The sequence below is a fragment of the Dendrobates tinctorius genome, unplaced genomic scaffold (genome assembly GCF_039654945.1).
Source record: "Dendrobates tinctorius isolate UK_male_01 unplaced genomic scaffold, ASM3965494v1 ptg000303l, whole genome shotgun sequence".
Lineage (NCBI taxonomy): Eukaryota > Metazoa > Chordata > Amphibia > Anura > Dendrobatidae > Dendrobates > Dendrobates tinctorius.
Genome location: NW_027361970.1, coordinates 1,128,358 through 1,197,573, shown reverse-complemented (window position 1 = coordinate 1,197,573; position 69,216 = coordinate 1,128,358).

Below are 69,216 nucleotides of genomic sequence, written 5' to 3'. Positions count from 1 at the left end.
CTAGCCCGCCCTGGGGCTCCTGCCTTATGCCTAGCCCGCCCTGGGGCTTCTGCCTTATGCCTAGCCCGCCCTGGGCTTCTGCCTTATGCCTAGCCCGCCCTGGGGCTCCTGCCTTATGCATAGCCCTCCCTGTGGGTCCTGCCTTATGCCTAGCCAGGCCCTGGGGCTCCTGCCTTATGCCTAGCCCGCCCTGGGGCTTCTGCCTTATGCCTAGCCCGCCCTGGGGCTTCTGCCTTATGCCTAGCCCGCCCTGGGGCTTCTGCCTTATGCCTAGCCCGCCCTGGGGCTTCTGCCTTATGCCTAGCCCGCCCTGGGGCTTCTGCCTTATCCCTAGCCCGCCCTGGGGCTCCTGCCTTATGCATAGCCCGCCCTGGGGGTCCTGCCTTATGCCTAGCCAGGCCCTGGGGCTCCTGCCTTATTCCTAGCCCGCCCTGGGGCTCCTGCCTTATGCCTAGCCCACCCTGGGGCTCCTGCCTTATGCCTAGCCCGCCCTGGGGCTCCTGAATTATGCCTAGCCCGCCCTGGGGCTCCTGCCTTATGCCTAGCCCGCCCTGGGATTCCTGCTTTATGCCTAGCCCGCACTGGGGCTCCTGCTTTATGCCTAGCCCGCCCTGGGACTCCTGCTTTATGCCTAGCCCGCCCTGGGGATCCTGCTTTATGCCTAGCCCGACCTGGGGCTCCTGCCTTATGCCTAGCCCGCCCTGGGGATCCTGCCTTATGCCTAGCCCTCCCTGGGGCTCCTGCCTTATGCCTAGCCCGCCCTGGGGCTCCTACCTTATGCCTAGGCCGCCCTGGGAAACCTGCCTTATGCCTAGCCTGCCCTGGGGCACCAACCTTATGCCTAGCCCACCCTCGGGCACCAGCCTTATGCCTAGCCCGCACTGGGGCTGCTGCCTTATGCCTAGCCCGCCCTGGGGCACCAGCCTTATGCCGAACCCGCCCTGGGGCACGAGCCTTATGCCGAACCCGCCCTTGGGCACCAGCCTTATGCTTAGCCCGCCCTGGGGCACCAGCCTTATGCCGAATCAGCCCTGGGGCTCCTGCCTTATGCCTAGCCCGCCCTGGGGCTCCTGCCTTATGCCTAGCCCGCCTTGGGGCTCCTGCCTTATGCCTAGCCCGCCCTGGGGCACCAGCCTTATGTCGAACCTGCCCTGGAGCACCAGCCTTATGCCGAACCCGCCCTGGGGCACCTACCTTATGCTTAGCCCGCCCTGGGGCACCAGCCTTATGCCGAATCCGCCCTGGGGCTCCTGCCTTATGCCTTGCCCGCCCTGGGGATCCTGCCTTATGCCTAGCCCGCCCTGGGGATCCTGCCTTATGCCTAGCCCGCCCTGGGGCTCCTGCCTTATCCCTAGCTCACCCTGGGGCTCCAGCCTTATGCCTAGCCCGCCCTTGGGCTCCTGCCTTATGCCTAGCTCGCCCTGGGGCTCCAGCCTTATGCCTAGCCCGACCTGGGGCACCAGCCTTATGCCTAGCCCGCCCTGGGGCACCAGCCTTATGCCTAGCCCGCCCTGGGGCACCAGCCTTATGCCTAGCCCTCCCTGGGACACCAGTCTTATGCCTAGCCCTCCCTTGGGCACCAGCCTTATGCCGTGCCCGCCCTGGGGCACCAGCCTTATGCCTAGCCCGCCCTGGGGCACCTGCCTTATGGCTAGCCCGCCCTGGGGCACCAGCCTTATGCCTAGCCCGCCCTGGGGCTTCTGCCTTATGCCTTGCCCTCACTGGGGCTCCTGCCTTATGCCTAGCCCGCCCTGGGGCTCCTGCCTTATGCCTAGCCCGCCCTGGGGCTCCTGCCTTATGCCTAGCCCGCCCTGGGGCTCCTGCCTTATGCCTACCCCACCCTGGGGCTCCTGCCTTATGCCTAGCCCGCCCTGGGGCTCCTGCCTTATGGATAGCCCGCCCTGGGGCTTCTGCCTTATGCCTAGCCCGCCCTGGGGCTCATGCCTTATGTCTAGACCGCCCTGGGGCTCCTGCCTTATGTCTAGACCGCCCTGGGGCTCCTGCCTTATGTCTAGACCGCCCTGGGGCTCCTGCCTTATGTCTAGACCGCCCTGGCGCTCCTGCCTTAAGCCTAGCCCGCCCTGGGGCTCCTGCCTTATGACTAGCCTGCCCTGGGGCTCCTGCCTTATGCCTAGCCCGCCCTGGGGCTCCTGCCTTATGCCTAGCCCGCTCTTGGGCTCCTGCCTTATGCCTAGCCCGCCCTGGGGCTCCTGCCTTATGCCTAGCCCGCTCTGGGGCTCCTGCCTTATGCCTAGCCCGCCCTGGGGCTCCTGCCTTATGCCTAGCCCACCCTGGGGCTCCTGCCTTATGTCTACACCGGCTTGGGGCACCAGCCTTATGCCTAGCCCGCCCTGGGGCACCAGCCTTTTGCCTAGCCCGCCCTGGGGCACCAGCCTTAAGCCTAGCCCGCCCTGGGGCACCAGCCTTATGCCTAGCCCGCCCTAGTGCAGCAGCCTTATGCCTAGCCCGCCCTGGGGCTACAGCCTTATGCCTAGCCCGCCCTGGGGCTACAGCCTTATGCCTAGCCCGCCCTGGGGCTACAGCCTTATGCCTAGCCCGCCCTAGGGCACCAGCATCATGCTTTGCCCGCCCTGGGGCACCAGCCTTATGCATAGCCCGCCCTGGGGCTCCTGCCTTATGTCTAGACCGGCTTGGGGCACCAGCCTTATGCCTAGCCCGCCCTGGGGCACCAGCCTTATGCCTAGCCCACCCTGGGGCACCAGCCTTAAGCCTAGCCCGCCCTGGGGCACCAGCCTTATGCCTAGCCCGCCCTAGTGCAGCAGCCTTATGCCTAGCCCGCCCTGGGGCTACAGCCTTATGCCTAGCCCACCCTGGGGCTACAGCCTTATGCCTAGCCCACCCTGGTTCTACAGCCTTATGCCTAGCCCGCCCTAGGGCACCAGCATTATGCTTTGCCCGCCCTGGGGCACCAGCCTTATGCATAGCCCGCCCTGGGGCTCCTGCCTTATGCCTAGCCCGCCCTGGGGCTCCTGCCTTATGCCTAGCCCGCCCCGGGGCTCCTGCCTTATGTCTAGACCGGCTTGGGTCACCAGCCTTATGCCTAGCCTGCCCTGGGGCACCAGCCTTATGCCTAGCCCGCCCTGGGGCACCAGCCTTATGCCTAGCCCGCCCTGGGTCACCAGCCTTATGCCTAGCCCGCTCTGGGGCACCAGCCTTAAGCCTAGCCCGCCCTGGGGAACCAGCCTTAAGCCTAGCCCGCCCTGGGGCACCAGCCTTATGCCTAGCGCGCCCTAGGGCACCAGCCTTAAGCCTAGCCCGCCCTGGGGCACCAGCCTTAAGCCTAGCCCGCACTGGGGCACCAGCCTTAAGCCTAGCCCACCCTGGGGCACCAGCCTTAAGCCTAGCCCGCCCTGGGGCACCAGCCTTAAGCCTAGCCCGCCCTGGGGCACCAGCCTTAAGCCTAGCCCGCCCTGGGGCTCCTGCCTTATTCCTAGCCCTCCCTGGGGATCCTGCCTTATGCCTAGCCCGCCCTGGGGCTCCTACCTTATGCCTAGGCCGCCCTGGGGCACCTGCCTTATGCCTAGCCCGCCCTGGGGCACCAACCTTATGCCTAGCCCACCCTCGGGCACCAGCCGTATCCCTAGCCCGCCCTAGTGCTCCTGCCTTATGCCTAGCCCGCCCTGGGGCACCAACCTTATGCCTAGCCCACCCTTGGGCACCAGCCTTATGTCGAGCCCGCCCTGGGGCACCAGCCTTATGCCTAGCCCGCCCTGGGGCACCAGCCTTATGCCGAACCCGCCCTAGGGCACCAGCCTTATGCTTAGCCCGCCCTGGGGCACCAGCCTTATGCCGAATCTGCCCTGGGGCTCCTGCCTTATGCCTAGCCCGCCCTGGGGCTCCTGCCTTATGCCTAGCTTGCCCTGGGGCTACAGCCTTATGCCTAGCCCGCCCTGGGGCTACAGCATTATGCCTAGCCCGCCCTGGGGCACCAGCATTATGCCTAGCCCGCCCTGGGGCTACAGCCTTATGCCTAGCCCGCCCTAGTGCAGCAGCCTTATGCCTAGCCCGCCTTGGGGCACCAGCCTTATGCCTAGCCCGCCCTGGGGCACCAGCCTTATGCCTAGCCCGACCTGGGGCTCCTGCCTTATGCCTAGCGCGCGCTGGGGCTCCTGCCTTATGCCTAGCCCGCCCTGGGGCTCCTGCCTTATGCCTACCCCGCCCTGGGGCTCCTGCCTTATGCCTACCCCGCCCTGGGGCTCCTGCCTTATGCCTACCCCGCCCTGGGGCTCCTGCCTTATGCCTAGCCCGCCCTGGGGCTCCTGCCTTATGCCTAGCCCGCCCTGGGGCTCCTGCCTTATGGCTAGCCCGCCCTGGGGCTTCTGCCTTATGCCTAGACCGCCCTTGGGCTCCTGCCTTATGTCTAGACCGCCCTGGGGCTCCTGCCTTATGTCTAGCCCGCCCTGGGGCTCCTGCCTTATGTCTAGACCGCACTGGGGCTCCTGCCTTAAGCCTAGCCCGCCCTGGGGCTCCTGCCTTATGCCTAGCCCGCCCTGGGGCTCCTGCCTTATGCCTAGCCCACCCTGGGGCTTTTGCCTTATGCCTAGCCCACCCTGGGGCACCAGCCTTATGCCTAGCCCGCCCTGGGGCACCAGCCTTATGCCTAGCCCGCCCTGGGGCACCAGCCTTATGCCTAGTCCTCCCTGGGGCTCCATTCTAATGCTTAACCCGCCCTGGGGCATCAGCCTTATGACTAGCCTGCCCTGGGCCACCGACCTTATACCTAGCCTTTATTAGATTTATTTGTTGTATTGTGTTTAACTTCAAGTCGGTTAGGCACACAAAACAAGGCAGTACACTCTTCGCTCTTGTCCGGTCTGAATGCGCATGCACGACTGTAAGTGGGGAAGAAGGCATTACCCATTTACGGAGGACAGACAAGAAGTGCCTGGTCGCTTGGAGCATGGGGTTGTGGAGTGGCCCCGCTCTGTGCAACAAAGGATCTAGTGCTCAATGTCCATGTACAAAGTAGGGGGGTGAACACTAGCTCTTCACCCCTAAGGGTGCCTAACCTTTAATGCAAAGAGTGCAAAGAGTTAGAGCCTTATGCCTAGCCTGCTCTTTGGCTCCAGCCCTTAGTCATATTCCTTATGCCTAGCCATTGCTATTGCACCTGCCTTAAGCCTAAGCCACTTTGGGGCTACTTCCTTAAGCCTATCCCGCCCTGGGGCTCCTGCCTTATGCCTAGCCTGCCCTGGAGCTCCTGCCTTATGCCTAGCCTGCCCTGGGGCTCCTGCCTTATGACTAGCTCGCCCTGGGGCTCCTTCCTTATGCCTAGCCCGCCCTGGGGCACCAGCCTTATGCCGAACCCGCCCTGGGGCACCTACCTTATGCCTAGCCCTCCCTGGGACACCAGTCTTATGCCTAGTTCTCCCTTGGGCACCAGCCTTATGTCGAGCCCGCCCTGGTGCACCAGCCTTATGCCTAGCCCGCCCTGGGGCACCAGCCTTATGCCTAGCCCGCCCTGGGGCACCAGCCTTATGTCTAGCCCGCCCTGGGGCACCAGCCTTAAGCCTAGCCCGCCCTGGGGCAGCAGCCTTATGCCTAGCCCGTCCTAGGGCAGCAGCCTTATGCCTAGCCCGTCCTAGGGCAGCAGCCTTATGCCTAGCCCGCCCTGGTGCTCCTGCCTTATGACTAGCCAGCCCTGGGGCTCCTGCCTTATGCCTAGCCTGCCCTGGGGCTCCTGCCTTATGCCTAGCCTGCCCTGGGGCTCCTGCCTTATGCCTAGCCTGCCCTGGGGCTCCTGCCTTAAACCTAGCCCGCTCTTGGGCTCCTGCCTTATGCCTAGCCCGCCCTGGGGCTTCTGCCTTATGCCTAGCCCGCCCTGGGGCTCCTGCCTTAAGCCCAGCCCGCCCTGGGGCTCCTGCCTTAAGCCTAGCCCGCCCTGCGGCACATGCCTTATGCCTAGCCCGCCCTGGGGCACCAACCTTACGCCTAGCACACCCTCGGGCACCAGCTTTATGCCTAGCCCGCCCTGGGGCTCCTGCCTTATGCCTAGCCCGCCCTGGGGCTCCTGCCTTATCCTAGTCCACCCTGGGGCTCCTGCCTTATGCCTAGCCTGCCCTGGGGCACCATTCCAATGCTTATCCCGCCCTAGGGCACCAGCCTTATGCCTAGCCCGCCCTGGGGCATCATTCTTATGCCTAGCCCGGCTTGGGGCACCAGACTTATGCCTAGAACGCCCTGGGGTACCAGCCTTATGCCTAGCCCTCTCTGGGGCACCAGCCTTATGCCTAGCCCGCCCTGGAGCACCAGCCTTTTGCCTAGCCCGCCCTGGGGCTCCTGCCTTATGCCTAGCTCGCCCTGGGGCTCCTGCCTTATGCCTAGCCCGCCCTGGGGCTCCTGCCTTATGCCTAGCCCACCCTGGCGCTCCTGCCTTATGCCTAGCCCATCCTGGGGCACCTGCCATATGCCTAGCCAGCCCTGGGGCACCAACTTTATACCTAGCTCACCCTCGGGCACCAGCCTTATGCCTAGCCCGCCCTGGGTCACCAGCCTTATTCCTAGCCCGCCCTGGGTCACCAGCCTTATGCCTAGCCCGCCCTGGTTCACCAGCCTTATGCCTAGCCCACCCTGGGTCACCAGCCTTATGCCTAGCCCATCCTAGGGCACCAGTCTTATGCCTAGCCTGCCCTGGGGCTCTTGCCTTATGCCTAGCCTGCCCTTGGGCTCCTGCCTTATGCCTATCCCGCCCTGGGGCAAAAGCCTTATGCCTAGCCCGCCCTGGGGCAACAGCCTTATGCCTAGCCCGCCCTGGGGCAACAGCCTTATGCCTAGCCTGCCCTGGGGCAACAGCCTTATGCCTAGCCCGCCCTGGGGCTCCTGCCTTATGCCTAGCCCACCCTGGGGCAACAGCCTTATGCCTAGCCAGCCCTGGGGCAACAGCCTTATGCCTAGCCCGCCCTGGGGCAACAGCCTTATGCCTAGCCCGCCCTGGGGCAACAGCCTTATGCCTAGCCCGCCCTGGGGCAACAGCCTTATGCCTATCCCGCCCTGGGTCACCAGCCTTATGCCTAGCCCTCCCTGGGGCACCAGCCTTATGCCTAGCCCTCCCTGGGGCTCCTGCCTTAGGCCTAACCTGTCCTTGGGCTCCTGCCTTATGCCTAGCCTGCCCTGGGGCTCCTGCCTTATGCCTAGCCTGCCCTGGGGCTCCTGCTTTATGCCGAACCCGCCCTGGGGCTCCTGCCTTATGCCTATCCTGCCCTGGGGCTCCTGCCTTATGCCTAGCCTGCCCTGGGGCTCCTGCCTTAAGCCTAGCCTGCAATGGGGCTCCTGCCTTAAGCCTAGCCTGCCCTGGGGCTCCTGCCTTATGCCTAGCTTGCCCTGGGGCTCCTGCCTTATGCCTAGCCCGCCCTGGGGCTACAGCCTTATGCCTAGCCCGCCCTCGGGCTACAGCCTTATGCCTAGCCCGCCCTGGGGCTACAGCCTTATGCCTAGCCCGCCCTTGGGCAACAGCCTTATGCCTAGCCCGCACTGGGGCACCAGCTTTATGCCGAACCCATCCTGGGGCACCAGCCTTATGCCGAACCCGCCCTGGGGCACCAGCCTTATGCCGAACCCGCCCTGGGGCACCAGTCTTATGCTTAGCCCGCCCTGGGGCAACAGCCTTATGCCGAATCCACCCTGGGGCTCCTGCCTTATGCCTAGACCGCCCTGGGGCTCCTGCCTTAAGCCTAGCCCGCCCTGGGGCTCCTGCCTTATGCCTAGCCCGCCCTGGGGCTCCTGCCTTATGCCTAGCCCACCCTGGGGCTTTTGCCTTATGCCTAGCCCACCCTGGGGCACCAGCCTTATGCCTAGCCCTCCCTGGGGCACCAGCCTTATGCCTAGCCCGCCCTGGGGCACCAGCCTTATGCCTAGTCCTCCCTGGGGTTCCATTCTAATGCTTAACCCGCCCTGGGGCATCAGCCTTATGACTAGCCTGCCCTGGGCCACCGACCTTATACCTAGCCTTTATTAGATTTATTTGTTGTATTGTGTTTAACTTCAAGTCGGTTAGGCACACAAAACAAGGCAGTACACTCTTCGCTCTTGTCCGGTCTGAATGCGCATGCACGACTGTAAGTGGGGAAGAAGGCATTACCCATTTACGGAGGACAGACAAGAAGTGCCTGGTCGCTTGGAGCATGGGGTTGTGGAGTGGCCCCGCTCTGTGCAACAAAGGATCTAGTGCTCAATGTCCATGTACAAAGTAGGGGGGTGAACACTAGCTCTTCACCCCTAAGGGTGCCTAACCTTTAATGCAAAGAGTGCAAAGAGTTAGAGCCTTATGCCTAGCCTGCTCTTTGGCTCCAGCCCTTAGTCATATTCCTTATGCCTAGCCATTGCTATTGCACCTGCCTTAAGCCTAAGCCACTTTGGGGCTACTTCCTTAAGCCTATCCCGCCCTGGGGCTCCTGCCTTATGCCTAGCCTGCCCTGGAGCTCCTGCCTTATGCCTAGCCTGCCCTGGGGCTCCTGCCTTATGACTAGCTCACCCTGGGGCTCCTTCCTTATGCCTAGCCCGCCCTGGGGCACCAGCCTTATGCCGAACCCGCCCTGGGGCACCTACCTTATGCCTAGCCCTCCCTGGGACACCAGTCTTATGCCTAGTTCTCCCTTGGGCACCAGCCTTATGTCGAGCCCGCCCTGGTGCACCAGCCTTATGCCTAGCCCGCCCTGGGGCACCAGCCTTATGCCTAGCCCGCCCTGGGGCACCAGCCTTATGTCTAGCCCGCCCTGGGGCACCAGCCTTAAGCCTAGCCCGCCCTGGGGCAGCAGCCTTATGCCTAGCCCGTCCTAGGGCAGCAGCCTTATGCCTAGCCCGTCCTAGGGCAGCAGCCTTATGCCTAGCCCGCCCTGGTGCTCCTGCCTTATGACTAGCCAGCCCTGGGGCTCCTGCCTTATGCCTAGCCTGCCCTGGGGCTCCTGCCTTATGCCTAGCCTGCCCTGGGGCTCCTGCCTTATGCCTAGCCTGCCCTGGGGCTCCTGCCTTAAACCTAGCCCGCTCTTGGGCTCCTGCCTTATGCCTAGCCCGCCCTGGGGCTTCTGCCTTATGCCTAGCCCGCCCTGGGGCTCCTGCCTTAAGCCCAGCCCGCCCTGGGGCTCCTGCCTTAAGCCTAGCCCGCCCTGCGGCACCTGCCTTATGCCTAGCCCGCCCTGGGGCACCAACCTTACGCCTAGCACACCCTCGGGCACCAGCTTTATGCCTAGCCCGCCCTGGGGCTCCTGCCTTATGCCTAGCCCGCCCTGGGGCTCCTGCCTTATCCTAGTCCACCCTGGGGCTCCTGCCTTATGCCTAGCCTGCCCTGGGGCACCATTCCAATGCTTATCCCGCCCTAGGGCACCAGCCTTATGCCTAGCCCGCCCTGGGGCATCATTCTTATGCCTAGCCCGGCTTGGGGCACCAGACTTATGCCTAGAACGCCCTGGGGTACCAGCCTTATGCCTAGCCCTCTCTGGGGCACCAGCCTTATGCCTAGCCCGCCCTGGAGCACCAGCCTTATGCCTAGCCCGCCCTGGGGCTCCTGCCTTATGCCTAGCTCGCCCTGGGGCTCCTGCCTTATGCCTAGCCCGCCCTGGGGCTCCTGCCTCATGCCTAGCCCACCCTGGCGCTCCTGCCTTATGCCTAGCCCATCCTGGGGCACCTGCCATATGCCTAGCCAGCCCTGGGGCACCAACTTTATACCTAGCCCACCCTCGGGCACCAGCCTTATTCCTAGCCCGCCCTGGGTCACCAGCCTTATTCCTAGCCCGCCCTGGGTCACCAGCCTTATGCCTAGCCCGCCCTGGTTCACCAGCCTTATGCCTAGCCCACCCTGGGTCACCAGCCTTATGCCTAGCCCATCCTAGGGCACCAGTCTTATGCCTAGCCTGCCCTGGGGCTCTTGCCTTATGCCTAGCCTGCCCTTGGGCTCCTGCCTTATGCCTATCCCGCCCTGGGGCAACAGCCTTATGCCTAGCCCGCCCTGGGGCAACAGCCTTATGCCTAGCCCGCCCTGGGGCAACAGCCTTATGCCTAGCCTGCCCTGGGGCAACAGCCTTATGCCTAGCCCGCCCTGGGGCTCCTGCCTTATGCCTAGCCCACCCTGGGGCAACAGCCTTATGCCTAGCCCGCCCTGGGGCAACAGCCTTATGCCTAGCCCGCCCTGGGGCAACAGCCTTATGCCTAGCCCGCCCTGGGGCAACAGCCTTATGCCTAGCCCGCCCTGGGGCAACAGCCTTATGCCTATCCCGCCCTGGGTCACCAGCCTTATGCCTAGCCCTCCCTGGGGCACCAGCCTTATGCCTAGCCCTCCCTGGGGCTCCTACCTTATGCCTAACCTGTCCTGGGGCTCCTGCCTTATGCCTAGCCTGCCCTGGGGCTCCTGCCTTATGCCAAGCCTGCCCTGGGGCTCCTGCTTTATGCCGAACCCGCCCTGGGGCTCCTGCCTTATGCCTATCCTGCCCTGGGGCTCCTGCCTTATGCCTAGCCTGCCCTGGGGCTCCTGCCTTAAGCCTAGCCTGCCCTGGGGCTCCTGCCTTAAGCCTAGCCTGCCCTGGGGCTCCTGCCTTATGCCTAGCTTGCCCTGGGGCTCCTGCCTTATGCCTAGCCCGCCCTGGGGCTACAGCCTTATGCCTAGCCCGCCCTCGGGCTACAGCCTTATGCCTAGCCCGCCCTGGGGCTACAGCCTTATGCCTAGCCCGCCCTTGGGCAACAGCCTTATGCCTAGCCCGCACTGGGGCACCAGCCTTATGCCGAACCCGCCCTGGGGCACCAGTCTTATGCTTAGCCCGCCCTGGGGCAACAGCCTTATGCCGAATCCACCCTGGGGCTCCTGCCTTATGCCTAGCCCGCTCTGGGGATCCTGCCTTATGCCTAGCCTGCCCATGGGCTCCTGCCCTATGCCTAGCTCACCCTGGTTCTCCAGCCTTATGCCTAGCCCGCCATAGGGCTCCAGCTTTATGCCTAGCCCGCCCTGGGGCACCAGCCTTATGCCTAGCCCTCCCTTCAGCAGCAGCCTTATTCCGAGCCCGCCCTGGGGCACCAGACTTATGCCTAGCCCGCCCTGGGGCACCAGCCTTATGCCTAGCCCGCCCTGGGGCACCAGCCTTATGCCTAGCCCGCAATGGGGCTCCTGCCTTATGTCTAGACCGCCATGGGGCTCCTGCCTTATGCCGAGCCTGCCCTAGGGCACCATTCCAATGCTTAGCTCGACCTGGGGCACCAGCCTTATGCCTAGCCCACCCTGGGGCACCAGCCTTATGCCTAGCCCGCCCTGGGGTCCCAGCCTTATGCGTAGCCCGCCCTGGGGCAACAGCCTTATGCCTAGCCCGCCCTGGGGCACCAGCCTTATGCCTAGCCCGCCCTGGGGCAACAGCCTTACGCCTAGCCCGCCCTGGGGCAACAGCCTTATGCCTAGCCCTCCCTGTGGCTCCTGCCTTATGCCTAGACCGCCCTGGGTCAAAAGCCTTATGCCTAGCCCGCCCTGGGGCAACAGCCTTATGTCTAGCCCGCCCTGGGGCAACAGCCTTATGCCTAGCCCGCCCTTGGGCAACTGCCTTATCCCTAGCCCGCCCTGGGGCAACAGCCTTATGCCTAGCCCACCCTGGGGCAACAGCCTTATGCCTAGCCCGCCCTGGGGCAACAGCCTTATGCCTAGCCCGCCCTGGGGCAACAGCCTTATGCCTAGCCCGCCCTGGGGCTCCTGCCTTATGCCTAGCCCTCCCTGGGGCTCCTGCCTTATGCCTAGCACGCCCTGGGGCTCATGCCTTATGCCTAGCCCGCCCTGGGGCTCCTGCTTTATGCCTAGCCCGCCCTGGGGCTCCTGCCTTATGTCTAGCCCGCCATGGGGCACCAGCCTTATGCCTAGCCCGCCCTGGGGCTACAGCCTTATGCCTAGCCCGCCCTGGGGCTCCTACCTTATGCCTAGCCCGCCCTGGGGCACCTGCCTTATGCCTAGCCGGCCCTGGGGCACCAGCCTTAAGCCTAGCCCGCCCTCGGGCACCAGCATTAAGCCTAGCCCGCCCTGGGGCTCCTGCCTTATGCCTAACCCGCCCTGGGGCACCAGCCTTATGCCGAACCCGCCCTGGGGCACCAGCCTTATGCCAAACCCGCCCTGGGGCTCCAGCCTTATGCCGAACCCGCCCTGGGGCACCAGCCTTATGCTTAGCCCACCCTGGGGCACCAGCCTTATGCCGAATCCGCCCTGGGGCTCCTGCCTTATGCCTAGCCCGCCCTGGGGATCCTGCCTTATGCCTAGCCCGCCCATGGGCTCCTGCCTTATGCCTAGCTCACCCTGGGGCTCCAGCCTTATGCGTAGCCCGCCCTTGGGCTCCTGCCTTATGCCTAGCTCACCCTGGGGCTCCAGCCTTATGCCTAGCCCGCCCTGGGGCACCAGCCTTATGCCTAGCCCGCCCTGGGGCACCAGCCTTATGCCTAGCCCGCCCTGGGACACCAGTCTTATGCCTAGCCCTCCCTTGGGTAACAGCCTTATGCCGAGCCCGCCCTGGGGCACCAGCCTTATGCCTAGCCCGCCCTGGGGCTCCTGCCTTATGCTTAGCCTGCCCTGGGGCTCCTGCCTTATGCCTAGCCCTCCCTGGGTCTCCTGCCTTATGACTAGCCCGACCTGGGGCTCCTGCCTTATGCCTAGCCCGCCCTAGGGCTCCTGCCTTATGCCTAGCCCGCCCTGGGTCTCCTGCCTTATGCCTAGCCCGCCCTGAGGCTCCTGCCTTATGCCTAGCCCGCCATGGGTCTCCTGCCTTATGCCTAGCCCGCCCTGGGTCTCCTGCCTTATGCCTAGCCCGCCCTGGGGCTCCTGCCTTAAGCTTAGCCCACCCTGGGGCTCCTGCCTTATGCCTAGCCCGCCCTGGGGCTCCTGCCTTATGCCTAGCCCGCCCTGGGGCTTCTGCCTTATGCCTAGCCCGCCCTGGGCTTCTGCCTTATGCCTAGCCCGCCCTGGGGCTCCTGCCTTATGCATAGCCCGCCCTGTGGGTCCTGCCTTCTGCCTAGCCAGGCCCTGGGGCTCCTGCCTTATGCCTAGCCCGCCCTGGGGCTTCTGCCTTATGCCTAGCCCGCCCTGGGGCTTCTGCCTTACGCCTAGCCCGCCCAGGGGCTTCTGCCTTATGCCTAGCCCGCCCTGGGGCTTCTGCCTTATCCCTAGCCCGCCCTGGGGCTCCTGCCTTATGCATAGCCCGCCCTGGGGGTCCTGCCTTATGCCTAGCCAGGCCCTGGGGCTCCTGCCTTATGCCTAGCCCGCCCTGGGGCTCCTGCCTTATGCCTAGCCCACCCTGGGCTCCTGCCTTATGCCTAGCCCGCCCTGGGGCTCCTGAATTATGCCTAGCCCGCCCTGGGGCTCCTGCCTTATGCCTAGCCCGCCCTGGGATTCCTGCTTTATGCCTAGCCCGCACTGGGGCTCCTGCTTTATGCCTAGCCCACCCTGGGGCTCCTGCTTTATGCCTAGCCCGCCCTGGGACTCCTGCTTTATGCCTAGCCCGCCCTGGGGCTCCTGCTTTATGCCTAGCCCGACCTGGGGCTCCTGCCTTAAGCCTAGCCCGCTCTTGAGCTCCTGCCTTATGCCTAGCCCGCCCTGGGGCTCCTGCCTTATGCCTAGCCCTCCCTGGGGCTCCTGCCTTATGCCTAGCCCGCCCTGGGGCTCCTACCTTATGCCTAGGCCGCCCTGGGAAACCTGCCTTATGCCTAGCCTGCCCTGGGGCACCAACCTTATGCCTAGCCCACCCTCGGGCACCAGCCTTATGCCTAGCCCGCACTGGGGCTGCTGCCTTATGCCTAGCCCGCCCTGGGGCACCAGCCTTATGCCGAACCCGCCCTGGGGCACGAGCCTTATGCCGAACCCGCCCTTGGGCACCAGCCTTATGCTTAGCCCGCCCTGGGGCACCAGCCTTATGCCGAATCAGCCCTGGGGCTCCTGCCTTATGCCTAGCCCGCCCTGGGGCTCCTGCCTTATGCCTAGCCCGCCTTGGGGCTCCTGCCTTATGCCTAGCCCGCCCTGGGGCACCAGCCTTATGTCGAACCCGCCCTGGAGCACCAGCCTTATGCCGAACCCGCCCTGGGGCACCTACCTTATGCTTAGCCCGCCCTGGGGCACCAGCCTTATGCCGAATCCGCCCTGGGGCTCCTGCCTTATGCCTTGCCCGCCCTGGGGATCCTGCCTTATGCCTAGCCCGCCCTGGGGATCCTGCCTTATGCCTAGCCCGCCCTGGGGCTCCTGCCTTATGCCTAGCTCACCCTGGGGCTCCAGCCTTATGCCTAGCCCGCCCTTGGGCTCCTGCCTTATGCCTAGCTCGCCCTGGGGCTCCAGCCTTATGCCTAGCCCGCCCTGGGGCACCAGCCTTATGCCTAGTCCGCCCTGGGGCACCAGCCTTATGCCTAGCCCGCCCTGGGGCACCAGCCTTTTGCCTAGCCCTCCCTGGGACACCAGTCTTATGCCTAGCCCTCCCTTGGGCACCAGCCTTATGCCGAGCCCGCCCTGGGGCACCAGCCTTATGCCTAGCCCGCCCTGGGGCACCTGCCTTATGGCTAGCCCGCCCTGGGGCACCAGCCTTATGCCTAGCCCGCCCTGGGGCTTCTGCCTTATGCCTTGCCCTCACTGGTGCTCCTGCCTTATGCCTAGCCTGCCCTGGGGCTCCTGCCTTATGCCTAGCCCGCCCTGGGGCTCCTGCCTTATGCCTAGCGCGCCCTGGGGCTCCTGCCTTATGCCTAGCCCACCCTGGGGCTCCTGCCTTATGCCTACCCCACCCTGGGGCTCCTGCCTTATGCCTAGCCCGCCCTGGGGCTCCTGCCTTATGGCTAGCCCGCCCTGGGGCTTCTGCCTTATGCCTAGCCCGCCCTGGGGCTCATGCCTTATGTCTAGACCGCCCTGGGGCTCCTGCCTTATGTCTAGACCGCCCTGGGGCTCCTGCCTTATGTCTAGACCGCCCTGGAGATCCTGCCTTAAGCCTAGCCCGCCCTGGGGCTCCTGCCTTATGACTAGCCTGCCCTGGGGCTCCTGACTTATGCCTAGCCCGCCCTGGGGCTCCTGCCTTATGCCTAGCCCGCTCTTGGGCTCCTGCCTTATGCCTAGCCCGCCCTGGGGCTCCTGCCTTATGCCTAGCCCGCTCTGGGGCTCCTGCCTTATGCCTAGCCCGCCCTGGGGCTCCTGCCTTATGCCTAGCCCACCCTGGGGCTCCTGCCTTATGTCTAGACCGGCTTGGGGCACCAGCCTTATGCCTAGCCCGCCCTGGGGCACCAGCCTTTTGCCTAGCCCGCCCTGGGGCACCAGCCTTAAGCCTAGCCCGCCCTGGGGCACCAGCCTTATGCCTAGCCCACCCTAGTGCAGCAGCCTTATGCCTAGCCCGCCCTGGGGCTACAGCCTTATGTCTAGCCTGCCCTGGGGCTACAGCCTTATGCCTAGCCCGCCCTGGGGCTACAGCCTTATGCCTAGCCCGCCCTAGGTCACCAGCATCATGCTTTGCCCGCCCTGGGGCACCAGCCTTATGCATAGCCCGCCCTGGGGCTCCTGCCTTATGCCTAGCCCGCCCTGGGGCTCCTGCCTTAAGTCTAGACCGGCTTGGGGCACCAGCCTTATGCCTAGCCCGCCCTGGGGCACCAGCCTTATGCCTAGCCCACCCTGGGGCACCAGCCTTAATCCTAGCCCGCCCTGGGGCACCAGCCTTATGCCTAGCCCGCCCTAGTGCAGCAGCCTTATGCCTAGCCCGCCCTGGGGCTACAGCCTTATGCCTAGCCCGCCCTGGGGCTACAGCCTTATGCCTAGCCCACCCTGGTTCTACAGCCTTATGCCTAGCCCGCCCTAGAGCACCAGCATTATGCTTTGCCCGCCCTGGGGCACCAGCCTTATGCATAGCCCGCCCTGGGGCTCCTGCCTTATGCCTAGCCCGCCCTGGGGCTCCTGCCTTATGCCTAGCCCGCCCCGGGGCTCCTGCCTTATGTCTAGACCGGCTTGGGTCACCAGCCTTATGCCTAGCCTGCCCTGGGGCACCAGCCTTATGCCTAGCCCGCCCTGGGGCACCAGCCTTATGCCTAGCCCGCCCTGGGTCACCAGCCTTATGCCTAGCCCGCCCTGGGGCACCAGCCTTAAGCCTAGCCCGCCCTGGGGAACCAGCCTTAAGCCTAGCCCGCCCTGGGGCACCAGCCTTATGCCTAGCGCGCCCTAGGGCACCAGCCTTAAGCCTAGCCCGCCCTGGGGCACCAGCCTTAAGCCTAGCCCGCCCTGGGGCACCAGCATTAAGCCTAGCCCGCCCTGGGGCACCAGCCTTAAGCCTAGCCCGCCCTGGGGCACCAGCCTTAAGCCTAGCCCACCCTGGGGCACCAGCCTTAAGCCTAGCCCGCCCTGGGGCTCCTGCCTTATTCCTAGCCCTCCCTGGGGATCCTGCCTTATGCCTAGCCCGCCCTGGGGCTCCTACCTTATGCCTAGGCCGCCCTGGGGCACCTGCCTTATGCCTAGCCCGCCCTGGGGCACCAACCTTATGCCTAGCCCACCCTCGGGCACCAGCCTTATCCCTAGCCCGCCCTAGTGCTCCTGCCTTATGCCTAGCCCGCCCTGGGGCACCAACCTTATGCCTAGCCCACCCTTGGGCACCAGCCTTATGTCGAGCCCGCCCTGGGGCACCAGCCTTATGCCTAGCCCGCCCTGGGGCACCAGCCTTATGCCGAACCCGCCCTAGGGCACCAGCCTTATGCTTAGCCCGCCCTGGGGCACCAGCCTTATGCCGAATCTGCCCTGGGGCTCCTGCCTTATGCCTAGCCCGCCCTGGGGCTCCTGCCTTATGCCTAGCTCGCCCTGGGGCTACAGCCTTATGCCTAGCCCGCCCTGGGGCTACAGCATTATGCCTAGCCCGCCCTGGGGCACCAGCATTATGCCTAGCCCACCCTGGGGCTACAGCCTTATGCCTAGCCCGCCCTAGTGCAGCAGCCTTATGCCTAGCCCGCCTTGGGGTACCAGCCTTATGCCTAGCCCGCCCTGGGGCACCAGCCTTATGCCTAGCCCGACCTGGGTCATCAGCCTTATGCCTAGCCCGCCCTGGGGCACCAGCCTTAAGCCTAGCCCGCCCTGGGGAACCAGCCTTAAGCCTAGCCCGCCCTGGGGCACCAGCCTTATGCCTAGCGCGCCCTAGGGCACCAGCCTTAAGCCTAGCCCGCCCTGGGGCACCAGCCTTAAGCCTAGCCCGCCCTGGGGCACCAGCATTAAGCCTAGCCCGCCCTGGGGCACCAGCCTTAAGCCTAGCCCGCCCTGGGGCACCAGCCTTAAGCCTAGCCCGCCCTGGGGCACCAGCCTTAAGCCTAGCCCGCCCTGGGGCTCCTGCCTTATTCCTAGCCCTCCCTGGGGATCCTGCCTTATGCCTAGCCCGCCCTGGGGCTCCTACCTTATGCCTAGGCCGCCCTGGGGCACCTGCCTTATGCCTAGCCCGCCCTGGGGCACCAACCTTATGCCTAGCCCACCCTCGGGCACCAGCCTTATCCCTAGCCCGCCCTAGTGCTCCTGCCTTATGCCTAGCCCGCCCTGGGGCACCAACCTTATGCCTAGCCCACCCTTGGGCACCAGCCTTATGTCGAGCCCGCCCTGGGGCACCAGCCTTATGCCTAGCCCGCCCTGGGGCACCAGCCTTATGCCGAACCCGCCCTAGGGCACCAGCCTTATGCTTAGCCCGCCCTGGGGCACCAGCCTTATGCCGAATCTGCCCTGGGGCTCCTGCCTTATGCCTAGCCCGCCCTGGGGCTCCTGCCTTATGCCTAGCTCGCCCTGGGGCTACAGCCTTATGCCTAGCCCGCCCTGGGGCTACAGCATTATGCCTAGCCCGCCCTGGGGCACCAGCATTATGCCTAGCCCGCCCTGGGGCTACAGCCTTATGCCTAGCCCGCCCTAGTGCAGCAGCCTTATGCCTAGCCCGCCTTGGGGTACCAGCCTTATGCCTAGCCCGCCCTGGGGCACCAGCCTTATGCCTAGCCCGACCTGGGGCTCCTGCCTTATGCCTAGCGCGCGCTGGGGCTCCTGCCTTATGCCTAGCCCGCCCTGGGGCTCCTGCCTTATGCCTACCCCACCCTGGGGCTCCTGCCTTATGCCTACCCCGCCCTGGGGCTCCTGCCTTATGCCTACCCCGCCCTGGGGCTCCTGCCTTATGCCTAGCCCGCCCTGGGGCTCCTGCCTTATGCCTAGCCCGCCCTGGGGCTCCTGCCTTATGGCTAGCCCGCCCTGGGGCTTCTGCCTTATGCCTAGACCGCCCTGGGGCTCCTGCCTTATGTCTAGACCGCCCTGGGGCTCCTGCCTTATGTCTAGCCCGCCCTGGGGCTCCTGCCTTATGTCTAGACCGCCCTGGGGCTCCTGCCTTAAGCCTAGCCCGCCCTGGGGCTCCTGCCTTATGCCTAGCCCGCCCTGGGGCTCCTGCCTTATGCCTAGCCCACCCTGGGGCTTTTGCCTTATGCCTAGCCCACCCTGGGGCACCAGCCTTATGCCTAGCCCGCCCTGGGGCACCAGCCTTATGCCTAGCCCGCCCTGGGGCACCAGCCTTATGCCTAGTCCTCCCTGGGGCTCCATTCTAATGCTTAACCCGCCCTGGGGCATCAGCCTTATGACTAGCCTGCCCTGGGCCACCGACCTTATACCTAGCCTTTATTAGATTTATTTGTTGTATTGTGTTTAACTTCAAGTCGGTTAGGCACACAAAACAAGGCAGTACACTCTTCGCTCTTGTCCGGTCTGAATGCGCATGCACGACTGTAAGTGGGGAAGAAGGCATTACCCATTTACGGAGGACAGACAAGAAGTGCCTGGTCGCTTGGAGCATGGGGTTGTGGAGTGGCCCCGCTCTGTGCAACAAAGGATCTAGTGCTCAATGTCCATGTACAAAGTAGGGGGGTGAACACTAGCTCTTCACCCCTAAGGGTGCCTAACCTTTAATGCAAAGAGTGCAAAGAGTTAGAGCCTTATGCCTAGCCTGCTCTTTGGCTCCAGCCCTTAGTCATATTCCTTATGCTTAGCCATTGCTATTGCACCTGCTTTAAGCCTAAGCCACTTTGGGGCTACTTCCTTAAGCCTATCCCGCCCTGGGGCTCCTGCCTTATGCCTAGCCTGCCCTGGAGCTCCTGCCTTATGCCTAGCCTGCCCTGGGGCTCCTGCCTTATGACTAGCTTGCCTTGGGGCTCCTTCCTTATGCCTAGCCCGCCCTGGGGCACCAGCCTTATGCCGAAACCGCCCTGGGGCACCTACCTTATGCCTAGCCCTCCCTGGGACAACAGTCTTATGCCTAGTTCTCCCTTGGGCACCAGCCTTATGTCGAGCCCGCCCTGGTGCACCAGCCTTATGCCTAGCCCGCCCTGGGGCACCAGCCTTATGCCTAGCCCGCCCTGGGGCACCAGCCTTATGCCTAGCCCGCCCTGGGGCACCAGCCTTATGTCTAGCCCGCCCTGGGGCACCAGCCTTAAGCCTAGCCCGCCCTGGGGCAGCAGCCTTATGCCTAGCCCGTCCTAGGGCAGCAGCCTTATGCCTAGCCCGTCCTAGGGCAGCAGCCTTATGCCTAGCCCGCCCTGGGTCTCATGCCTTATGACTAGCCAACCCTGGGGCTCCTGCCTTATGCCTAGCCTGCCCTGGGGCTCCTGCCTTATGCCTAGCCTGCCCTGGGGCTCCTGCCTTATGCCTAGCCTGCCCTGGGGCTCCTGCCTTATGCCTAGCCTGCCCTGGGGCTCCTGCCTTAAAACTAGCCCGCTCTTGGGCTCCTGCCTTATGCCTAGCCCGACCTGGGGCTTCTGTCTTATGCCTAACCCGCCCTGGGGCTCCTGCCTTAAGCCTAGCCCGCCCTGGGGCACCTGCCTTATGCCTAGCCCGCCATGGGGCACCAACCTTATGCATAGCACACCCTCGGGCACCAGCTTTATGCCTAGCCCGCCCTGGGGCTCCTGCCTTATGCCTAGCCCGCCCTGGGGCTCCAGCCTTATGCCTAGTCCGCCCTGGGGCACCAGCCTTATGCCTAGTCCGCCCTGGGGCACCATTCTTATGCCTAGCCCGGCTTGGGGCACCAGACTTATGCCTAGAACGCCCTGGGGTACCAGCCTTATGCCTAGCCCTCTCTGGGGCACCAGCCTTATGCCTAGCCCGCCCTGGGGCAACAGCCTTAGACCTAGCCCGCCCTGGGGCACCAGCCTTATGCCTAGCCCGCCCTAGGGTACCAGCCTTATGCGTAGCCCGCCCTGGGGCAACAGCCTTATGCCTAGCCCGCCCTGGGGCACCAGCCTTATGCCTAGCCCGCCCTGGGGCAACAGCCTTATGCCTAGCCCGCCCTGGGGCAACAGCCTTATGCCTAGCCCTCCCTCTGGCTCCTGCCTTATGCCTAGACCGCCCTGGGGCAACAGCCTTATGCCTAGCCCGCCCTGGGGCAACAGCCTTATGTCTAGCCCACCCTGGGGCAACAGCCTTATGCCTAGCCCGCCCTTGGGCAACAGCCTTATCCCTAGCCCGCCCTGGGGCAACAGCCTTATGCCTAGCCCGCCCTGGGGCAACAGCCTTATGCCTAGCCCACCCTGGGGCAACAGCCTTATGCCTAGCCCGCCCTGGGGCAACAGCCTTATGCCTAGACCGCCCTGGGGCTCCTGCCTTATGCCTAGCCCGCCCTGGGGCTCCTGCCTTATGCCTAGCCCGCCCTGGGGCTCCTGCCTTATGCCTAGCCCGCCCTGGGGCTCCTGCTTTATGCCTAGCCCGCCCTGGGGCTCCTGCCTTATGTCTAGCCCGCCCTGGGGCACCAGCCTTATGCCTAGCCCGCACTGGGGCTACAGCCTTATGCCTAGCCCGCCCTGGGGCTACAGCCTTATGCCTAGCCCGCCCTTGGGCAACAGCCTTATGCCTAACCCGCCCTGGGGCAACAGCCTTATGCCTAGCCCGCCCTGGGGCACCAGCTTTATGCCGAACCCGCCCTGGGGCACCAGCCTTATGCCGAACCTGCCCTGGGGCACCAGCCTTATGCTTAGCCCACCCTGGGGCAACAGCCTTATGCCGAATCTGCCCTGGGGCTCCTGACTTATGCCTAGCCCGCCCTGGGGCAACAGCCTTATGCCGAATCTGCCCTGGGGCTCCTGCCTTATGCCTTGCCCGCCCTGGGGATCCTGCCTTATGCCTAGCCTGCCCTTGGGCTCCTGCCTTATGCCTAGCTCGCCCTGGTGCTCCAGCCTTATGCCGAGCCCACCCTAGGGCACCAGCTTTATGCCTGACCCGCCCTGGGGCACCAGCCTTATGCCTAGCCCGCCCTGGGACACCAGTATTATGCCTAGCCCTCCCTTGGGCACCAGCCTTATGCCGAGCCCGCCCTGGGGCACCAGCCTTATGCCTAGCCCACCCTGGGGCACCATCCTTATGCCTAGCCCACCCTGGGGCACCATCCTTATGCCTAGCCCGCCCTGGGGCACCATCCTTATGCCTAGCCCGCCCTGGGGCACCATCCTTATGCCTAGCCCGCCCTGGGGCACCAGCCTTATGCCTAGCCCGCCCTGGGGTTTCTGCCTTATGCCTTGCCCTCCCTGGGGCTCCTGCCTTATGCCTTGCCCTCCCTGGGGCTCCTGCCTTATGCCTAGCTCGCCCTGGGGCTCCTGCCTTATGCCTAGCCCACCCTGGGGCTCCTGCCTTATGTCTAGACCGCCCTGGGACTCCTGCCTTATGCCGAGCCTACCCTGGGGCACCATTGCAATGCTTAGCCCACCCTGGGGCACCAGCCTTATGCCTAGCCCGCTCTGGGGCACCACCCTTATGCCTAGCACGCCCTGGGGCACCAGCCTTATTCCTAGCCCGCCCTGGGGCACCAGCCTTATGCGTAGCTCGCCGAGGGGCACCAGCCTTATGCGTAGCTCGCCCTGGGGCACCAGTCTTATGCCTAGCCCGCCCTGGGGCTCCAGCCTTATGCCTAGCCCGCCCTGGGGCTCCTGCCTTATGCCTAGCCCGCCCTGGGGCTCCTGCCTTATGCCTAGCCCGCCCTGGGGCTCCTGCCTTATGCCTAGCCCGCCCTGGGGCTCCTGCATTATGCCTAGCCCGCCCTGGGGCTCCTGCCTTATGCCTAGCCCGCCCTGGGGCTCCTGCCTTATGCCTAGCCCACCTTGGGGCTCCTGCCTTATGCCTAGCCCGCCCTGGGGCTCCTGCCTTATGCCTAGCCCGCCCTGGGACTCCTACCTTATTCCTAGCCCGCCCTGGGACTCCTACCTTATGCCTAACTCTCCCTGGGACACCATTCCAATGCTTAGCCCGCCCTGGGGCACCAGCCTTATGCCTAGCCCGCCCTGGGGCTTCTGCCTTATGCCTTGCCCTCCCTGGGGCTCCTGCCTTATGCCTAGCCCGCCCTGGGGCTCCTGCCTTATGCCTAGCCCGCCCTGGGGCTCCTGCCTTATGCCTAGCCCGCCCTGGGGCTCCTGTCTTATGCCTAGCCAGCCCTGGGGCTCCTGCCTTATGTCTTGCCCGCCCTGGGGCTCCTGCCTTATGTCTTGCCCGCCCTGGGGCTCCTGCCTTATGCCTAGCCCGCCCTGGGGCTCCTGCCGTATGCCTAGTCCGCCCTGGGGAACCAGCCTTATGCTTAGCCCGCCCTGGGGAACCAGCCTTATGCTTAGCCCGCCCTGGGGCACCAGCCTTAAGCCGAACCCGCCTTGGGGCTCCTGCCTTATTCCTAGCCCGCCCTGGGGCACCTGCCTTAAGTCTAGCCCACCCTGGGGCTCCTACCTTATGCCTAGCCCGCCCTGGGGCACCTGCCTTATGCCTAGCCCGCCCTGGGGCACCAACCTTATGCCTAGGCCACCCTCGGGCACCAGCTTTATGCCTAGCCCACCCTGGGGCTCCTGCCTTATGCCTAGTCCACCCTGGGGCTCCTGCCTTATGCCTAGCCTGCCCTAGGGCACCATTCCAATGCTTAGCCTGCCCTAGGGCACCAGTCTTATGCCTAGCCCGCCCTGGGGCACCATTCTTATGCCTAGCCTGGCTTGGGGCACCAGCCTTATGCCTAGCCCGCCCTGGGGTACCAGCCTTATGCCTAGCCCGCTCTGGGGCACCAGCATTATGCCAAGCCCACCCTGGGGCACCAGCCTTATACCTAGCCAACCCTGGGGCACCAGCCTTATGCCTAGCCCTCCCTGGGACACTAGTCTTATGCCTAGTTCTCCCTTGGGCACCAGCCTTATGTCGAGCCAGCCCTGGGGCACCAGCCTTATGCCTAGCCCGCCCTGGGGCACCAGCCTTATGCCTAGCCCGACCTGGGGCACCAGCCTTATGCCTAGCCCGCCCTGGGGCACCAGCCTTATGCCTAGCCCGCCCTGGGGCACCAGCCTTAAGCCTAGCCCGCCCTGGGGCACCAGCCTTATGCCTAGCCCGTCCTAGGGCAGCAGCCTTATGCCTAGCCTGCCCTGGGGCTCCTGCCTTAAACCTAGCACGCTCTTGGGCTCCTGCCTTATGCCTAGCCCGCCCTGGGGCTTCTGCCTTATGCCTAGCCCGCCCTGGGGCTTCTGCCTTATGCCTAGCCCGCCCTGGGGCTCCTGCCTTAAGCCTATCCCGCCCTGGGGCTCCTACCTTAAGCCTCTCCCCCCCTGGGGCACCTGCCTTATGCCTAGCCCGCCCTGGGGCACCAACCTTATGCCTAGCACACCCTCGGGCACCAGCTTTATGCCTAGCCCGCCCTGGGGCTCCTGCCTTATGCCTAGACCGCCCTGGGGCTCCTGCCTTATCCTAGTCCACCCTGGGGCTCCTGCCTTATGCCTAGCCTGCCCTGGGGCACCATTCCAATGCTTAGCCCGCCCTAGGGCACCAGCCTTATGCCTAGCCCACCCTGGGGCACCATTCTTATGCCTAGCCCGGCTTGGGGCACCAGACTTATGCCTAGAACGCCATGGGGTACCAGCCTTATGCCTAGCCCGCCCTGGAGCACCAGCCTTATGCCTAGCCCGCCCTGGGGCTCCTGCCTTATGCCTAGCTCGCCCTGGGGCTCCTGCCTTAAGCCTAGCCCGCCCTGGGGCTCCTGCCTTATGCCTAGCCCACCCTGGCGCTCCTGCCTTATGCCTAGCCCACCCTGGGGCACCTGCCATATGCCTAGCCAGCCCTGGGGCACCAACTTTATACCTAGCCCACCCTCGGGCACCAGCCTTATGCCTAGCCCGCCCTGGGTCGCCAGCCTTATGCCTAGCCCGCCCTGGGTCACCAGCCTTATGCTTAGCCCGCCCTGGGGAACCAGCCTTATGCTTAGCCCGCCCTGGGGCACCAGCCTTAAGCCGAACCCGCCTTGGGGCTCCTGCCATATTCCTAGCCCGCCCTGGGGCACCTGCCTTAAGTCTAGCCCACCCTGGGGCTCCTACCTTATGCCTAGCCCGCCCTGGGGCACCTGCCTTATGCCTAGCCCGCCCTGGGGCACCAACCTTATGCCTAGGCCACCCTCGGGCACCAGCTTTATGCCTAGCCCACCCTGGGGCTCCTGCCTTATGCCTAGTCCACCCTGGGGCTCCTGCCTTATGCCTAGCCTGCCCTAGGGCACCATTCCAATGCTTAGCCTGCCCTAGGGCACCAGTCTTATGCCTAGCCCGCCCTGGGGCACCATTCTTATGCCTAGCCTGGCTTGGGGCACCAGCCTTATGCCTAGCCCGCCCTGGGGTACCAGCCTTATGCCTAGCCCGCTCTGGGGCACCAGCATTATGCCAAGCCCACCCTGGGGCACCAGCCTTATACCTAGCCCACCCTGGGGCACCAGCCTTATGCCTAGCCCTCCCTGGGACACTAGTCTTATGCCTAGTTCTCCCTTGGGCACCAGCCTTATGTCGAGCCAGCCCTGGGGCACCAGCCTTATGCCTAGCCCGCCCTTGGGCACCAGCCTTATGCCTAGCCCGACCTGGGGCACCAGCCTTATGCCTAGCCCGCCCTGGGGCACCAGCCTTATGCCTAGCCCGCCCTGGGGCACCAGCCTTAAGCCTAGCCCGCCCTGGGGCACCAGCCTTATGCCTAGCCCGTCCTAGGGCAGCAGCCTTATGCCTAGCCTGCCCTGGGGCTCCTGCCTTAAACCTAGCCCGCTCTTGGGCTCCTGCCTTATGCCTAGCCCGCCCTGGGGCTTCTGCCTTATGCCTAGCCCGCCCTGGGGCTTCTGCCTTATGCCTAGCCCGCCCTGGGGCTCCTGCCTTAAGCCTATCCTGCCCTGGGGCTCCTACCTTAAGCCTCTCCCGCCCTGGGGCACCTGCCTTATGCCTAGCCCGCCCTGGGGCACCAACCTTATGCCTAGCACACCCTCGGGCACCAGCTTTATGCCTAGCCCGCCCTGGGGCTCCTGCCTTATGCCTAGACCGCCCTGGGGCTCCTGCCTTATCCTAGTCCACCCTGGGGCTCCTGCCTTATGCCTAGCCTGCCCTGGGGCACCATTCCAATGCTTAGCCCGCCCTAGGGCACCAGCCTTATGCCTAGCCCACCCTGGGGCACCATTCTTATGCCTAGCCCGGCTTGGGGCACCAGACTTATGCCTAGAACGCCATGGGGTACCAGCCTTATGCCTAGCCCGCCCTGGAGCACCAGCCTTATGCCTAGCCCGCCCTGGGGCTCCTGCCTTATGCCTAGCTCGCCCTGGGGCTCCTGCCTTAAGCCTAGCCCGCCCTGGGGCTCCTGCCTTATGCCTAGCCCACCCTGGCGCTCCTGCCTTATGCCTAGCCCACCCTGGGGCACCTGCCATATGCCTAGCCAGCCCTGGGGTACCAACTTTATACCTAGCCCACCCTCGGGCACCAGCCTTATGCCTAGCCCGCCCTGGGTCGCCAGCCTTATGCCTAGCCCGCCCTGGGTCACCAGCCTTATGCCTAGCCCGCCCTGGGTCACCAGCCTTATGCCTAGCCCACCCTGGGTCACCAGCCTTATGCCTAGCCCACCCTAGGGCACCAGTCTTATGCCTAGCCTGCCCTGGGGCTCTTGCCTTATGCCTAGCCTGCCCTGGGGCTCCTGCCTTGTGCCTATCCCGCCCTGGGGCAACAGCCTTATGCCTAGCCCGCCCTGGAGCAACAGCCTTATGCCTAGCCCGCCCTGGGGCAACAGCCTTATGCCTAGCCTGCCCTGGGGCAACAGCCTTATGCCTAGCCCGCCCTGGGGCTCCTGCCTTATGCCTAGCCCACCCTGGGGCAGCAGCCTTATGACTAGCCCGCCCTGGGGCAACAGCCTTATGCCTAGCCCGCCCTGGGGCAACAGCCTTATGCCTAGCCCCCCCTGGGGCAACAGCCTTATGCCTAGCCCGCCCTGGGGCAACAGCCTTATGCCTATCCCGCCCTGGGTCACCCGCCTTATGCCTAGCCCGCCCTGGGGCACCAGCCTTATGCCTAGCCCTCCCTGGGGCTCCTGCCTTATGCCTAGCCTGTCCTGGGGCTCCTGCCTTATGCCTAGCCTGCCCTGGGGCTCCTGCCTTATGCCTAGCCTGCCCTTGGGCTCCTGCTTTATGCCGAACCCGCCCTGGGGCTCCTGCCTTATGCCTATCCTGCCCTGGGGCTCCTGCCTTATGCCTAGCCTGCCCTGGGGCTCCTGCCTTAAGCATAGCCTGCCCTGGGGCTCCTGCCTTATGTCTAGCTTGCCCTGGGGCTCCTGCCTTATGCCTAGCCCACCCTGGGGCTACAGCCTTATGCCTAGCCCGCCCTGGGGCTACAGCCTTATGCCTAGCCCGCCCTGGGGCTACAGCCTTATGCCTAGCCCGCCCTTGGGCAACAGCCTTATGCCTAGCCCGCCCTGGGGCACCAGCTTTATGCCGAACCCATCCTGGGGCACCAGCCTTATGCCGAACCCGCTCTGGGGCACCAGCCTTATGCCGAACCCGCCCTGGGGCACCAGCCTTATGCTTAGCCCGCCCTGGGGCAACAGCCTTATGCCGAATCCACCCTGGGGCTCCTGCCTTATGCCTAGCCCGCTCTGGGGATCCTGCCTTATGCCTAGCCCGCCCTGGGGTTTCTGCCTTATGCCTTGCCCTCCCTGGGGCTACTGCCTTATGCCTTGCCCTCCCTGGGGCTCCTGCCTTATGCCTAGCTCGCCCTGGGGCTCCTGCCTTATGCCTAGCCCACCCTGGGGCTCCTGCCTTATGTCTAGACCGCCCTGGGACTCCTGCCTTATGCCGAGCCTACCCTGGGGCACCATTGCAATGCTTACCCCGCCCTGGGGCACCAGCCTTATGCCTAGCCCGCTCTGGGGCACCAGCCTTATGCCTAGCACGCCCTGGGGCACCAGCCTTATGCCTAGCCCGCCCTGGGGCAACAGCCTTATGCGTAGCTCGCCGAGGGGCACCAGCCTTATGCGTAGCTTGCCCTGGGGCACCAGCCTTATGCCTAGCCCGCCCTGGGGCTCCTGCCTTATGCCTAGGCCGCCGTGGGGCTCCTGCCTTATGCCTAGCCCGCCCTGGGGCTCCTGCATTATGCCTAGCCCGCCCTGGGGCTCCTGCCTTATGCTTAGCCCGCCCTGGGGCTCCTGCCTTATGCCTAGCCCGCCCTGGGGCTCCTGCCTTATGCCTAGCCCACCCTGGGGCTCCAGCCTTATGCCTAGCCCGCCCTGGGGCTCCTGCCTTATGCCTAGCCCGCCCTGGGGCTCCTGCCTTATGCCTAGCCCGCTCTGGGGCTCCTGCCTTATGCCTAGCCCGCCCTGGGGCTCCTGCATTATGCCTAGCCCGCCCTGGCGCTCCTGCCTTATGCCTAGCCCGCCCTGGGGCTCCTGCCTTATGCCTAGCCCGCCCTGGGGCTCCTGCCTTATGCCTAGCCCGCCCTGGGGCTCCTGCCTTATGTCTTGCCTGCCCTGGGGCTCCTGCCTTATGTCTTGCCCGCCCTGGGGCTCCTGCCTTATGCCTAGCCCGCCCTGGGGCTCCTGCCATATGCCTAGCCCGCCCTGGGGAACCAGCCTTATGCTTAGCCCGCCCTGGGGCACCAGCCTTAAGCCGAACCCGCCCTGGGGCTCCTGCCTTATGCCTAGCCCGCCCTGGGGATCCTGCCTTATTCCTAGCCCGGCCTGGGGCACCTACCTTATACCTAGCCTTCATTAGATTTATTTGTTGTATTGTGTTTAACTTCAAGTCGGTTAGGCACACAAAACAAGGCAGTACACTCTTCGCTCTTGTATGGTCTGAATGCGCATGCACGACTGTAAGTGGGGAAGAAGGCATTACCCATTTACGGAGGACAGACAAGAAGTGCCTGGTCACTTGGAGCATGGGGTTGTGGAGTGGCCCCGCTCTGTACAACAAAGGATCTAGTGCTCAATGTCCATGTACAAAGTAGGGGGGTGAACACTAGCTCTTCACCCCTAAGGGTGCCTAACCTTTAATGCAAAGAGTGCAAAGAGTTAGAGCCTTATGCCTAGCCTGCTCTTTGGCTCCAGCCCTTAGGCATATTCATTATGCCTAGCCATTGCTATTGCACCTGCCTTAAGCCTAAGTCACTTAAAGGCTACTTCCTTAAGCGTATCCCGCCCTGGGGCTCCTGCCTTATGCCTAGCCTGCCCTGGAGCTCCTGCCTTATGCCTAGCCTGCCCTGGGGCTCCTGCCTTATGACTAGCCAGCCCTGGGGCTCCTGCCTTATGCCTAGCCTGCCCTGGGGCTCCTGCCTTATGCCTAGCCTGCCCTGGGGCTCCTGCCTTATGCCTAGCCTGTCCTGGGGCTCCTGCCTTATGCCTAGCCTGCCCCGGGGCTCCTGCATTAAGCCTAGCCCACTCTTGGGCTCCTGCCTTATGCCTAGCCCGCCCTGGGGCTTCTGCCTTATGCCTAGCCCGCCCTGGGGCTTCTGCCTTATGCCTAGCCCGCCCTGGGGCTTCTGCCTTATGCCTAGCCCGCCCTGGAGCTCCTGCCTTAAGCCTAGCCCACCCTGGGGCTCCTACCTTATGCCTAGCCCGCCCTGGGGCACCTGCCTTATGCCTAGCCCGCCCTGGGGCACCAACCTTATGCCTAGCCCACCCTCGGGCACCAGCTTTATGCCTAGCCCGCCCTGGGGCTCCTGCCTTATGCCTAGTCCACCCTGGGGCTCCTGCCTTATGCCTAGTCCACCCTGGGGCTCCTGCCTTATGCCTAGCCTGCCCTGGGGCACCATTCCAATGCTTAGCCTGCCCTAGGGCACCAGTCTTATGCCTAGTCCGCCCTGGGGCACAATTCTTATGCCTAGCCTGGCTTGGGGCACCAGCCTTATGCCTAGCCCGCCCTGGGGTACCAGCCTTATGCCTAGCCCGCTCTGGGGCACCAGCATTATGCCAAGCCCACCCTGGGGCACCAGCCTTATACCTAGCCCACCCTGGGGCACCAGCCTTATGCCTAGCCCGCCCTGGGGCTCCTGCCTTATGCCTAGCTCTCCCTGGGGCTCCTGCCTTATGCCTAGACCGCCCTGGGGCTCCTGCCTTATGCCTAGCCCGCCATGGGGCTCCTGCCTTATGCCTAGCACGCCCTGGGGCTCCTACCTTATGCCTAGCCCACCCTGGGGCACCTGCCTTATGCCTAGCCTGCCCTGGGGCACCAACCTTATGCCTAGCCCGCCCTGGGGCTCCTGCCTTATGCCTAGCCTGTCCTGGGGCTCCTGCCTTATGCCTAGCCTGCCCCGGGGCTCCTGCATTAAGCCTAGCCCACTCTTGGGCTCCTGCCTTATGCCTAGCCCGCCCTGGGGAACCAGCCTTATGCTTAGCCCGCCCTGGGGCACCAGCCTTAAGCCGAACCCGCCCTGGGGCTCCTGCCTTATGCCTAGCCCGCCCTGGGGATCCTGCCTTATTCCTAGCCCGGCCTGGGGCACCTACCTTATACCTAGCCTTCATTAGATTTATTTGTTGTATTGTGTTTAACTTCAAGTCGGTTAGGCACACAAAACAAGGCAGTACACTCTTCGCTCTTGTATGGTCTGAATGCGCATGCACGACTGTAAGTGGGGAAGAAGGCATTACCCATTTACGGAGGACAGACAAGAAGTGCCTGGTCACTTGGAGCATGGGGTTGTGGAGTGGCCCCGCTCTGTACAACAAAGGATCTAGTGCTCAATGTCCATGTACAAAGTAGGGGGGTGAACACTAGCTCTTCACCCCTAAGGGTGCCTAACCTTTAATGCAAAGAGTGCAAAGAGTTAGAGCCTTATGCCTAGCCTGCTCTTTGGCTCCAGCCCTTAGGCATATTCATTATGCCTAGCCATTGCTATTGCACCTGCCTTAAGCCTAAGTCACTTAGGGGCTACTTCCTTAAGCGTATCCCGCCCTGGGGCTCCTGCCTTATGCCTAGCCTGCCCTGGAGCTCCTGCCTTATGCCTAGCCTGCCCTGGGGCTCCTGCCTTATGACTAGCCAGCCCTGGGGCTCCTGCCTTATGCCTAGCCTGCCCTGGGGCTCCTGCCTTATGCCTAGCCTGCCCTGGGGCTCCTGCCTTATGCCTAGCCTGTCCTGGGGCTCCTGCCTTATGCCTAGCCTGCCCCGGGGCTCCTGCATTAAGCCTAGCCCACTCTTGGGCTCCTGCCTTATGCCTAGCCCGCCCTGGGGCTTCTGCCTTATGCCTAGCCCGCCCTGGGGCTTCTGCCTTATGCCTAGCCCGCCCTGGGGCTTCTGCCTTATGCCTAGCCCGCCCTGGAGCTCCTGCCTTAAGCCTAGCCCACCCTGGGGCTCCTACCTTATGCCTAGCCCGCCCTGGGGCACCTGACTTATGCCTAGCCCGCCCTGGGGCACCAACCTTATGCCTAGCCCACCCTCGGGCACCAGCTTTATGCCTAGCCCGCCCTGGGGCTCCTGCCTTATGCCTAGTCCACCCTGGGGCTCCTGCCTTATGCCTAGTCCACCCTGGGGCTCCTGCCTTATGCCTAGCCTGCCCTGGGGCACCATTCCAATGCTTAGCCTGCCCTAGGGCACCAGTCTTATGCCTAGCCCGCCCTGGGGCACAATTCTTATGCCTAGCCTGGCTTGGGGCACCAGCCTTATGCCTAGCCCGCCCTGGGGTACCAGCCTTATGCCTAGCCCGCTCTGGGGCACCAGCATTATGCCAAGCCCACCCTGGGGCACCAGCCTTATACCTAGCCCACCCTGGGGCACCAGCCTTATGCCTAGCCCGCCCTGGGGCTCCTGCCTTATGCCTAGCTCTCCCTGGGGCTCCTGCCTTATGCCTAGACCGCCCTGGGGCTCCTGCCTTATGCCTAGCCCGCCATGGGGCTCCTGCCTTATGCCTAGCACGCCCTGGGGCTCCTACCTTATGCCTAGCCCACCCTGGGGCACCTGCCTTATGCCTAGCCTGCCCTGGGGCACCAACCTTATGCCTAGCCCGCCCTGGGGCTCCTGCCTTATGCCTAGCCTGTCCTGGGGCTCCTGCCTTATGCCTAGCCTGCCCCGGGGCTCCTGCATTATGCCTAGCCCACCCTGGGGCACCTGCCTTATGCCTAGCCTGCCCTGGGGCACCAGCCTTATGCCTAGCCCGTCCTAGGGCAGCAGCCTTATGCCTAGCCCGCCCTGGGGCTCCTGCCTTATGACTAGCCAGCCCTGGGGCTCCTGCCTTATGCCTAGCCTGCCCTGGGGCTCCTGCCTTATGCCTAGCCTGCCCTGGGGCTCCTGCCTTATGCCTAGCCTGCCCTGGGGCTCCTGCCTTAAACCTAGCCCGCTCTTGGGCTCCTGCCTTATGCCTAGCCCGCCCTGGGGCTTCTGCCTTATCCCTAGCCCGCCCTGGGGATTCTGCCTTATGCCTAGCCCGCCCTGGGGCTCCTGCCTTAAGCCTATCCCGCCCTGGGGCTCCTACCTTAAGCCTAGCCCGCCCTGGGGCACCTGCCTTATGCCTAGCCCGCCCTGGGGCACCAACCTTATGCCTAGCACACCTTCGGGCACCAGCTTTATGCCTAGCCCGCCCTGGGTCTCCTGCCTTATGCCTAGACCGCCCTGGGGCTCCTGCCTTATCCTAGTCCACCCTGGGGCTCCTGCCTTATGCCTAGCCTGCCCTGGGGCACCATTCCAATGCTTAGCCCGCCCTAGGGCACCAGCCTTATGCCTAGCCCACCCTGGGGCACCATTCTTATGCCTAGCCCGGCTTGGGGCACCAGACTTATGCCTAGAACGCCCTGGGGTACCAGCCTTATGCCTAGCCCTCTCTGGGGCACCAGCCTTATGCCTAGCCCGCCCTGGACCACCAGCCTTATGCCTAGCCCGCCCTGGGGCTCCTGCCTTATGCCTAGCTCGCCCTGGGGCTCCTGCCTTATGCCTAGCCCGCCCTGGGGCTCCTGCCTTATGCCTAGCCCACCCTGGCACTCCTGCCTTATGCCTAGCCCAGCCTGAGGCACCTGCCATATGCCTAGCCAGCCCTGGGGCACCAACTTTATACCTAGCCCACCCTCGGGCACCAGCCTTATGCCTAGCCCGCCCTGGGTCGCCAGCCTTATGCCTAGCCTGCCCTGGGTCACCAGCCTTATGCCTAGCCCGCCCTGGGTCACCAGCCTTATGCCTAGCCCACCCTGGGTCACCAGCCTTATGCCTAGCCCACCCTAGGGCACCAGTCTTATGCCTAGCCTGCCCTGGGGCTCTTGCCTTATGCCTAGCCTGCCCTGGGGCTCCTGCCTTATGCCTATCCCGCCCTGGGGCAACAGCCTTATGCCTAGCCCGCCCTGGGGATCCTGCCTTATGCCTAGCCCGCCGTGGGGCTCCTGCCTTATGCCTAGCCCGCCCTGGGGCTCCTGCCTTATGCCTAGCCCGACCTGGGGCTCCTGCCTTATGCTTAGCCCGCCCTGGGGCTCCTGCCTTATGCCTAGCCCGCCCTGGGTCTCCTGCCTTATGCCTAGCCGGCCCTGGGGCTCCAGCCTTATGCCTAGCCCGCCCTGGGGCTCCAGCCTTATGCCTAGCCCGCCCTGGGGCTCCTGCCTTATGCCTAGCCCGCCCTGGGGCTCCTGCCTTATGCCTAGCCCGCCCTGGGGCTCCTGCCTTATGCCTAGCCCGCCCTGGGGCTCCTGCATTATGCCTAGCCCGCCCTGGGGCTCCTGCCTTATGCCTAGCCCACCCTGGGGCTCCTGCCTTATGCCTAGCCCGCCCTGGGGCTCCTGCCTTATGCCTAGCCCGCCCTGGGGCTCCTGCCTTATGCCTAGCTCGCCCTGGGACTCCTACCTTATTCCTAGCCCGCCCTGGGACTCCTACCTTATGCCTAACTCTCCCTGGGACACCATTCCAATGCTTAGCCGGCCCTGGGGCACCAGCCTTATGCCTAGCCCGCCCTGGGGCTTCTGCCTTATGCCTTGCCCTCCCTGGGGCTCCTGCCTTATGCCTAGCCCGCCCTGGGGCTCCTGCCTTATGCCTAGCCCGCCCTGGGGCTCCTGCCTTATGCCTAGCCCGCCCTGGGGCTCCTGCCTTATGCCTAGCCCGCCCTGGGGCTCCTGCCTTATGTCTTGCCCGCCCTGGGGCTCCTGCCTTATGTCTTGCCCGCCCTGGGGCTCCTGCCTTATGCCTAGCCCGCCCTGGGGCTCCTGCCATATGCCTAGCCCGCCCTGGGGAACCAACCTTATGCTTAGCCCGCCCTGGGGCACCAGCCTTAAGCCGAACCCGCCCTGGGGCTCCTGCCTTATGCCTAGCCCGCCCTGGGGATCCTGCCTTATTCCTAGCCCGCCCTGGGGCACCTACCTTATACCTAGCCTTCATTAGATTTATTTGTTGTATTGTGTTTAACTTCAAGTCGGTTAGGCACACAAAACAAGGCAGTACACTCTTCGCTCTTGTATGGTCTGAATGCGCATGCACGACTGTAAGTGGGGAAGAAGGCATTACCCATTTACGGAGGACAGACAAGAAGTGCCTGGTCACTTGGAGCATGGGGTTGTGGAGTGGCCCCGCTCTGTACAACAAAGGATCTAGTGCTCAATGTCCATGTACAAAGTAGGGGGGTGAACACTAGCTCTTCACCCCTAAGGGTGCCTAACCTTTAATGCAAAGAGTGCAAAGAGTTAGAGCCTTATGCCTAGCCTGCTCTTTGGCTCCAGCCCTTAGGCATATTCATTATGCCTAGCCATTGCTATTGCACCTGCCTTAAGCCTAAGACACTTAGGGGCTACTTCCTTAAGCGTATCCCGCCCTGGGGCTCCTGCCTTATGCCTAGCCTGCCCTGGAGCTCCTGCCTTATGCCTAGCCTGCCCTGGGGCTCCTGCCTTATGACTAGCCAGCCCTGGGGCTCCTGCCTTATGCCTAGCCTGCCCTGGGGCTCCTGCCTTATGCCTAGCCTGCCCTGGGGCTCCTGCCTTATGCCTAGCCTGTCCTGGGGCTCCTGCCTTATGCCTAGCCTGCCCCGGGGCTCCTGCATTAAGCCTAGCCCACTCTTGGGCTCCTGCCTTATGCCTAGCCCGCCCTGGGGCTTCTGCCTTATGCCTAGCCCACCCTGGGGCTTCTGCCTTATGCCTAGCCCGCCCTGGAGCTCCTGCCTTAAGCCTAGCCCACCCTGGGGCTCCTACCTTATGCCTAGCCCGACCTGGGGCACCTGCCTTATGCCTAGCCCGCCCTGGGGCACCAACCTTATGCCTAGCCCACCCTCGGGCACCAGCTTTATGCCTAGCCCGCCCTGGGGCTCCTGCCTTATGCCTAGTCCACCCTGGGGCTCCTGCCTTATGCCTAGCCTGCCCTGGGGCACCATTCCAATGCTTAGCCTGCCCTAGGGCACCAGTCTTATGCCTAGCCCGCCCTGGGGCACCATTCTTATGCCTAGCCCGCCCTGGGGCACCATTCTTATGCCTAGCCTGGCTTGGGGCACCAGCCTTATACCTAGCCCGCCCTGGGGTACCAGCCTTATGCCTAGCCCGCTCTGGGGCACCAGCATTATGCCAAGCCCTCCCTGGGGCACCAGCCTTATACCTAGCCCACCCTGGGGCACCAGCCTTATGCCTAGCCCGCCCTGGGGCTCCTGCCTTATGCCTAGCTCTCCCTGGGGCTCCTGCCTTATGCCTAGCCCGCCCTGGGGCTCCTGCATTATGCCTAGCCCGCCATGGCGCTCCTGCCTTATGCCTAGCACGCCCTGGGGCTCCTACCTTATGCCTAGCCTGCCCTGGGGCACCTGCCTTATGCCTAGCCCGCCCTGGGGCACCAACCTTATGCCTAGCCCGCCCTGGGGCACCAACCTTATGTCTAGCCCACCCTCGGGCACCAACCTTATGCCTAGCCCACCCTGGGTCACCAGCCTTATGCCTAGCCCACCCTGGGGCACCAGCCTTATGCCTATCCCGCCCTGGGGCACCAGCCTTATGCCTAGCCTGCCCTGGGGCACCAGCCTTATGCCTAGCCCTTCCTGGGGCTCTTGCCTTATGCCTAGCCTGCCCTGGGGCTCCTGCCTTATGCCTAGCCTGCCCTGGGGCTCCTACCTTATGCCTAGCCTGCCCTGGGGCTCCTGCCTTATAACAAGCCAGCCCTGGGGCTCCTGCCTTATGCCTAGCCTTCCCTGGAGCTCCTGCTTTATGCCTAGCCTGCCCAGGGGATCCTGCCTTAAGCCTAGCCCGCTCTTGAGCTCCTGCCTTATGCCTAGCCAGCCATGGGGCTCCTGCCTTATGCCTAGCCCGCCCTTGGGCTCCTGCCTTATGCCTAGCCCTCCCTGGGGCTCCTGCCTTATGCCTAGCCCGCCCTGGGGCTCCTACCTTATGCCTACGCCGCCCTGGGGCACCTGCCTTATGCCTAGCTCGCCCTGGGGCACCAACCTTATGCCTAGCCCACCCTCGGGCACCAGCCTTATGCCTAGCCCGCCCTGGGGCACCAGCCTTATGCCGAATCCGCCCTGGGGCTCCTGCCTTATGCCTAGCCCGCCCTGGGGAACCTGCCTTATGCCTAGCCCACCCTTGGGCTCCTGCCTTATGCCTAGCTCACCCTGGGGCTCCAGCCTTATGCCTAGCCCGCCCTTGGGCTACTGCCTTATGCCTAGCTCACCCTGGGGCTCCAGCCTTATGCCTAGCCCGCCCTGGGGCACCAGCCTTATGCCTAGCCCGCCCTGTGGCACCAGCCTTATGCCTAGCCCGCCCTGGGGCACCAGCCTTATGTCTAGCCTGCCCTGGGGCACCAGCCTTATGCCTAGCCCTCCCTGGGACACCAGTCTTATGCCTAGCCCTCCCTTGGGCACCAGCCTTATGCCGAGCCCACCCTGGGGCACCAGCCTTATGCCTAGCCTGCCCTGGGGCACCAGCCTTATGCCTAGCCCGCCCTAGGGCACCAGCCTTATGCCTAGCCCGCCCTGGGGCTTCTGCCTTATGCCTAGCCCGCCCTGGGGCTTCTGCCTTATGCCTAGCAAGCCCTGGGGCTCCTGCCTTATGCCTAGCCCGCCCTGGGGCTCCTGCCTTATGCCTAGCCCGCCCTGGGGCTCCTGCCTTATGCCTAGCCCGCCCTGGGGCTCCTGCCTTATGCCTAGCCCACCCTGGGGCTCCTGCCTTATGCCTAGCCCGCTCTGGGGCTCATGCCATATGTCTAGACCGCCCTGGGGCTCCTGCCTTATGTCTAGACCACCCTGGGGCTCCTGCCCTAAGCCTAGCCCGCCCTGGGGCTCCTGCCTTATGCCTAGCCCGCCCTGGGGCTCCTGCCTTATGCCTAGCCCGCCCTGGGGCTCCTGCCTTATGCCTAGCCCGCCCTGGGGCTCCTGCCTTATGCCTAGCCCGCTATGGGGCTCCTGCCTTATGCCTATCCCACCCTGGGGCTCCTGCCTTTTGCCTAGCCCGCTCTGGGGCTCCTGCCTTATGTCTAGCTCGCTCTGGGGCTCCTGCCTTATGCCTAGCCCGCCCTGGGGCTCCTGCCTTATGCCTAGCCTGCCCTGGGGCTCCTGCCTTATGCCTAGCCTGCCCTGGGGCTCCTGCCTTATGATTAGCCCGCCCTGCGGCTCCTGCCTTATGTCTAGACCGGCTTGGGGCACCAGCCTTATGCCTAGCCCGCCCTGGGTCACCAGCCTTATACCTAGCCCGCCCTGGGGCACCAGCTTTATGCCTAGCCCGCCCTGGGGCACCAGCCTTAAGCCTAGCCCGCCCTGGGGCACCAACCTTAAGCCTAGCCCGCCCTGGGGCACCAGCCTTAAGCCTAGCCCGCCCTGGGGCACCAGCCTTATGCCTAGCCCGCCCTAGGGAAGCAGCCTTATGCCTAGCCCGCCCTGGGGCTACAGCCTTATGCCTAGCCCACCCTGGGGCTACAGCCTTATGCCTAGCCCGCCCTGGGGCTACAGCCTTATGCCTAGCCCGCCCTGAGGCTACAGCCTTTTGCCGAACCCACCCTAGGGCACCAGCATTATGCTTAGCCCGCCCTGGGGCACCAGCCTTATGCTTAGCCCTCCCTTGGGCACCAGCCTTATGCCTAGCCCGCCCTGGGGCTCCTGCCTTATGCCTAGCCCGCCCTGGGGCTCCTGCCTTATGCCTACCCCGCCCTGGGGCTCCTGCCTTATGCCTACCCCGTCCTGGGGCTCCTGCCTTATGCCTACCCCGCACTGGGGCACCAGCCTTATGCCTAGCACGCCCTGGGGCACCTGCCTTATGGCTAGCCCGCCCTGGGGCACCTACCTTATGCCTAGCCCGCCCTGGGGCACCTGCCTTATGCCTAGCCCGCCCTGGGGCACCAACCTTATGTCTAGCCCACCCTCGGGCACCAGCCTTATGCCTAGCCCGCCCTGGGTCACCAGCCTTATGCCTATCCCGCCCTGGGGCACCAGCCTTATGCCTATCCCGCCCTGGGGCTCTTGCCTTATGACTAGCCTGCCCTGGGGCTCCTGCCTTATGCCTAGCCTGCCCTGGGGCTCCTACCTTATGCCTAGCCTGCCCTGGGGCTCCTGCCTTATAACAAGCCAGCCCTGGAGCTCCTGCCTTATGCCTAGTCAGCCCTGGGGCTCCTGCCTTATGCCTAGCCAGCCCTGGGGCTCCTGCCTTATGCCTAGCCCGCCCTGGGGCTCCTGCCTTATGCCTAGCCCTCCCTGGGGCACCTGCCTTATGCCTAGCCCGCCCTGGGGCACCAACCTTATGCCTAGCCCACCCTCGGGCACCAGCCTTATGCCTAGCCCTCCCTGGGACACCAGTCTTATGCCTAACCCGCCCTGGGGATCCTGTCTTATGCCTAGCCCGCCCTGGGGCACCTACCTTATACCTAGCCTTTATTACATTTATTTGTTGTATTGTGTTTAACTTCAAGTAGGTTAGGCACACAAAACAAGGCAGTACACTCTTCGCTCTTGTCCGGTCTGAATGCGCATGCACGACTGTAAGTGGGGAAGAAGGCATTACCCATTTACGGAGGACAGACAAGAAGTGCCTGGTCGCTTGGAGCATGGGGTTGTGGAGTGGCCCCGCTCTGTACAACAAAGGATCTAGTGCTCAATGTCCATGTACAAAGTAGGGGGGTGAACACTAGCTCTTCACCCCTAAGGGTGCCTAACCTTTAATGCAAAGAGTGCAAAGAGTTAGAGCCTTATGCCTAGCCTGCTCTTTGGCTCCAGCCCTTAGGCATATTCATTATGCCTAGCCATTGCTATTGCACCTGCCTTAAGCCTAAGACACTCATGGGCTACTTCCTTAAGCCTATCCCGCCCTGGGGCTCCTGCCTTATGCCTAGCCTGCCCTGGAGCTCCTGCCTTATGCCTAGCCTGCCCTGGGGCTCCTGCCTTATGACTAGCCAGCCCTGGGTCTCCTGCCTTATGCCTAGCCTGCCCTGGGGCTCCTGCCTTATGCCTAGCCTGCCCTGGGGCTCCTGCCTTATGCCTAGCCTGCCCTGGGGCTCCTGCCTTATGCCTAGCCTGCCCTGGGGCTCCTGCCTTATGCCTAGCCTGCCCCGGGGCTCCTGCCATAAGCCTAGCCCGCTCTTGGGCTCCTGCCTTATGCCTAGCCCGCCCTGGGGCTTCTGACTTATGCCTAGCCCGCCCTGGAGCTCCTGCCTTAAGCCTAGCCCGCCCTGGGGCTCCTACCTTATGCCTAGCTCGCCATGGGGCACCTGCCTTATGCCTAGCCCGCCCTGGGGCACCAACCTTATGCCTAGCCCACCCTCGGGCACCAGCTTTATGCCTAGCCCACCCTGGGGCTCCTGCCTTATGCCTAGTCCACCCTGGGGCTCCTGCCTTATGCCTAGCCTGCCCTGGGGCACCATTCCAATGCTTAGCCCGCCCTAGGGCACCAGTCTTATGCCTAGCCCGCCCTGGGGCACCATTCTTATGCCTAGCCTGGCTTGGGGCACCAGCCTTATGCCTAGCCCGCCCTGGGGTACCAGCCTTATGCCTAGCCCGCTCTGGGGAACCAGCATTATGCCAAGCCCGCCCTGGGGCACCAGCCTTATGCCTAGCCCGCCCTGGGGCACCAGCCTTATGCCTAGCCCGCCCTGGGGCTCCTGCCTTATGCCTAGCCCGCCCTGGGGCACCAGCCTTATGCCTAGCCCGCCCTGGGGCTCCTGCCTTATGCCTAGCTCTCCCTGGGGCTCCTGCCTTATGCCTAGCTCTCCCTGGGGCTCCTGCCTTATGCCTAGCCCGCCCTGGGGCTCCTGCCTTATGCCTAGCCCGCCCTGGCGCTCCTGCCTTATGCTTAGCCCGCCCTGGGGCTCCTACCTTATGCCTAGCCCGCCCTGGGGCACCAACCTTATGCCTAGCCCACCCTGTGGCACTAACCTTATGCCTAGCCCGCCCTCGGGCACCAGCCTTATGCCTAGCCTGCCCTGGGGCACCAGCCTTATGCCTAGCCCGCCCTGGGGCACCAGCCTTATGCCTAGCCTGCCCTGGGGCACCAGCCTTATGCCTAGCCCGCCCTGGGGCACCAGCCTTATGCCTAGCCTGCCCTGGAGCACCAGCCTTATGCCTAGCCCGCCCTCGGGCACCAACCTTATGCCTAGCCCACCCTGTGGCACCAACCTTATGCCTAGCCCGCCCTCGGGCACCAGCCTTATGCCTTGCCTGCCCTGGGGCACCAGCCTTATGCCTAGCCCACCCTGGGGCACCAGCCTTATGCCTAGCCCGCCCTGGGACACCAGTCTTATGCCTAACCCACCCTGGGGATCCTGCCTTATGCCTAGCCCGCCCTGGGGCTCCTGCCTTATGCCTAGCCCGCCCTGGGGCTCCTGCCTTATGCCTAGCCCACCCTGGGGCTTTTGCCTTATGCCTAGCCCACCCTGGGGCACCAGCCTTATGCCTAGCCCGCCCTGGGGCTCCATTCTAATGCTTAACCCGCCCTGGGGCATCAGCCTTATGACTAGCCTGCCCTGGGGCACCTACCTTATACCTAGCCTTTATTAGATTTATTTGTTCTATTGTGTTTAACTTCAAGTCGGTTAGGCACACAAAACAAGGCAGTACACTCTTCGCTCTTGTCAGGTCTGAATGCGCATGCACGACTGTAAGTGGGGAAGAAGGCATTACCCATTTACGGAGGACAGACAAGAAGTGCCTGGTCGCTTGGAGAATGGGGTTGTGGAGTGGCCCCGCTCTGTGCAACAAAGGATCCAGTGCTCAATGTCCATGTACAAAGTAGGGGGGTGAACACTAGCTCTTCACCCCTAAGGGTGCCTAACCTTTAATGCAAAGAGTGCAAAGAGTTAGAGCCTTATGCCTAGCCTGCTCTTTGGCTCCAGCTCTTAGTCATATTCCTTATGCCTAGCCATTGCTATTGCACCTGCCTTAAGCCTAAGCCACTTTGGGGCTACTTCCTTAAGCCTATCCCGCCCTGGGGCTCCTGCCTTATGCCTAGCCTGCCCTGGAGCTCCTGCCTTATGCATAGCCTGCCCTGGGGCTCCTGCCTTATGACTAGCCAGCACTGGGGCTCCTGCCTTATGCCTAGCCTGCCCTGGGGCTCCTGCCTTATGCCTAGCCTGCCCTGGGGCTCCTGCCTTATGCCTAGCCTGCCCTGGGGCTCTTGCCTTAAACCTAGCCCGCTCTTGGGCTCCTGCCTTATGCCTAGCCCGCCCTGGGGCTTCTGCCTTATGCCTAGCCCGCCCTGGGGCTCCTGCCTTAAGCCTAGCCCGCCCTGGGTCTCCTGCCTTAAGCCTAGCCCGCCCTGGGGCACCTGCCTTATGCCTAGCCCTCCCTGGGGCTCCTGCCTTATCCTAGTCCACCCTGGGGCTCCTGCCTTATGCCTAGCCTGCCCTGGGGCACCATTCCAATGCTTAGCCCGCCCTAGGGCACCAGCCTTATGCCTAGCCCGCCCTGGGGCACCATTCTTATGCCTAGCCCGGCTTGGGGCACCAGACTTATGCCTAGAACGCCCTGGGGTAGCAGCCTTATGCCTAGCCCTCTCTGGGGCACCAGCCTTATGCCTAGCCCGCCCTGGAGCACCAGCCTTATGCCTAGCCCGCCCTGGGGCTCCTGCCTTATGCCTAGCTCGCCCTGGGGCTCCTGCCTTATGCCTAGCCCGCCCTGGGGCTCCTGCCTTATGCCTAGCCCACCCTGGCGCTCCTGCCTTATGCCTAGCCCACCCTGGGGCACCTGCCATATGCCTAGCCAGCCCTGGGGCACCAACTTTATACCTAGCCCACCCTCGGGCACCAGCCTTATGCCTAGCCCGCCCTGGGTCACCAGCCTTATGCCTAGCCCGCCCTGGGTCACCAGCCTTATGCCTAGCCCGCCCTGGGTCACCAGCCTTATGCCTAGCCCGCCCTGGGTCACCAGCCTTATGCCTAGCCCACCCTAGGGCACCAGTCTTATGCCTAGCCTGCCCTGGGGCTCCTGCCTTATGCCTAGCCCGCCCTGGGGCTCCTGCCTTATGCCTATCCCGCCCTGGTGCAACAGCCTTATGCCTAGCCCGCCCTGGGGCAACAGCCTTATCCCTAGCCCGCCCTGGGGCTCCTGCCTTATGCCTAGCCCACCCTGGGGCAACAGCCTTATGCCTAGCCCGCCCTGGGGCAACAGCCTTATGCCTAGCCCGCCCTGGGGCAACAGCCTTATGCCTAGCCCGCCCTGGGGCAACAGCCTTATGCCTAGCCCACCCTGGGGCAACAGCCTTATGCCTATCCCGCCCTGGGTCACCAGCCTTATGCCTAGCCCGCCCTGGGGCACCAGCCTTATGCCTAGCCCTCCATGGGGCTCCTGCCTTATGCCTAGCCTGTCCTGGGTCTCCTGCCTTATGCATAGCCTGCCCTGGGGCTCCTGCCTTATGCCTAGCCTGCCCTTGGGCTCCTGCTTTATGCCGAACCCGCCCTGGGGCTCCTGCCTTATGCCTATCCTGCCCTGGGGCTCCTGCCTTATGCCTAGCCTGCCCTGGGGCTCCTGCCTTAAGCCTAGCCTGCCCTGGGGCTCCTGCCTTATGCCTAGCTTGCCCTGGGGCTCCTGCCTTATGCCTAGCCCACCCTGGGGCTACAGCCTTATGCCTAGCCCACCCTGGGGCTACAGCCTTATGCCTAGCCCGCCCTTGGGCTACAGCCTTATGCCTAGCCCGCCCTTGGGCAACAGCCTTATGCCTAGCCCGCCCTGGGGCACCAGCTTTATACCGAACCCATCCTGGGGCACCAGCCTTATGCCGAACCCGCCCTGGGGCACCAGCCTTATGCCGAACCCGCCCTGGGGCACCAGCCTTATGCTTAGCCCGCCCTGGGGCAACAGCCTTATGTCGAATCCACCCTGGGGCTCCTGCCTTATGCCTAGCCCACTCTGGGGATCCTGCCTTATGCCTAGCCTGCCCATGGGCTCCTGCCTTATGCCTAGCTCACCCTGGGTCTCCAGCCTTATGCCAGCCCGCCATAGGGCACCAGCTTTATGCCTAGCCCGCCCTGGGGCACCAGCCTTATGCCTAGCCCGCCCTGGGACACCAGTCTTATGCCTAGCCCTCCCTTCGGCAGCAGCCTTATTCCGAGCCCGCCCTGGGGCACCAGCCTTATGCCTAGCCCGCCCTGGGGCACCAGCCTTATGCCTAGCCCGCCCTGGGGTACCAGCCTTATGCGTAGCCCGCCCTGGGGCAGCAGCCTTATGCCTAGCCCGCCCTGGGGCACTAGCCTTATGCCTAGCCTGCCCTGGGGCAACAGCCTTATGCCTAGCCCGCCCTGGGGCAACAGCCTTATGCCTAGCCCTCCCTGTGGCTCCTACCTTATGCCTAGCCCTCCCTGTGGCTCCTACCTTATGCCTAGACCACCCTGGGGCAACAGCCTTATGCCTAGCCCGCCCTGGGGCAACAGCCTTATGTCTAGCCCGCCCTGGGGCAACAGCCTTATGCCTAGCCCGCCCTTGGGCAACAGCCTTATGCCTAGCCCGCCCTGGGGCAACAGCCTTATGCCTAGCCCGCCCTGGGGCAACAGCCTTATGCCTAGCCCGCCCTGGGGCAACAGCCTTATGCCTAGCCCGCCCTGGGGCTCCTGCCTTATGCCTAGCCCGCCCTGGGGCTCCTGCCTTATGCCTAGACCACCCTGGGGCTCCTGCCTTATGCCTAGCCCGCCCTGGGGCTCCTGCTTTATGCCTAGCCCGCCCTGGGGCTCCTGCCTTATGTCTAGCCCGCCCTGGGGCACCAGCCTTATGCCTAGCCCACACTGGGGCTACAGCCTTATGCCTAGCCCGCCCTGGGGCTACAGCCTTATGCCTAGCCCGCCCTGGGGCTACAGCCTTATGCCTAGCCCGCCCTTGGGCAACAGCCTTATGACTAGCCCGCCCTGGGGCAACAGCCTTATGCCTAGCCCGCCCTGGGGCACCAGCTTTATGCCGAACCCGCCCTGGGGCACCAGCCTTATGCCGAACCTGCCCTGTGGCACCAGCCTTATGCTTAGCCCGCCCTGGGGCAACAGCCTTATGCCGAATCTGCCCTGGGGCTCCTGCCTTATGCCTAGCCCGCCCTGGGGCAACAGCCTTATGCCGAATCTGCCCTGGGGCTCCTGCCTTATGCCTTGCCCGCCCTCGGGATCCTGCCTTATGCCTAGCCTGCCCGTGGGCTCCTGCCTTATGCCTAGCTCGCCCTGGGGCTCCAGCCTTATGCCTAGCCCGCCCTAGGGCACCAGCTTTATGCCTGGCCCGCCCTGGGGCACCAGCCTTATGCCTAGCCCGCCCTGGGACACCAGTATTATGCCTAGCCCTCCCTTGGGCACCAGCCTTATGCCGAGCCCGCCCTGGGGCACCAGCCTTATGCCTAGCCCGCCCTGGGGCACCATCCTTATGCCTAGCCCGCCCTCGGGCACCATCCTTATGCCTAGCCCGCCCTGGGGCACCATCCTTATGCCTAGCCCGCCCTGGGGCACCAGCCTTAGGCCTAGCCTGCCCTGGGGTTTCTGCCTTATGCCTTGCCCTCCCTGGGGCTCCTGCCTTATGCCTTGCCCTCCCTGGGGCTCCTGCCTTATGCCTAGCTCGCCCTGGGGCTCCTGCCTTATGCCTAGCTCGCCCTGGGGCTCCTGCCTTATGCCTAGCCCACCCTGGGGCTCCTGCCTTATGTCTAGACCGCCCTGGGACTCCTGCCTTATGCCGAGCCTACCCTGGGGCACCATTGCAATGCTTAGCCCGCCCTGGTGCACCAGCCTTATGCCTAGCCCGCTCTGGGGCACCAGCCTTATGCCTAGCACGCCCTGGGGCACCAGCCTTATGCCTAACCCGCCCTGGGGCAACAGCCTTATGCGTAGCTCACCGAGGGGCACCAGCCTTATGCGTAGCTTGCCCTGGGGCACCAGCCTTATGCCTAGCCCGCCCTGGGGCTCCTGCCTTATGCCTAGCCCGCCGTGGGGCTCCTGCCTTATGCCTAACCCGCCCTGGGGCTCCTGCCTTATGCCTAGCCCGCCCTGGGGCTCCTGCCTTATGCTTAGCCCGCCCTGGGGCTCCTGCCTTATGCCTAGCCCGCCCTGGGGCTCCTGCCTTATGCCTAGCCCGCCCTGGGGCTCCAGCCTTATGCCTAGCCCGCCCTGGGGCTCCTGCCTTATGCCTAGCCCGCCCTGGGGATCCTGCCTTATGCCTAGCCCGCCCTGGGGCTCCTGCATTATGCCTAGCCCGCCCTGGGGCTCCTGCCTTATGCCTAGCCCGCCCTGGTGCTCCTGTCTTATGCCTAGCCCGCCCTGGGGCTCCTGCCTTATGCCTAGCCCGCCCTGGGGCTCCTGCATTATGCCTAGCCCGCCCTGGGGTTCCTGCCTTATGCCTAGCCCGCCCTGGGGCTCCTGCCTTATGCCTAGCCCGCCCTGGGGCTCCTGCCTTATGCCTAGCCCGCCCTGGGGCTCCTGCCTTATGCCTAGCCCGCCCTGGGACTCCTACCTTATTCCTAGCCCGCCCTGGGACTCCTACCTTATGCCTAACTCTCCCTGGGACACCATTCCAATGCTTAGCCCGCCCTGGGGCACCAGCCTTATGCCTAGCCCGCCCTGGGGCTTCTGCCTTATGCCTTGCCCTCCCTGGGGCTCCTGCCTTATGCCTAGCCCGCCCTGGGGCTCCTGCCTTATGCCTAGCCCGCCCTGGGGCTCCTGCCTTATGCCTAGCCAGCCCTGGGGCTCCTGCCTTATGCCTAGCCCACCCTGGGGCTCCTGCCTTATGTCTTGCCCGCCCTGGGGCTCCTGCCTTATGTCTTGCCCGCCCTGGGGCTCCTGCCTTATGTCTTGCCCGCCCTGGGGCTCCTGCCTTATGTCTTGCCCGCCCTGGGGCTCCTGCCTTATGCCTAGCCCGCCCTGGGGCTCCTGCCATATGCCTAGCCCGCCCTGGGGAACCAGCCTTATGCTTAGCCCGCCCTGGGGAACCAGCCTTATGCTTAGCCCGCCCTGGGGCACCAGCCTTAAGCCGAACCCGCCCTGGGGCTCCTGCCTTATGCCTAGCCCGCCCTGGGGATCCTGCCTTATTCCTAGCCCGCCCTGGGGCACCTACCTTATACCTAGCCTTCATTAGATTTATTTGTTGTATTGTGTTTAACTTCAAGTCGGTTAGGCACACAAAACAAGGCAGTACACTCTTCGCTCTTGTCCGGTCTGAATGCGCATGCACGACTCTAAGTGGGGAAGAAGGCATTACCCATTTACGGAGGACAGACAAGAAGTGCCTGGTCGCTTGGAGCATGGGGTTGTGGAGTGGCCCCGCTCTGTACAACAAAGGATCTAGTGCTCAATGTCCATGTACAAAGTAGGGGGGTGAACACTAGCTCTTCACCCCTAAGGGTGCCTAACCTTTAATGCAAAGAGTGCAAAGAGTTAGAGCCTTATGCCTAGCCTGCTCTTTGGCTCCAGCCCTTAGGCATATTCATTATGCCTAGCCATTGCTATTGCACCTGCCTTAAGCCTAAGACACTTAGGGGCTACTTCCTTAAGCGTATCCCGCCCTGGGGCTCCTGCCTTATGCCTAGCCTGCCCTGGAGCTCCTGCCTTATGCCTAGCCTGCCCTGGGGCTCCTGCCTTATGACTAGCCAGCCCTGGGGCCTCCTGCCTTATGCCTAGCCTGCCCTGGGGCCTCCTGCCTTATGCCTAGCCTGCCCTGGGGCTCCTGCCTTATGCATAGCCTGCCCTGGGGCTCCTGCCTTATGCCTAGCCTGTCCTGGGGCTCCTGCCTTATGCCTAGTCCACCCTGGGGCTCCTGCCTTATGCCTAGCCTGCCCTGGGGCACCATTCCAATGCTTAGCCTGCCCTAGGGCACCAGTCTTATGCCTAGCCCGCCCTGGGGCACCATTCTTATGCCTAGCCTGGCTTGGGGCACCAGCCTTATGCCTAGCCCGCCCTGGGGTACCAGCCTTATGCCTAGCCCGCTCTGGGGCACCAGCATTATGCCAAGCCCACCCTGGGGCACCAGCCTTATACCTAGCCCACCCTGGGTCACCAGCCTTATGCCTAGCCCGCCCTGGGGCTCCTGCCTTATGCCTAGCTCTCCCTGGGGCTCCTGCCTTATGCCTAGCCCGCCCTGGGGCTCCTGCCTTATGCCTAGCCCGCCATGGCGCTCCTGCCTTATGCCTAGCACGCCCTGGGGCTCCTACCGACCTGGAAACCATCTGCAGAGACTTTGAAGACTTAGGCAAGAAAGTGAAAGAACTGGGAGCGCAGGTTGTCTTCTCTTCCATCCTCCCAGTGGATGGCCATGGAACAAGGAGGTGGAATAAGATTCTGCAGGTGAACAACTGGCTACGTCGATGGTGCCGTCAGCAACGATTTGGATTTCTGGATCACGGAGTGAACTACTTATACGATGGACTACTTGCTAGAGATGGGGTGCACCTTACGAAGACTGGAAAGCATGTATTTGGAAGTCGCCTTGCTACACTTGTAAGGAGAGCTTTAAACTAGAACAACATGGGAAGGGAAGCAAAAGACCAGAAAAAGCCATACACCTGACAAATGATATTGAGAACTCTGCTATTAGAAGTGGAAAGGAAGAACAAAGACGAAAGAATCTAATTAATAAAAATATTGGAGAAAGAGAAACCAATCACAAACTAAAATGTTTCTATACTAATGCACAAAGCATGGGCAACAAACAAGGAGAATTGGAACTACTAACACAGGAAAAGAAATATGATGTCATTGGAATCACTGAAACTTGGTGGGACAATACACATGATTGGAATACAGGACTAGAAGGATACAACTTATTTGCAAGAAACAGACTTGATAAACGAGGAGGGGGTGTCGCATTGTATGTTAGAAACGCGTATATCTGCACAGAGATTGAAGCTTCAGAGACTGGGAGTTCTGTGGAAACTGTTTGGGTAAGAATACAAGGACAGAACAATGGAAAGGACACCATTGTAGGCATTTACTACAGGCCGCCTGTGCAAGCTGAAGATATGGATGAACTCTTTATGCATCAAATCGCCAAGTTCTCCAAAAAATATGACATAGTTGTCATGGGAGATTTCAACTATCCAGACATTTGTTGGGAATCTCTCTCAGGCAAAACTAACAGGTCAAGGAAATTCTTATCCTCTCTTGCTGACAACTTTATCTTCCAAAAGGTAAGGGAGAAAACAAGGGGAACTGCTACCTTGGATCTAATCCTTATAAACAGGGAGGAAATGGTTGAGGAGGTAAAAGTGGCTGGGACCCTAGGAGGTAGCGACCATGCTATTTTAGAATTTTGGATAACTAGAGGCGGAAGATCTGTGAAGACTCAGACGTCAAGGTTAGATTTCAGAAAGGCAGATTTTAAGGGATTCAGAAAGAGAATTGGAGGGATCCAATGGCTGGATATCCTTAAAGACAAAAATGTCCAGGAAGGATGGGAAATCTTGAAAAATGAAATTCTCAAAGCACAATTGTTAACAATTCCGAAAAGAGGGAAGAATAGGAAGCATTTAAGGAAACCAGGATGGATGAACACAGAACTTAAGCACATGCTAAAAAGGAAGAAAAAAATGTTTATAAAATGGAAAGAGGGAGGCATATCTAAAGAAGAATATAATGCTGTCTGCAGAACCTGCAGGGCACAAATCAGATTTTCTAAAGCTGAAAATGAATTGAGGCTTGCAAGAGATGTCAAAAGCAATAATAAAGGATTTTGGGGATGTGTCAAAAGTAAAAGAAAAGTCAAAGATGCTATAGGATTTTTACAGGATGAAAATGATGAAATGGTAAGACAGGATGTTGAGAAGGCTGAACTTTTAAATTCCTATTTTGCATCTGTTTTCTCTCAGAAAGGAAATGTAACATCAACTGTTATTCACTGTCCTATTAAGGGAATTGAAGAATCCAGGATATCTATAAACAGAAAGATAGTGAGGAAACACTTAGCTAACCTAAATGAATTCAAGTCTCCAGGTCCAGATGAATTACACCCCAGAGTACTGAAGGAGATAGCAGAAGAAATTTTTGAACCCCTCTCCATAATCTTTGAAAATTCTTGGATAACAGGAGAAGTGCCAGAAGACTGGAGAAGAGCAAATGTTGTTCCTATCTTCAAAAAGGGGAAGAAGGTGGACCCAGGCAACTATAGGCCGGTGAGTCTGACTTCTATACCAGGAAAGATCTTTGAACAAATTATTAAACAACATGTATGTCAATACCTGGATAAGAATGAAGTGACTAAACAGAGTCAGCATGGGTTTGTAACTAATAAGTCATGTCAGACAAACTTAATTTCCTTCTATGATGGTATCACTGATTGGGTGGATCAAGGAAATGCTGTAGATATAGTATATCTTGACTTCAGCAAAGCATTTGACAAAGTCTCTCATACAATCCTTATTGAAAAAATGACTAAGTATGGAATGGACAAGGCAACTGTTAGGTGGATTCATAACTGGCTTAGTGATCGGACCCAAAGAGTGGTCGTAAATGGCTGCACATCCAGTTGGAAGAATGTCTCAAGTGGGGTACCACAGGGCTCTGTCCTGGGCCCTGTATTGTTCAACATCTTTATCAACGATTTAGATGAAGGAATTGAGGGTAAACTGATTAAATTTGCTGATGACACAAAGCTAGGAGGGATAGCTAATACTAGAGAAGAGAGAGAAAGGATTCAAAAAGATTTAAATAAACTGGAGAAGTGGGCAGCAACTAACAGAATGGTTTTTAACAGGGAGAAATGCAAAGTACTACATCTGGGCAATAAAAACGAAAAAAGCATATATAGAATGGGAGGAATAGGGCTAAGTGACAGCACATGTGAAAAAGACTTGGGTATACTAATAGATCACAGACTGAATATGAGTCAACAGTGTGATGCAGCAGCAAAAAAGGCAAATGCAATTCTAGGATGTATTAACAGAAGCATACAGTCTAGATCACGTGAAGTCATTATTTCCCTCTACTCCTCTTTGGTCAGACCTCATCTGGAATATTGTGTCCAGTTTTGGGCACCACATTTTAAAAAAGACATCAACAAACTGGAGCAAGTTCAGAAAAGAGCGACCAGAATGGTGACCGGTCTGCAAACCCTGTCTTATGAGGAAAGGTTGCAGGAATTGGGAATGTTTAGTTTGCAAAAGAGAAGACTGAGAGGAGACTTAATAGCTGTCTACAAATATCTAAAGGGCTGTCACATTGTAGAAGGATCAACTTTATTCTCATTTGCACAAGGAAAGACTAGAAGCAATGGGATGAAACTGAATGGGAGGAGACACAGATTAGATATTAGAAAAAACTTTTTGACAGTTAGAGTGATCAATGAGTGGAACAAGCTGCCACGAGAAGTGGTGAGTTCTCCTTCAATGGAAGTCTTCAAACAGAGGCTGGACAGACATCTGACTGGGATGATTTAGCGAATCCTGCTTTGAGCAGGGGGTTGGACCAGATGGCCCAGGAGGTCCCTTCCAACTCTACGGTTCTATGGTTCTATGATTCTATGATTCTACCTTATGCCTAGCCCGCCCTGGGGCACCTGCCTTATGCCTAGCCCGCCCTGGGGCACCAACCTTATGCCTAGCCCGCCCTGGGGCACCAGCCTTATGCCTAGCCCACCCTGGGGCACCAGCCTTATGCCTATCCCGCCATGGGGCACCAGCCTTATGCCTAGCCTACCCTGGGGCTCCTGCCTTATGCCTAGCCTGCCCTGGGGCTCCAACCTTATGCCTAGCCTGCCCTGGGGCTCCTGCCTTATAACAAGCCAGCCCTGGGGCTCCTGCCTTATGCCTAGCCTGCCCTGGAGCTCCTACTTTATGCCTAGCCTGCCCTGGGGCTCTTGCCTTAAGCCTAGCCCGCTCTTGAGCTCCTGCCTTATGCCTAGCCAGCCCTGGGGCTCCTGCCTTATGCCTAGCCCGCCCTTGGGCTCCTGCCTTATGCCTAGCCCTCCCTGGGGCTCCTGCCTTATGCCTAGCCCGCCCTGGGGCTCCTACCTTATGCCTAGGCCGCCCTGGGGCACCTGCCTTATGCCTAGCTCGCCCTGGGGCACCAACCTTATGCCTAGCCCACCCTCGGGCACCAGCCTTATGCCTAGCCCGCCCTCGGGCACCAGCCTTATGCCTAGCCCACCCTGGGGCACCAGCCTTATGCCGAACCTGCCCTGGGGCAGAAGCCTTATGCCGAACCCGCCCTGGGGCAGAAGCCTTATGCCGAACCCGCCCTGGGGCACCAGCCTTATGCTTAGCCCGCCCTGGGGCACCAGCCTTATGCCGAATCTGCCCTGGGGCTCCTGCCTTATGCCTAGCCCGCCCTGGGGCTCATGCCTTATGCCTAGCCCACCCTGGGGCTCCTGCCTTATGCCTAGCCCGCCCTGGGGCACCAGCCTTATGCCAAACCCGCCCTGGGGCACCAGCCTTATGCCGAACCCGCCCTGGGGCACCTACCTTATGCTTAGCCCGCCCTGGGGCACCAGCCTTATGCCGAATCCGCCCTGGGGCTCCTGCCTTATGCCTAGCCCGCCCTGGGGATCCTGCCTTATGCCTAGCCCGCCCTTGGGCTCCTGCCTTATGCCTAGCTCACCCTGGGGCTCCAGCCTTATGCCTAGCCCGCCCTTGGGCTACTGCCTTATGCATAGCTCACGCTGGGGCTCCAGCCTTATGCCTAGCCCGCCCTGGGGCACCAGCCTTATGCCTAGCCCGCCCTGGGGCACCAGCCTTATGCCTAGCCCGCCCTGGGGCACCAGCCTTATGCCTAGCCTGCCCTGGGGCACCAGCCTTATGCCTAGCCCTCCCTGGGACACCAGTCTTATGCCTAGCCCTCCCTTGGGTACCAGCCTTATGCCGAGCCCACCCTGGGGCACCAGCCTTATGCCTAGCCCGCCCTGGGGCACCAGCCTTATGCCTAGCCCGCCCTAGGGCACCAGCCTTATGCCTAGCCCGCCCTGGGGCTTCTGCCTTATGCCTAGCAAGCCCTGGGGCTCCTGCCTTATGCCTAGCCCGCACTGGTGCTCCTGCCTTATGCCTAGCCCGCCCTGGGGCTCCTGCCTTATGCCTAGCCCGCCCTGGGGCTCCTGCCTTATGGCTAGCCCGCCCTGGGGCTCCTGCCTTATGCCTAGCCCGCTCTGGGGCTCATGCCATATGTCTAGACCGCCATGGGGCTCCTGCCTTATGTCTAGACCGCCCTGGGGCTCCTGCCTTAAGCCTAGCCCACCCTGGGGCTCCTGCCTTATGCCTAGCCCGCCCTGGGGCTCCTGCCTTATGCCTAGCCCGCCCTGGGGCTCCTACCTTATGCCTAGCCCGCCCTGGGGCTCCTGCCTTATGCCTAGCCCGCTATGGGGCTCCTGTCTTATGCCTATCCCACCCTGGGGCTCCTGCCTTATGCCTAGCCCGCTCTGGGGCTCCTGCCTTATGTCTAGCCCGCTCTGGGGCTCCTGCCTTATGCCTAGCCCGCCCTGGGGCTCCTGCCTTATGCCTAGCCTGCCCTGGGGCTCCTGCCTTATGCCTAGCCTGCCCTGGGGCTCCTGCCTTATGATTAGCCCGCCCTGCGGCTCCTGCCTTATGTCTAGACCGGCTTGGGGCACCAGCCTTATGCCTAGCCCGCCTTGGGGCACCAGCCTTATGCCTAGCCCACCCTGGGGCACCAGCTTTATGCCTAGCCCACCCTGGGGCACCAGCCTTAAGCCTAGCCCACCCTGGGGCACCAGCCTTAAGCCTAGCCCGCCCTGGGGCACCAGCCTTATGCCTAGCCCGCCCTAGGGAAGCAGCCTTATGCCTAGCCCGCCCTGGGGCTACAGCCTTATGCCTAGCCCACCCTGGGGCTACAGCCTTATGCCTAGCCCGCCCTGGGGCTACAGCCTTATGCCTAGCCCGCCGTGAGGCTACAGCCTTTTGCCGAACCCACCCTAGGGCACCAGCATTATGCTTAGCCCGCCCTGGGGCACCAGCCTTATGCTTAGCCCTCCCTGGGGCACCAGCCTTATGCCTAGCCCGCCCTGGGGCTCCTGCCTTATGCCTAGCCCGCCCTGGGGCTCCTGCCTTATGCCTACCCCGCCCTGGGGCTCCTGCCTTATGCCTACCCCGTCCTGGGGCTCCTGCCTTATGCCTACCCCGCACTGGGGCACCAGCCTTATGCCTAGCCCGCCCTGGGGCACCTGCCTTATGCCTAGCCCGCCCTGGGGCACCTACCTTATGCCTAGCCCGCCCTGGGGCACATGCCTTATGCCTAGTCCGCCCTGGGGCACCAACCTTATGTCTAGCCCACCCTCGGGCACCAGCCTTATGCCTAGCCCACCCTGGGTCACCAGCCTTATGCCTATCCCGCCCTGGGGCACCAGCCTTATGCCTATCCCGCCCTGGGGCACCAGCCTTATGCCTAGCCCGCCCTGGGGCACCAGCCTTATGCCTAGCCCTCCCTGGGGCTCTTGCCTTATGCCTAGCATGCCCTGGGGCTTCTGCCTTATGCCTAGCCTGCCCTGGGGCTCCTACCTTATGCCTAGCCTGCCCTGGGGCTCCTGCCTTATAACAAGCCAGCCCTGGAGCTCCTGCCTTATGCCTAGCCAGCCCTGGGGCTCCTGCCTTATGCCTAGCCAGCCCTGGGGCTCCTGCCTTATGCCTAGCCCACCCTGGGGCTCCTGCCTTATGCCTAGCCCTCCCTGGGGCACCTGCCTTATGCCTAGCCCGCCCTGGGGCACCAACCTTATGCCTAGCCCACCCTCGGGCACCAGCCTTATGCCTAGCCCTCCCTGGGACACCAGTCTTATGCCTAACCCGCCCTGGGGATCCTGCCTTATGCCTAGCCCGCCCTGGGGCACCTACCTTATACCTAGCCTTTATTACATTTATTTGTTGTATTGTGTTTAACTTCAAGTAGGTTAGGCACACAAAACAAGGCAGTACACTCTTCGCTCTTGTCCGGTCTGAATGCGCATGCACGACTGTAAGTGGGGAAGAAGGCATTACCCATTTACGGAGGACAGACAAGAAGTGCCTGGTCGCTTGGAGCATGGGGTTGTGGAGTGGCCCCGCTCTGTACAACAAAGGATCTAGTGCTCAATGTCCATGTACAAAGTAGGGGGGTGAACACTAGCTTTTCACCCCTAAGGTTGCCTAACCTTTAATGCAAAGAGTGCAAAGAGTTAGAGCCTTATGCCTAGCCTGCTCTTTGGCTCCAGCCCTTAGGCATATTCATTATGCCTAGCCATTGCTATTGCACCTGCCTTAAGCCTAAGACACTCATGGGCTACTTCCTTAAGCCTATCCCGCCCTGGGGCTCCTGCCTTATGCCTAGCCTGCCCTGGAGCTCCTGCCTTATGCCTAGCCTGCCCTGGAGCTCCTGCCTTATGCCTAGCCTGCCCTGGGGCTCCTACCTTATGACTAGCCAGCCCTGGGGCTCCTGCCCTATGATTAGCCAGCCCTGGGGCTCCTGCCTTATGCCTAGCCTGCCCTGGGGCTCCTGCCTTATGCCTAGCCTGCCCTGGGGATCCTGCCTTATGCCTAGCCTGCCCTTGGGCTCCTGCCTTATGCCTAGCCTGCCCTGGGGCTCCTGCCTTAAGCCTAGCCTGCCCCGGGGCTCCTGCCATAAGCCTAGCCCGCTCTTGGGCTCCTGCCTTATGCCTAGCCCGCCCTGGGGCTCCTGCCTTAAGCCTAGCCCGCCCTGGGGCTCCTACCTTATGCCTAGCTCGCCCTGGGGCACCTGCCTTATGCCTAGCCCGCCCTGGGGCACCAACCTTATGCCTAGCCCACCCTCGGGCACCAGCATTATGCCTAGCCCACCCTGGGGCTCCTGCCTTATGCCTAGTCCACCCTGGGGCTCCTGCCTTATGCCTAGCCTGCCCTGGGGCACCATTCCAATGCTTAGCCCGCCCTAGGGCACCAGTCTTATTCCTAGCCCGCCCTGGGGCACCATTCTTATGCCTAGCCTGGCTTGGGGCACCAGCCTTATGCCTAGCCCGCCCTGGGGTACCAGCCTTATGCCTAGCCCGCTCTGGGGAACCAGCATTATGCCAAGCCCGCCCTGGGGCACCAGCCTTATGCCTAGCCCGCCCTGGGGCACCAGCCTTATGCCTAGCCCGCCCTGGGGCTCCTGCCTTATGCCTAGCCCGCCCTGGGGCACCAGCCTTATGCCTAGCCCGCCCTGTGGCACTAACCTTATGCCTAGCCCGCCCTCGGGCACCAGCCTTATGCCTAGCCTGCCCTGGGGCACCAGCCTTATGCCTAGCCCGCCCTGGGGCACCAGCCTTATGCCTAGCCCGCCCTAGGGAAGCAGCCTTATGCCTAGCCCGCCCTGGGGCTACAGCCTTATGCCTAGCCCACCCTGGGGCTACAGCCTTATGCCTAGCCCTCCCTGGGACACCAGTCTTATGCCTAGCCCTCCCTTGGGCACCAGACTTATTCCGAGCCCGCCTTGGGGCACCAGCCTTATGCCTAGCCCGCCCTGGGGCTCCTGCCTTATGCCTAGCCCGCCATGGGGCTCCTGCCTTATGCCTAGCCTGCCCTGGGGCTCCTGCCTTATGCCTAGCCTGCCCTGGGGCTCCTGCCTTATGCCTAGCCCGCCCTGGGGCTCCTGCCTTATGCCTAGCCCGCCCTGCGGCTCCTGCCTTATGCCTAGCCCACCCTGGGGCTCCTGCCTTATGCCTAGCCCGCCCTGGGGCTCCTGCCTTATGTCAAGCCCGCCCTGGGGCTCCTGCCTTATGCCTAGCCCTCCCTGGGGCTCCTGCCATATGCCTAGCCCGCCCTGGGGAACCAGCCTTATGCTTAGCCCACCCTGGGGCACCAGCCTTAAGCCGAACCCGCCCTGAGGCTCCTGCCTTATGCCTAGCCCGCCCTGGGGATCCTGCCTTATGCCTAGCCCGCCCTGGGGCACCTACCTTATACCTAGCCTTTATTAGAGTTATTTGTTGTATTGTGTTTAACTTCAAGTCGGTTAGGCACACAAAACAAGGCAGTACACTCTTCGCTCTTGTCCGGTCTGAATGCGCATGCACGACTGTAAGTGGGGAAGAAGGCATTACCCATTTACGGAGGACAGACAAGAAGTGCCTGGTCGCTTGGAGCATGGGGTTGTGGAGTGGCCCCGCTCTGTACAACAAAGTATCTAGTGCTCAATGTCCATGTACAAAGTAGGGGGGTGAACACTAGCTCTTCACCCCTAAGGGTGCCTAACCTTTAATGCAAAGAGTGCAAAGAGTTAGAGCCTTATGCCTAGCCTGCTCTTTGGCTCCAGCACTTAGGCATATTCATTATGCCTAGCCATTGCTATTGCACCTGCCTTAAGCCTAAGACACTTAGGGGCTACTTCCTTAAGCCTATCCCGCCCTGGGGCTCCTGCATTATGCCTAGCCTGCCCTGGAGCTCCTGCCTTATGACTAGCCAGCCCTGGGGCTCCTGCCTTATGCCTAGCCTGCCCTGGGGCTCATGCCTTATGCCTAGCCTGCCCTGGGGCTCCTGCCTTATGCCTAGCCTGCCCTGGGGCTCCTGCCTTATGCCTAGCCTGCCCCGAGGCTCCTGCCTTAAGCCTAGCCCGCTCTTGGGCTCCTGCCTTATGCCTAGCCCGCCATGGGGCTTCTGACTTATGCCTAGCCCGCCCTGGAGCTCCTGCCTTAAGCCTAGCCAGCCCTGGGGCTCCTACCTTATGCCTAGCCCGCCCTGGGGCACCTGCCTTATGCCTAGCCCGCCCTGGGGCACCTGCCTTATGCCTAGCCCATCCTGGGGCACCAACCTTATGCCTAGCCCACCATCGGGCACCAGCTTTATGCCTAGCCCGCCCTGGGGCTCCTGCCTTATGCCTAGTCCACCCTGGGGCTCCTGCCTTATGCCTAGCCCGCCCTGGGGCACCATTCTTATGCCTAGCCTGGCTTGGGGCACCAGCCTTATGCCTTGCCCGCCCTGGGGTACATGCCTTATGCCTAGCCCGCTCTGGGGCACCAGCATTATGCCAAGCCCGCCCTGGGGCACCAGCCTTATGCCTAGCCCGCCCTGGGGCACAAGCCTTAAGCCTAGCCCGCCCTGGGGCTCCTGCCTTATGCCTAGCTCTCCCTGGGGCTCCTGCCTTATGCCTAGCCCGCCCTGGGGCTCCTGCCTTATGCCTAGCCCGCCCTGGGGCACCAGCCTTAAGCCTAGCCCGCCCTGGGGCTCCTGCCTTATGCCTAGCTCTCCCTGGGGCTCCTGCCTTATGCCTAGCCCGCCCTGGCGCTCCTGCCTTATGCCTAGCCTGCCCTGGGGCTCCTAGCTTATGCCTAGCCCGCCCTGGGGCACCTGCCTTATGCCTAGCCCGCCCTGGGGCACCAACGTTATGCCTAGCCCGCCCTGGGGCACCAACCTTATGCCTAGCCCACCCTGGGGCACCAACCTTATGCCTAGCCCACCCTCGGGCACCAGCCTTATGCCTAGCCCGCCCTGGGGCACCAGCCTTATGCCTAGCCCACCCTGGGGCACCAGCCTTATGCCTTGCCCACCCTGGGGCACCTGCCTTATTCCTAGCCCGCCCTGGGGCACCTGCCTTATGCCTAGCCCGCCCTGGGGCACCAACCTTATGCCTAGCCCGCCCTAGGTCACCAGCCTTATGCCTAGCCCGCCCTAGGTCACCAGCCTTATGCCTAGCCCGCCCTGGGGCACCAGCCTTATGCCTAGCCCGCCCTGGGGCACCAGCCTTATGCCTATCCCGCCCTGGGGCACCAGCCTTATGCCTAGCCCACCCTGGGGCACCAGCCTTATGCCTAGCCCTCCCTAGGGCTCTTGCCTTATGCCTAGCCTGCCCTGAGGCTCCTGCCTTATGCCTAGCCTGCCCTGGGGCTCCTGCCTTATGCCTAGCTTGCCCTGGGGCTCCTGCCTTAAGCCTAGCCCGCTCTTGAGCTCCTGCTTTATGCCTAGCCAGCCCTGGGGCTCCTGCCTTATGTCTAGCCCGCCCTGGGGCTCCTGCCTTATGCCTAGCCCTCCCTGGGGCTCCTGCCTTATGCCTAGCCCTCCCTGGGGCTCCTGCCTTATGCCTAGCCCTCCCTGGGGCTCCTGCCTTATGCCTAGCCCGCCCTGGGGCTCCTACCTTATGCCTAGGCCGCCCTGGGGAACCTGCCTTATGCCTAGCCCGCCCTGGGGCACCAAACTTATGCCTAGCCCACCCTCGGGCACCAGCCTTATGCCGAACCCGCCCTGGGGCTCCTGCCTTATGCCTAGCCCGCCCTGGGGCACCAGCCTTATGCCGAACCCACCCTGGGGCACGAGCCTTATGCCGAACCCGCCCTTGGGCACCAGCCTTATGCTTAGCCCGCCCTGGGGCACCAGCCTTATGCCGAATCCGCCCTGGGGCTCCTGCCTTATGCCGAATCCGCCCTGGGGCTCCTGCCTTATGCCTAGCCCGCCCTGGGGCTCCTGCCTTATGCCTAGCCCGCCCTGGGGCACCAGCCTTATGCCGAACCCGACCTGGGGCACCAGCCTTGTGCCGAACCCGCCCTGGGACACCAGCCTTATGCTTAGCCCACCCTGGGACACCAGCCTTATGCCGAATCAACCCTGGGGCTCCTGCCTTATGCCTTGCCCGCTTTGGGGATCCTGCATTATGCTTAGCCCGCACTGGGGATCCTGCCTTATGCCTAGCCCGCCCTGGGGATCCTGCCTTATGCCTAGCTCCCTCTGGGGCTCCACCCTTATGCCTAACCCGCCCTTGGGCTCCTGCCTTATGCCTAGCTCGCCCTGGGGCTCCAGCCTTATGCCTAGCCCGCCCTGGACACCAGTCTTATGCCTAGCCGTCCCTTGGGCACCAGCCTTATGCCGAGCCCGCCCTGGGGCACCAGCCTTATGCCTAGCCCGCCCTGGGGCACCTGCCTTATGCCTAGCCCGCCCTGGGGCACCAGCCTTATGCCTAGCCCGCCCTGGGGCTTCTGCCTTATGCCTTGCCCTCCCTGGGGCTCCTGCCTTATGCCTAGCCCGCCCTGGGGCTCCTGCCTTATGCCTAGCCCGCCCTGGGGCTCCTGCCTTATGCCTAGCCCGCCCTGGGGCTCCTGCCTTATGCCTAGCCCGCCCTGGGGCTCCTGCCTCATGCCTACCCCGCCCTGGGGCTCCTGCCTTATGCCTAGCCCACCCTGGGGCTCCTGCCTTATGGCTAGCCCGCCCTGGGGCTTCTGCCTTATGCCTAGCCCTCCCTGGGGCTCATGCCTTATGCCTAGCCCGCCCTGGGGCTCATGCCTTATGTCTAGACCGCCCTGGGGCTCCTGCCTTATGCCTAGCCCTCCCTGGGGCTCCTGCCTTATGCCTACCCCGCCCTGGGGCTCCTGCCTTAAGCCTACCCCGCCCTTGGGCTCCTGCCTTAAGCCTACCCCGCCCTGGGGCTCCTGCCTTATGCCTACCCAGCCCTGGGGCTCCTGCCTTATGCCTACCCCGCCCTGGGGCTCCTGATTTATGCCTACCCCGCCCTGGGGCTCCTGCCTTATGTCTAGACCGCCCTGGGGCTCCTGCCTTATGCCTAGCCTGCCCTGGGGCTCCTGCCTTATGCCTAGCCTGCTATGGGGCACCATTCCAATGATTAGCCCGCCCTGGGGCACCAGCTTTATGCCTAGCCTGCCCTGGGGCACCAGTCTTATGCCTAGCCCGGCTTGGGGCACCAGCCTTATGCCTAGCCCGCCCTGGGGCTCCTGCCTTATGCCTAGCCTGCCCTGGGGCTCATGCCTTATGACTAGCCCGCCCTGGGGCTCCTGCCTTATGCCTAGCCCGCCCTGGGGCTCATGCCTTATGCCTAGCCCGCCCTGGGGCTCCTGCCTTATGCCTAGCCCGCCCTGGGGCTCCTGCCTTATGCCTAGCCCGCCCTGGGGCTCCTGCCTTATGCCTAGCCCACCCTGGGACACCAGTCTTATGCCTAGCCCTGCCTTGGGCACCAGCCTTATGCCGAGCCCGCCCTCGGGCACCAGCCTTATGCCTAGCCCGCCCTGGGTCACCAGCCTTATGCCTAGACCACCCTGGGGCACCAGCCTTATGCCTAGCCCGCCCTGGGGCACCAGCCTTTTGCCTAGCCCTCCCTGGGGCTCTTGCCTTATGCCTAGCCTGCGCTGGGGCTCCTGCCTTATGCCTAGCCTGCTCTGGGGCACCATTCCAATGCTTAGCCCGCCCTGGGGCACCAGCTTTTTGCCTAGCCCGCCCTGGGGCACCATTCTTATGCATAGCCCGGCTTGGGGCACCAGCCTTATGCCTAGCCCGCCCTGGGGCTCCTGCCTTGTGCCTAGCCCGCCCTGGGGCTCCTGCCTTATGCCTAGCCCGCCCTGGGGCTCCTGCATTATGCCTAGCCCGCCCTGGGGCTCCTGCCATATGCCTAGCCCGCCCTGGGGCTCCTGCCTTATGCCTAGCCCGCCCTGGGGCTCCTGCCTTATGCCTAGCCCGCCCTGGGGCTCCTGCCTTAGGCCTAGCCCGCCCTGGGGATCCAGCCTTATGCCTAGCTCGCCCTGGGGCTTCTGCCTTATGCCTTGCCCTCCCTGGGACTCCTGCTTTATGCCTAGCCCGCCCTGGGGCTCCTGCCTTATGCCTAGCCCGCCCTGGGGCTCCTGCCTTATGCCTAGCCCGCCCTGGGGCTCCAGTCTTATGCCTATCCCGCCCTGGGGCTTCAGTCTTATGCCTATCCTGCCCTGGGGCTCCTGCCTTATGCCTAACCCGCCCTGGGGCTCCTGCCTTATGCCTAACCCGCCCTGGGGCTCCTGCCTTATGCCTAGCCCACCCTGGGGCTCCTGCCTTATGCCTAGCCCACCCTGGGGCTCCTGCCTTATGCCTAGCACGCCCTGGGGCTCCTGCCTTATGCCTATCCCGCCCTGGGGCTCCTGCCTTATGCCTAGCCTGCCCTGGGGCAACTGCCTTATGCCTAGCCCGCCCTGGGGCTCCTGCCTTATGCCTAGCCCGCCCTGGGGCTCCTGCCTCATGCCTAGCCCGCCCTGGGGCTACTGCCTTATGCCTAGCCTGCCCTGGGGCTACTGCCTTATGCCTAGCACGCCCTGGGGCTCCTGCCTTATGCCTAGCCCGCCCTGGGGCTCCTGCCTTATGCCTAGCCCGCCCTGGGGCTCCTGCCTTATGCCTAGCCCTCCCTGGGGCTCCTGCCTTATGCCTAGCCCACCCTGGAGCTCCTGCCTTATGCCTAGCCCGCCCTGGGGCTCCTGCCTTATGCCTAGCCCACCCTGGGGATCCTGCCTTATGCCTAGCCCGCCCTGGGGCTCCTGCCTTATGCCTAGCCCGCCCTGGGGCTCCTGCCTTATGCCTAGCCCGCCCTGGGGCTCCTGCCCTATGCCTAGCCCGCCCTGGGGCTCCTGCCTTATGCCTAGCCCGCCCTGGGGCTCCTGCCTTATGCCTAGCCCGCCCTGGGGCTCCTGCCTTATGCCTAGCCCGCCCTGGGGCTCCTGCCTTATGCCTAGCCCGCCCTGGGGCTCCTGACTTATGCCTAGCCCGCCCTGGGGCTCCTGACTTATGCCTAGCCCGCCCTGGGGTTCCTGCCTTATGCCTAGCCCGCCCTGGGGCTCCTGACTTATGCCTAGCCCGCCCTGGGGCTCCTGACTTATGCCTAGCCCGCCCTGGGGCTCCTGCCTTATGCCTAGCTCTCCGTTGGACACCATTCCAATGCTTAGCCCACCCAGGGGCACCAGCCTTTTGCCTAGCCCGCCCTGGGGCACCAGCCTTTTGCCTAGCCCGCCCTGGGGCACCAGCCTTATGCCTAGCCCACCCTGGGGCTCCTGCCTTATGACTAGCCCGCCCTGGGGCACCAGCCTTATGCCGAACTCGCCTTGGGGCACCAGCCTTATACCGAACCCGCCCTGGGGCACCAGCCTTATGGCGAACCCGCCCTGGGGCACCAGCCTTATGCCGAACCCGCCCTGGGGCACCAGCCTTATGATTAGCCCGCCCTGGGGCACCAGCCTTATGCCAAACCTGCCCTGGGGCTCCTGCCTTATGCCTACCCCGCCCTGGGGATCCTGCCTTATGCCTAGCCCGCCCTCTGGATCCTGCCTTATGCCTAGCCCGCCCTGGGGATCCTGCCTTATGCCGAGCCCGCCCTGGGGATCCTGCCTTATGCCTAGCCCGCCCTGGGGCACCATCCTCATGCCTAACCTGCCCTGGGGCACCAGCCTTAAGCTTAGTCCTCCCTGGGGCTCCATTCTAATGCTTAACCCGCCCTGGGGCATCAGTCTTATGACTAGCCTGCCCTGGGGCACCTACCTTATACCTAGCCTTTATTAGATTTATTTGTTGTATTGTGTTTAACTTCAAGTCGGTTAGGCACACAAAACAAGGCAGTACACTCTTCGCTCTTGTCCGGTCTGAATGCGCATGCACGACTGTAAGTGGGGAAGAAGGCATTACCCAATTACGGAGGACAGACAAGAAGTGCCTGGTCGCTTGGAGCATGGGGTTGTGGAGTGGCCCCGCTCTGTACAACAAAGGATCTAGTGCTCAATGTCCATGTACAAAGTAGGGGGGTGAACACTAGCTCTTCACCCCTAAGGGTGCCTAACCTTTAATGCAAAGAGTGCAAAGAGTTAGAGCCTTATGCCTAGCCTGCTCTTTGGCTCCAGCCCTTAGTCATATTCCTTATGCCTAGCCATTGCTATTGCAGCTGCCTTAAGCCTAAGCCACTTTTGGGCTACTTCCTTAAGCCTATCCCGCCCTGGGGCTCCTGCCTTATGCCTAGCCTGCCCTGGAGCTCCTGCATTATGCCTAGCCTGCCCTGGAGCTCCTGCATTATGCATAGCCTGCCCTGGGGCTCCTGACTTGTGACTAGCCAGCCCTGGGGCTCCTGCCTTATGCCTAGCCTGCCCTGGGGCTCCTGCCTTATGCCTAGCCTGCCCTGGGGCTCCTGACTTAAACGTAGCCCACTCTTGGGCTCCTGCCTTATGCCTAGCCCGCCCTCGGGCACCAGCTTTATGCCTAGCCAGCCCTGGGGCTCCTGCCTTATGCCTAGTCCACCCTGGGGCTCCTGCCTTATGCCTAGCCTGCCCTGGGGCACCATTCCAATGCTTAGCCCGCCCTAGGGCACCAGCCTTATGCCTAGTCCGCCCTGGGGCACCATTCTTATTCCTAGCCCGGCTTGGGGAACCAGCCTTATGCCTAGCCCGCCCTGGGGTACCAGTCTTATGCCTAGCCCGCTCTGGGGCACCAGCCTTATGCCTAGCCCGCTCTGGGGCACCAGCCTTATGCCTAGCCCGCCCTGGGGCACCAGCCTTATGCCTAGCCCGCCCTGGGGCTCCAGCCTTATGCCTAGCCCGCCCTGGGGCTCCTGCCTTATGCCTAGCTCACCCTGGGGCTCCTGCCTTATGCCTAGCTCGCCCTGGGGCTCCTGCCTTATGCCTAGCTCGCCCTGGGGCTCCTACCTTATGCCTAGCCCGCCCTGGGGCTCCTACCTTATGCCTAGCCCTCCCTGGGGCACCTGCCTTATGCCTAGCCAGCCCTGGGGCACCAACCTTATGCCTAGTCCACCCTCGGGCACCAGACTTATGCCTAGCCCGCCCTGGGTCACCAGCCTTATGCCTAGCCCACCCAGGGGCTCTTGCCTTATGCCAAGACTGCCCTGGGGCTCCTGCCTTATGCCTAGCCTGCCCTGGGGCTCCTACCTTATGCCTAGCCTGCCCTGGGGCTCCTACCTTATGCCTAGCCTGCCCTGGGGCTCCTGCCTTATAACAAGCCAGCCCTGGGGCTCCTGCCTTATGCCTAGCCTGCCCTGGGGCTCCTGCCTTATGCCTAGCCTGCCCTGGGGCTCCTACCTTATGCCTAGCCTGCCCTGGGGCTCCTGCCTTATAACAATCCAGCCCTGGGGCTCCTGTCTTATGCCTAGCCTGCCCTGGGGCTCCTGCCTTATGCCTAGCCTGCCCTGGGGCTCCTGCCTTAAGCCTAGCCCGCTCTTGGGCTCCTGCCTTATGTCTAACCCGCCCTGGGGCACCTGCCTTATGCCAAGCCCGCCCTGGTGCACCAAGCTTATGCCTAGCCCGCAGTGGTGCACCAACCTTATGCCTAGCCCACCCTCGGGCACCAGCCTTATGCCTAGCCCGCCCTGGGTCACCAGCCTTATGCCTAGCCCACCCTCGGGCACCAGCCTTATGCCTAGCCCGCCCTGGGTCACCAGCCTTATGCCTAGCCCGCCCTGGGTCACCAGCCTTATGCCTAGCCCGCCCTGGTGCACCAACCTTATGCCTAGCCCACCCTCGGGCACCAGCCTTATGGCTAGCCCTCCCTGGGTCACCAGCCTTATGCCTAGCCCGCCCTGGGGCACCAGCCTTATGCCTAGCCCGCCCTGGGGTACCAGCCTTTTGCCTAGCCCTCCCTGGGGCTCTTGCCTTATGCCTAGCCTGCCCTGGGGCTCCTGCCTTATGCCTAGCCTGCAGTGGGGCACCATTCCAATGCTTAGCCCGCCCTGGGGCACCAGCTTTATGCCTAGCCCGCCCTGGGGCACCATTCTTATGCATAGCCCGGCTTGGGGCACCAGCCTTATGCTTAGCCCGCCCTGGGGCTCCTGCCTTGTGCCTAGCCCGCCCTGGGGCTCCTGCCTTATGCCTAGCCCGCCCTGGGGCTCCTGCCTTATGCCTAGCCCGCCCTGGGGCTCCTGCCTTATGCCTAGTCCGCCCTGGGGCTCCTGCCTTATGCCTAGCCCGCCCTGGGGCTCCTGCCTTATGCCTAGCCCGCCCTGGGGCTCCTGCCTTATGCCTAGCCCGCCCTGGGGCTCCTGCCTTATGCTTAGCCCGCCCTGGGGCTCCTGCCTTATGCCTAGCCCGCCCTGGGGCTCCTGCCTTATGCCTAGCCCGCCCTGGGGCTCCTGCCTTATGTCTAGACCGGCTTCGGGCACCAGCCTCATGCCTAGCCCGCCCTGGGGCACCAGCCTTATGCCTAGCCCGCCCTGGGGCACCAGCCTTATGCCTAGCCCGCCCTAGGGCAGCAGCCTTATGCCTAGCCTGCCCTGGGTCAGCAGCCTTATGTCTAGCTCGCCCTGGGTCAGCAGCCTTATGCCTAGCCCGCCCTGGGGCTACAGCCTTATGCCTAGCCCGCCCAGGGGCAACAGCCTTATGCCTAGCCCGCCCTGGGGCTACAGCCTTATGACGAACCCGCCCTAGTGCACCAGCATTATGCTTAGCCCGCCCTGGGGCACCAGCCTTATGCTTAGCCCGCCCAGGGGCACCAGCCTTATGCTTAGCCCGCCCAGGGGCACCAGCCTTATGCTTAGCCCGCCCAGGGGCACCAGCCTTATGCTTAGCCCGCCCTGGGGCACCAGCCTTATGCTTAGCCCGCCCTGGGGCACCAGCCTTATGCTTAGCCCGCTCTTTGGCTCCTGCCTCATGCCTAGCCCGCCCTGGGGCTCCTGTCTTATACCTAGCCCGCCCTGGGGCTCCTGTCTTATGCCTAGCCCGCCCTGGGGCTCCTGTCTTATGCCTAGCCCGCCCTGGGGCTCCTGTCTTATGCCTAGCCCGCCCTGGAGCTCCTGTCTTATGCCTAGCCCGCCCTGGGGCTCCTGTCTTATGCCTAGCCCGCCCTGGGGCTCCTGCCTTATGCCTACCCTGCCCTGGGGCTCCTGTCTTATGCCTACCCCACCCTGGGGCTCCTGCCTTATACCTACCCCGCCCTGGGGCTCCTGCCTTATACCTACCCCGCCCTGGGGCTCCTGCCTTAAGCCTACTCCGCCCTTGGGCTCCTGCCTTAAGCCTACTCTCCCTGGGGCTCCTGCCTTATGCCTACCCCGCCCTGGGGCTCCTGCCTTATGCCTACCCCGCCCTGGGGCTCCTGCCTTATGCCTACCCCGCCCTGGGGCTCCTGCCTTATGTCTTGACCGCCCTGGGGCTCCTGCCTTATGCCTAGCCTGCCCTGGGGCTCCTGCCTTATGCCTAGCCTGCTCTGGGGCACCACTCCAATGCTTAGCCCGCCCTGGGCCACCAGCTTTATGCCTAGCCCGCCCTGGGGCACCATTCTTATGCCTAGCCCGGCTTGGGGCACCAGCCTTATGCCTAGCCCGCCCTGGGGCTCCTGCCTTATGCCTAGCCCACCCTGGGGCTCATGCCTTATGCCTAGCCCGCCCTGGGGCTCCTGCCTTATGCCTAGCCCGCCCTGGGGCTCAAGCCTTATGCCTAGCCCGCCCTGGGGCTCCTGCCTTATGCCTAGCCCGCCCTGGGGCTCCAGCCTTATGCCTAGCCCGCCCTGGGGCTCCTGCCTTATGCCTAGCCCGCCCTGGGGCTCCTGCCTTATGGCTAGCCCGCCCTGGGGCTCCTGCCTTATGCCTAGCCCGCCCTGGGACACCAGTCTTATGCCTTGCCCTGCCTTGGGCACCAACCTTATGCCGAGCCCGCCCTCGGGCACCAGCCTTATGCCTAGCCCGCCCTGGGTCACCAGCCTTATGCCTAGCCCGCCCTGGGGCACCAGCCTTTTGCCTAGCCCTCCCTGGGGCTCTTGCCTTATGCCTAGCCTGCCCTGGGGCTCCTGCCTTATGCCTAGCCTGCTCTGGGGCACCATTCCAATGCTTAGCCCACCCTGGGGCACCAGCTTTTTGCCTAGCCCGCCCTGGGTAACCATTCTTATGCATAGCCCGGCTTGGGGCACCAGCCTTATGCCTAGCCCGCCCTGGGGCTCCTGCCTTGTGCCTAGCCCGCCCTGGGGCTCCTACCTTATGCCTAGCCCGCCCTGGGGCTCCTACCTTATGCCTAGCCCGCCCTGGGGCTCCTGCCTTATGCCTAGCCCGCCCTGGGGCTCCTGCCTTATGCCTAGCCCGCCCTGAGGCTCCTGCCTTATGCCTAGCCCGCCCTGGGGCTCCTTCCTTATGCCTAGCCTGCTCTGGGGCACCATTCCAATGCTTAGCCCGCCCTGGGGCACCAGCTTTTTGCCTAGCCCGCCCTGGGTCACCATTCTTATGCATAGCCCGGCTTGGGGCACCAGACTTATGCCTAGCCCGCCCTGGGGCTCCAGCCTTATGCCTAGCCCGCCCTGGGGCTCCTGCCTTATGCCTAGCCCGCCCTGGGGCTCCTGCCTTATGCATAGCCTGCCCTGGGGCTCCTGTCTTTTGCCTAGCCCGCCCTGAGGCTCCTGCCTTATGCCTAGCCCGCCCTGGGGCTCCTGCCTTATGCCAAGCCAGCCCTGGGGCTCTTGCCTTATGCCTAGCCCGCCCAGGGGCTCCTGCCTTATGCCTAGCCCGCCCTGGGGCTCCTGCCTTATGCCTAGCCCGCCCTGGGGCTCCTGCCTTATGCCTAGCCCGCCCTGGGGCTCCTGCCTTATGCTTAGCCCGCCCTGGGGCTCCTGCCTTATGCCTAGCCCGCCCTGGGGCTCCTGCCTTATGCCTAGCCCGCCCTGGGGCTCCTGCCTTATGTCTAGACCGGCTTGGGGCACCAGCCTTATGCCTAGCCCGCCCTGGGGCACCAGCCTTATGCCGAACCCGCCCTGGGGCACCAGCCTTAAGCCTAGCCCACCCTGGGGCACCAGCCTTATGCCTAGCCCGCCCTGGGGTACCAGCCTTATGCCTAGCCCACTCTGGGGCACCAGCCTTATGCCTAGCCCGCCCTGGGGCACCAGCCTTATGCCTAGCCCCCCCTGGGGCACCAGCCTTATGCCTAGCCCGCCCTGGGGCTCCTGCCTTATGCCTAGCTCGCCCTGGGGCTCCTGCCTTATGCCTAGCTCGCCATGGGGCTCCTGCCTTATGCCTAGCCCGCCCTGGGGCTCCTGCCTTATGCCTAGCCCGCCCTGTGGGCTCCTACCTTATGCCTAGCCCTCCCTGGGGCACCTGCCTTATGCCTAGCCAGCCCTGGGGCACCAACCTTATGCCTAACCCACCCTCGGGCACCAGCCTTATGCCTAGCCCGCCCTGGGTCACCAGCCTTATGCCTAGCCCGCCATGGGGCACCAGTCTTATGCTTATCCCACCCAGGGGCTCTTGCCTTATGCCTAGCCTGCCCTGGGGCTCCTGCCTTATGCCTAGCCTGCCCTGGGGCTCCTGCCTTATGCCTAGCCTGCCCTGGGGCTCCTACCTTATGCCTAGCCTGCCCTGGGGCTCCTGCTTTATAAAAATCCAGCCCTGGGGCTCATGCCTTATGCCTAGCCTGCCCTGGGGCTCCTGCCTTATGCCTAGCCTGCCCTGGGGCTACTACCTTATGCCTAGCCTGCCCTGGGGCTCCTGCCTTATAACAAGCCAGCCCTGGGGCTCCTGCCTTATGCCTAGCCTGCCCTGGGGCTCCTGCCTTATAACAAGCCAGCCCTGGGGCCCCTGCCTTATTCCTAGCCCGCCCTGGTGCACCAACCTTATGCCTAGCCCGCCCTGGTGCACCAACCTTATGCCTAGCCCACCCTCGGGCACCAGCCTTATGCCTTGCCCGCCCTGGGTCACCAGCCTTATGCCTAGCCCGCCCTGGGGCACCAGCCTTATGCCTAGCCCGCCCTGGAGCACCAGCCTTATGCCTAGCCCTCCCTGCGGTTCTTGCCTTATGCCTAGCCTGCCCTGGGGCTCCTGCCTTATGCCTAGCCTGCCCTGGCGCTCCTACCTTAGGCCTAGCCTGCCCTGGGGCTCCTGCCTTATAACAAGCCAGCCCTGGGGCTCCTGCCTTATGCCTAGCCTGCCCTGGAGCTCCTGCCTTATGCCTAGCCTGCCCTGGGGTCTCCTGCCTTAAGCCTAGCCCGCTCTTGGGCTCCTGCCTTATGCCTAGCCAGCCCTGGGGCTCCTGCCTTATGCCTAGCCCACCATGGGGCTCCTGCCTTATGCCTAGCCCGCCCTGGGGCCCCTGCCTTATGCCTAGCCCGCCCTGGGGCTCCTGCCTTATGCCTAGCCCTCCCTGGGGCTCCTGCCTTATGCCTAGCCCGCCCTGGGGCTACTACCTTATGCCTAGCCTGCCCTGGGGCTCCTGCCTTATGCCAAGCCTGCCCTGGGGCTCCTGCCTTATAACAAGCCAGCCCTGGGGCACCTGCCTTATGCCTAGCCCGCCCTGGTGCACCAACCTTATGCCTAGCCCGCCCTGGTGCACCAACCTTATGCCTAGCCCACCCTCGGGCACCAGCCTTATGCCTAGCCCGCCCTGGGTCACCAGCCTTATGCCTAGCCCGCCCTGGGTCACCAGCCTTATGCCTAGCCCGCCCTGGGGAACCAGCCTTATGCCTAGCCCTCCCTGGGGCTCTTGCCTCATGCCTAGCCTGCCCTGGGGCTCCTGCCTTATGCCTAGCCTGCCCTGGGGCTCCTACCTTAGGCCTAGCCTGCCCTGGGGCTCCTACCTTAGGCCTAGCCTGCCCTGGGGCTCCTGCCTTATAACAAGCCATCCCTGGGGCTCCTGCCTTATGCCTAGCCTGCCCTGGAGCTCCTGCCTTATGCCTAGCCTGCCCTGGGGCTCCTGCCTTAAGCCTAGCCCGCTCTTGGGCTCCTCCCTTATGCCTAGCCAGCTCTTGGGCTCCTGCCTTATGCCTAGCCAGCCCTGGGGCTCCTGCCTTATGCCTAGCCCGCCCTGTGGCTCCTGCCTTATGCCTAGCCCACCCTGGGGCTCCTGCCTTATGCCTAGCCCACCCTGGGGCTCGTGCCTTATGCCTAGCCCGCCCTTGGGCTCCTACCTTATGCCTAGCCCGCCCTGGGGCTCCTGCCTTATGCCTAGCCTGCCCTGGGGCTCCTGCATTATGCCTAGCCCGCCCTGGGGCTCCTGCCTTATGCCTAGCCCGCCCTGGGGCACCAGCCTTATGCCGAACCCGCCCTGGGGCACCAGCCTTATGCCGAACCCGCCCTGGGGCACCAGCCTTATGCCGAACCCGCCCTGGTT